Below are 72,089 nucleotides of genomic sequence, written 5' to 3'. Positions count from 1 at the left end.
CTATGCCTAAAGTGGTTGGCTAGCATAAAGTGATACCCATAACATTTCGTAAACCTCCCATCTAGGGTCAAATACTCCATAATCACAAACAAAACAAAGCACCATGGGCGCGAGACAGAGACCGAATTGATATAAGACTTACCAATTTTGACCAAGTGACTCTTCTCATGTTCAGATTCCACAAATTCCTCAATAGCTCTATCAGACAGTTTCTTCTCCCTATAGAAATTGATACCCTCAAGATCCAAGCCCATGGCCTCTGCAATCATCTCCTCTAAAATCTCCATATGTTGGTTGCCAACCATAATAGAGCCCTCTTTCCATGTTTTAATAAATTGTTGCATAATGGTCAGGTTATTGCCATTAAGCCTCTCCATATAATCAGTAAAATTACCCCGCCTCAAGATATCCCACACCTCCTCCTTCTTCATCCACTCCATAAAACTCACTAGTTCCACACTTTTCATCTTTCCTCCCATATTCATGTCACTAAAAAACCAAAGCTTCTTTGTCTGCAATTCCCAAAAGCAAAGAGTCTTCCAGAAAATAAAGAGAAGGATAGCACAAAAGACCCAGAATCCATGCGAAACAAAGCACAAATAATTGGAATTAAAATCCCAAATCCTACGGCCACTTAACTCCACATCATAATCCTATACTATCCCTACCATAATTTAAAAACATTTTGTAGAGACTTCCATTTATCATGAGTAAAAAGTTGGTGAGCATCCAGAGGTAAGGGATCATGAATTCCCCAAAAAATAGTATGATCATTTTTACATGCCACATTCACTACCCAATCAGCAACACCATTAGCTTCTCTAAAATTATGGGAAATAATACAAGTGTCGAAGGAATTTATGATATGGATAGCCTCATTAATAATATTACTAATTGTCCATGAAGCTATTGTTACTTTGTTACGACAATTAATAATATTGAGTGAATCCCCCCCCCCCCCCCCCCCAACCCAAATATTATTCAAGTTCATTTTTCTTAGCATAAATAAGACCATGAAGAGCAATCGAGGCTTCAACAACATGATTGGTTTGAATTCCAATTGATATAGCCATACTTCCCATATTATCTCCATTGGAATTTCTAATCACAATACCACACCGTGCTTTACCCAGGTTTCCTTTCGAGGCCCCATCAAAGTTTATCTTAAACCAATTATCAGGAGGACAATCCCATCTTGCATGTTCTCTGGGATTAGGTCTATGGACAACCATACTCATACTTTTCAAATTCCAATTATGAAGAACACTGGCTTCCCAATCATTACAAGGTTGTTGTTTTGATCCCAAATTTTTAGTATTCTCTATCAAAAGGATCTTTATCTTATGGAAGACTTGAGTCGGGTTGGATACCACATCTCTAAAGATTTTATCATTACACTCCTTCCAAATACCCCAACACACATATGGAAGAATGAAGTCCCACAGTTTAACAATCAGAGTATTTGTTGAGGGAGCCTTCCAACTAGTAAAGAACAACTGAATAGTGGAAGGAAACACCCATTCAACATTCAATAAGCAGTAGATTTTATCCCAAATCTTCTTAAAGAAAGGACAATGCAAAGTGATATGGTCAATCAATTCCCCATCGTTTTTGCACAGAACACATCTATTAATAATAATCCCTCTCTTTTTAAGATTATCCAGAGTGAGAATTTTATTCTACAAAAGGATCCAAAATAAAATATTGACTTTGGGTGTCATACCCTTCATCCAAGCATTAGCCCAACATAGTTCTTCAACAACATCAAAGGAATCAACATAGGCTGAAGCAATAGGAAAAACACCCCTGGGATCATTTTTCCAAATCAGCTTATCCTCATTTTGGTTAAGGAAGAATGCATTCAAAGACTTTCTGAGTTCGACCAAATTGGGATCCATTCTATTGAGGTCCACCCATTCTCCCTCTTTCCACTAATTCACGACAAGAGTTCCAATCTGAGTCTTACAAAGCTCCATATACCTATTCCATCTTGGATCATCACACAGAGGATGATCCAAAATCCAAATATCTTCCAAAAAAAGAACTCTCCTACCTTTACTAACCTTCCATTTTACCCCTTGTCTAATTAAATGTTTGAGTTTCTGAACATTCTTCCATATCATAGATCCCCCTTGATCCATATTACAATTAAGGAAGTGGTCAAAATCAGAGTTATCTATGTTATATTTTATCATTCCAAATATTCTTCCATTCCCCAACCTCTTTGTGCCATCTCCATAAAAGTTTAGTCAATAATAAATCATTCATACAAGTAACCCTTCATAAACCAATCCCTCCCTTTTTTTGAGGCATACAAACATTTTCCCAAGCAATGAGAGGGATTCTTTTTTTATTCTCCATACCCGTCCACAAGAAGGTTTTCTAGATCTTTTCAATAGCAAGAGCATATTTTCTAGGAATTTTGAAAAGACTTAAAGCATAAAGTGGAATACTTTGCAAAATAGATTTCAAAACAACCACCTTACCTGCCTGACTAAGAAGGGATCCTTTCCAGCCTGCAAGTTTCTATTGGATTTTATCAATCAAAGAGTTCCAAAAACTATTAGGAGGGGACAAACCCAAAGGTAAACCCAGATAATAACCAAGCAAAGATCCAATCTCGCAGCCAATAATCCTTTTTTATCTTCAATTATCTTTCAATGCTGACATTCATAAAATAGATCAGGCTTTTATTCCAATTAATAATTTGACTAGTAGCATTACCATAGTCCACTAGAGCCTTCTTAATATTCCTAGCATTCTTCACCGAAGCTTCTCCCATAACAATAGAGTCATCAACAAATTGTTGGTGAGAACATACTAGAGGCGATGAGGAGGGATTAAGGCACACAAAGTCCCCTTTATGAACCATATTATCAAAAAATCTTTCCAAACATTCAGCTAAAATGATAAAATGAATTGGAGAAATAGGGTCACCTTATCTGAGGCCCCTGGAAAAAAGAGGTAGGAGATCCATTCAGAAGCACCGAAAAAGATGTCAATGACACTAGCATAAAGATAAGATCCTGAAATCTCCTATTAAAGCCAAAAGATTCAAAGACTCGAACAAGAAAGTGCCAGTCCACTTTGTCATTTAAAGAGGTCAAGCTTGAGCAAAAAACCTTCCTTTTTAGACACCAAGAGAGAATGAAGATTTTCATGCACAGTAATAATGGAGTCCACAATCTATCTACCAGGGACAAACCCATTTTGTTGACTAGAAATAATGAGAGGAAGAAGAGACAAAATCCTTAGGGTAAGAACCTTAGAAAAGATCTTATAAAATGAATTACACAGACTAATAGGTTTGAACAAATCCATACTATCTGCACCTGGCTTTTTAGGAATAAGAGCAAGGAAGGTACCATTCATCTCTTTAAGGATGTTCCTAGACCCAAAAAATTCCTTCACACCATTACAAACATCCTCCCCAATAATATGCCAGTACTTATGAAAAAACAGTAATGGGAATCCATCAGGACTAGGGGCTTTGTCTCCTTCAAAGGAAAAAAAAAGCCTTAGAAATCTCATTAGACGACGAGATAGAGGAGAGAAACCTATTCTGATCCTTGGAGATACAAGAAGGGATGCACTCAAGGAATACTTCTTTCTTTTCCAAGTCCAGATTGGAGCCTTGTAGCAAATTTTTAAAAAAATCCATTGCCTCCCTTTTGATAATCTCTTCATTATTTGTAGGACCCTCATTCGTATTGAGTCTGCAAATTCTATTTGCCATCCTATGCTTGAGAGTAGTCACATGAAAGTACTTAGTATTATGATCACCATCCTTCAAAAAGACCTTTCTAGAGTTTTGTCTCCAAAACATTTCCTCTTTAGAAATGATGTCATGAAGTTCAACCAATTTGCCGCTTTCCTCTTCCCTAGAAAAAGTCACATAACCCTCAATCTGAATCCTATCTTCGATGTCCTTAAGTTCCTCCAAAACATTTTTGTTGTTCTAAAAAATGTTACCAAATGTATTTTTGTTCCAAATCTTAATATTTTTCTTAACATTTTTTAGTTTTGCAGCAACTCTAAACATTGTCGTGCCTTCAACTTGAACACCCCACCACTCCGTAATGAGAGACTCTAGGCCAGGATGAAGAGTTCACATTTTTTCAAACCTGAATGGGAAATTCTTATGAAAAATAATCATTTTAGCAACCAAAAAAATGGGTAATAATCTGATCCCACCCTTACTTGGGCACTAAGAGTACATTTATACTTTAGGAGCCAATCACTGCTAATGAGAGCACGATCCAACCTGACCTGTATAAGATCCTTACCAGTCCTTCTATTAGACCACATATACTCAAACCCATGCAAATCAATATCATGTAGAAGATGTTGATCAATAAACTCCATTAAATCAATTCTATTATCCAAATTAGTCTGGCTCCCCCCCCATTTTTCATTTTCTTTTAGCGGAGTATTAAAGCCCCCCATAACAATCCAATTCTCTTCAGCAAAAAGATTCCTCTAATTAGAGATTTCAGCCCATAAAGACTTCCTACCCCATTTAGAGTTGGGAGCATAGACATTAGTGAGAACCCAGCTAAAGTCATCCTTAGATTTTTTGAATCTAACATTCATCATATTTGTGTTTCGGGAAATAATCTCCCCTTGAATCCATCTACTCATCCAAAAAACAACCATACCACCTGAAGCTCCCTCCGAATCATTTCCTATAATCCTTCCACCCTTGAAAATTGGAAGACATTCCACCTTATTCTTGAGCATCTTTGTTTCTTGAATAACCAAAATATCTGGCCTATTATCTCTTATCATATTATTCAAAATATCTTGTTTATGAGGGTTATTTAACCCTTGAATATTCCATGAAATTAGCTTCATAATTTATGGAAAATTTTTGCTTCAAGGATGGTTCTAGACTACCATCAACAATGCTCCTATTGGTCTCAATTGTTCTCTTCTGCAAATTGGAAGGTCTGCCCACTAGGGAGGGGGAAGACCTAACATCCCCATTCTTAAGATTAGCTCTAAGGGACTTAGATGAGAGTCCATCTAACCTACTCTATAGGATTTCCCCTTTAGTCTTGGGACCTTTCTTCATGTTCTTAGAAGGCATAGTCTCCCCCTCATTTTTCCTGCCCTCATTTTTGCCCATGACTTTTTTGCTAACTAGAATCCAATTAGCAACAAAGCCCTCCTCTTCTCACTAGGCTTCCTCATCTTGAGAAATAGAAAACATGTCCTCAACTACACCTCTAACAAAGTTTCCTTTCTTTAAAGAATCCTTGAGAATAGGACTCGAAGGCATAATAGACTCCATTTGGGTCCCAACAACTGCATGACCCAACCCATCCTTAGGAATAACATCCTTATCCTTTGGGGCCTTCTTTAAGCTATCTCTATTAGAGATCTCCTTTATGTTCTGAGCATTAATCTTTGAACTTCTCTTCATTACCTCTGATGAATCCAGCTTGGATTGACCATCCTCCACTTCACAAACTAAACTATTTTGTTGCTTCTGGAAAGGAGGCCTAACCATCTCATCCCCATCCTTACCTACATCCTTATTTAGGCTAGAACTTTGATCCTTCAAAGCAGAGCTCTCACCTGCCAGCACCCCATCTGTCTTTATAATCTCTACATCCTTTTGTTGTTCCTTAAAAGAGGTAGTCCCAACTGAAGTCACCCCATCACCCTTGATGGATCTGTCAGCCTTGATAATATCCTTCAGCATCCACACTTTCTTATTCTTTTTGGGCTTGTCTCTTAAGGAGGGACATTTCTTGGCCCAATGCCTAGCTTTCTTGCAGTGAAAGAAAACAAAGTGGAAATATTCAAATTCAATACGTTGGTCCCATATTCCCAATTTGGATTTTAAGGAGATAGATTCAGCCATATCCACCCTTGTGAAACTCCGACACAAAATATTGCATAGTTCATCCTTTTCCAAGACACAGTCACTCTATCTAAGGAAAGGAGTTCACCAAAAGTATTGGCTATACCCTGGAAAACATCTTCCACCCAGAACTCAAGGGGGAGGCCAGGAACCCATACAGGGGCTTGAATGTCAGAGTCATCCATAGCATAAAGATTGGGATACCATTTCTGGAGTATCAATGTATGCCTCCCCATCACCCAAGGACTACTGCAAAGGATATCTCATTTATCCTCATCACAGGAAAAGCCAAAAAAGAGACACCCCTTAGCCATCGTTGAAACGTCAACTTGACCCTTCAAACACCATTTCTTCCACACAAAATTCCTCACATCATCAATGTTAGGTCTAGCCCCAATAAACCTTCCAACCAGAGTTGAATCCATGCTTGAATTTTTTTTATCAATGATCTAGTCAAGGATTTCAATGGAAAACTTACCTTTATCCTTTGCTGATGTATCTTTAACTGACAAGAAGCTAGATTTTCCAATGAGGCGTACTCCAAACAAGCTCGACCATTTTTTAATCAGCTTGGGCCCTCCTCCCGAGTCCTCCAAAAGCCCACCTCCTCTTGGGTCCTCCAACGTACCTCCATCCATAGCATCTCAAAAAATAGAGGAATCACCCGCTACTGACAGTGATTGTAGACCTAACACAGATTGCACATAATTCAAAATCAAGTTCCTACCCAAACCACCATTCCAACTCCTGCTCGCCATCCCTACCTTTGAAGTTATTAAGTAGCAAATTTTGGATTTGCTAAGTTTCTATTGAGTCAAAGTCTGCCAACGATGACATAGAAAAAAAAACTCTACAAATTCTTGAAAGAAAAAGTAACCAACAAAATCAAAGTGATAATACAATTTAACCCCATGCACTTATACATTTTGTGGAAATAAAGGCTAAAAAATAACATTCACCACAAGTATCAAGTACAAAGATTATTACAACACTAGTAATGTATAGTTGAACATGCAAAAAATGATACAGAAAAGTTCTAATAGAAAGATTAGATGACTTAGACCTAATTGATAACTCATCACCAAGCCAAGTGAAAATACTTCCAAAATCAACCTTCAATGTTGTCTTGCCTTATATTCTTGGTATATCCCTTCAGTACTAGAAAAGACATATGCAACAAACAATATAAACCTACAAAGTTTAGTCTTGACAGTGCTATACTTCAAACAAAAAGATAAAACTGTGGCTATATAAATTGAAGGTTCCTAACATAATAATATATCACTCTATTCAATTATAATGTAGATTAAAATGACCACCAAGAAAAGATAGAAGAACACATTGATGTGAAGATGAAGTTTTACTGATAACAACAAGTTTTCCAATTTTTTTAATAGATGATAGATGGGTGACTAGTAAACTAACTAAAAGTAGCTAAACTTTTGAAGTCAGAGTTTAGTCTTGATAGAGCTATACTTGCAATAAAAAGATAAAATCGTGGCTACATAAATCACAAGTTCCTAACATAACAATATAGCACTCTATTCAATTATAAAGTAGATTAAAATGACCACCAAGAAAAGATAGAAGCACACATTGATGTGAAGATGAAGTTTTAGTGATAACAAAAAAATTTCCAATTTTTTAAATAGATGGTGGATGGGTGACTAGTAAACTAACTAAAAGTAGCTAAAATTTTGAAGTGTAAATACAATGAGAGGAGTTCATAATAGGAATCCTCCCTCTTTTATCAATTTAGACATTTTAATATTTTTTTCATGGAAAGATACCATTATTATAATTCTGCACCAATTGAGATATACTATCCAATCATAGAAAGAAGAGATGTCCTTCTTATGCACAAAACAAATAAAGAGATTTTTGCATTTGGACTGAAACCTACATGCAATAGACACCAATTCTTCTTAAGGTGCAATAGATCTATCCCAACATAGTGGACAATTTTCCAATCACCATGGGAAAAAATTGCACAAGGTTCTAAATATTATAAAACAATGTTTTCTTTTTGAACCAAACAAGAAAAAATTGGCTAATTAAGAATTTTTAAAGTCAACTTTGTTGATCTATGTATCTTTGAAATAAATATTCCAAATAATTCAAACAACCAAAACATCACATATTTTATGTTACAATGTTCCTAGAAAACAAATTTCAAAAACTTCGGGTCAAGCCATGAAAAAGATAACACTAATTGGGCAGCAATTTTACGTAAAAAAGTTACATGAAAAAATTGAGCAATAATGAAGAATTTATTACTTTGACAAGTTGGTCAATTTTAACCTACTTTTAGGCAAGAACTACTAATTCAATGTTGCACTTCATCCTTTAGCTTCAACCCTTCTTTTTCTATCTTCTATTGGACACATTTATATATAGACTTGTTACCAAACATTCTAAAAAATATAAAGAGCTTTAAATCCATTCTCAAAAATTGGAAGGATGTTCTTTATTCAATATGAATATCTAGCAAATCAAAGAAGCATTATATATCGTGATATTTCTAATCAGGATTTAATTGTGTAGTTTTTGAGTCAAATTCATTAACCCATGCTTCATGAGTAGTGATTCACTCACATCCATCTCTCATGAGTATAAATGAAATACTTATGACTCATTAGATCTAGGTGATGCTTAGATAGGTGAAGCACCAAAACTTCCCACAAGGTCACCCATCCCAATACCACTCTAACTTGAGTGCACTTAACTGTTGAGTTTCCTCTATAGTTAAAGCCACTTTGCTTGCTACCTCATTGCAAAACCTTCACCAAGTGTTGTTCCTTATGAACCATTCATTGGAAAGCCCCTTAAGCTCATCAATTGATAACTAGGAGATATTTTCCATAGCAAGTCAAATTGTGATATTGCTATCAAGATTTAATTGTATAGATTTTGAGTCAAACTCATTGACCCATGTTGGATGAATAAAGATTCACACAAATCCATCTCTCATGGGAATACATGGAACACAAAACTCATTAGATCCAGGTGATGCTCACAAAGGTGAAGCATCGAGACATCCGCGAGGTCACCCATCCCAATACTACTCTAGCTTGAGCATGCTTACCTATAGAGTTTCCTCTATGGTTAAACCCACTCTTATTGTAACCTCATTTGCAAAACCTTCACCAAGTGTTGTGCCTTATGAACCATTCATTAGAAATCCCCTTAAGCTCATCAATTGATAAGTATGAGATATTTTCTTCAACAAGTCAAATTGTTATATTGTTATAAGGATTTAACTATGTAGTTTTTGAGTCAAACGCATTGACTCATGTTTCATGAGTAGTGGTTCAAACGAATCCATCTCTCATGAGAATAAATAGAACACTTAGCACTCATTAGATCTAGGTGATGCTCATAGAGGTGAAGCACTGAGATTTTTCAAGAGGTCACCCATCCCAATACTACTCCACCCTTAGCACACTTAACTATGAAGTTTCCTCTATGGTTAAACCCAGTTTTCTTGCAACCTCATTTGAAAAACCTCCACAAAGTGTTGTGTCTTATGAAGCATTCATTAGAAATCCCCTTAAGTTCATCAATTGATAAGTAGGTGATATTTTCCACAACAAGTCAAATTGTGATATTACTATCTGGATTTAACTATGTAGTTTTTGAGTCAAAATCATTGACCCATGCTTCATGAGTAGTGATTCACATGAATCCATTTCTCATGAGAATAAATGAAACACTTAGCACTCATTAGATATAGGTGATGCTCACAGAGGTAAAACACTAAGACTTCCTAGGAGGACTACTAGAGTAGTATTGAGATGGGTGACCTGCTGGGAAATCCAAGTGCTTCACCTTCGTGAGCATCACCTAGATCTAATGAGTGCTAACTATTCCATTTATTCTCATGAGAGATGGATTCGTGTGAATCATTACTCATGAAAAGTGGGTCAATGAGTTTGACTCAAAAACTACATAGTTCAATTCTAATAGCAATATTACAATTTGACTTGCTTTGTAAAATATATCCTACTTGTCAATTGATGAGATTAAGGCGCTTTCTTATGAATAGTTCATAAGACACAACACTTGGTGAAGGTTTTGTAAATGAGGTTGCAAGAAGAGTGGATTTAACCATAAAGGATACCTTGTAGTTAAGCATGATCAAGTTGAAGTAGTATCGGGATGGGTGACCTCCCAGAAAGTATTGGTGCTTCATCTCTATGAGCATTACCTAGAATTGATGAGTGCTAAGTGTTCTATTTATTCTCATGAGAGATGGATTCATGTGAATCATTCCTCATGAAAAATGGGTCAACGAGTTTGACTAAAAAACTACACAGTTAAATTCTAATAGAAATATCTTAATTTGACTTGTTGTGGAAAATATCTCCTATTTATCAAGCATTATATATATTCTACTAGAAAATAAGATGTTGGGTAGTTGGATTTGTTTTACAAAATCTAACACTATGATTAAGAGAGTCCTCACGAATCAAGTAGGGGAGAGGGACTAGTAGTCGTGAGGGCTAACTTCATCAACTTGTAGTCTTTGCACGGGATATTGCAAGACCTTCATTTTGTTTTAGAAATGTATAAATAGACATTGAACTACCTACAACTAAGGTTTGAAGGTGTTACTCATTATGCAACTTGTTAAAATAACGCACCTAGTGAAATGCGTCCAAAAAATAAATTCTTAAACACTCGACCAAAGTTTAATCTAAAAATCTCTAATGTTGAATTAAAAAATATCATTTAATATTGTTAATAGAGTATTGTATAACTATATGAAATGTAACATATATGCAACTTAAATGGACCAAATAGTTATTACTAATCATAAATATTCATTATATAACTTTTACACACACACACACGAGGATAATTACTTGAACAAAAAAATATTATTTGCTGTTATAAAAATAATTTATTGTTATATAAAATATAACCTATATCTAACACAAAGGAACGAACAGTTGAACACTAAGGGCTCGTTTGGTCACGGGCATAGGAATGGAGAATAGGCATGTAATATTGGGAATAGGAATGGCTATTTCAATAACAAGTATTTTTTGGAATGGGTATAAGCTCATTTTAGAGGCAAAATGGGAATACGTATTCCTATTCCCTATTCCAAGTGACGAACCAAATAAAAAATGGAAAACGTATTCCAACTTTTCTATTCCTATTCCAGCAACCAAACGGGCCCTAAAAGTTTTTGACAATGTCAACATTTATTAATATTCACCCTTTTATATTTGTGATAAGACATTATTATGAAATGCAAGAAGAGAGTTTTCAATCTAATAGTTCAAAACTAAAGAGGGGCTTGGACAACCATAGAACTCATCTTGACCGTAGGAATTTAAAACTCTATGCTCTTACATGCTTTCACCTCTTTACTTTTTTATCAATGCCATTTAATTGCCTATCCCCTCTCCTTTCCAAGAGCCACAAATTCCATAAGCAGACACGTCATTTAATATAATTTTTATATAGGATATTTATTATTATGTTGTAGGCATTTCCCTATTTGAAATGGACGAGCTCTAATTGGAAATCAACGGTTGATGGTTGCAGAGAATGGTGGACGACCATTGCAGCAATTTAGATCGTCCATGTAAAATTTGATTCGCACTACTGTCATTTTTCGCTTCACCTTTAACTCTCCTAATCTAACGTGGACATGGAAATTGTTGGCGAGGTTGAAGAGGATGTGCAGTAAGGGCGATGATCTTCTTCTCTCTTTAACATTTCTACTCTCTCCGCTGCTCTATCGATAATCTCTTATTTGGCCATTGACATTGCTTTTACTTCATGAGTTTAATCAGTTTTATATATGTAAATTTAATGTTTTATAGGTGGGTGAAAGTGATTTTATTTATTGGACCATTCTTGTCAATAATCTTCCATCTTGACTATGGGAATTTTCTTCCAAATTGAAGAGTTCGAACCTTTTAAACAATCATTTGAAGCTTACTCATTATAAGGGAAATGATGACCAAGGGTTTTTGAAAGGGATAATTGGCAATCTGGGGTTGATGAAGAAGGAGATTAGTAGTTTGCAATAGCAGATGCAGGACATTGTTAGAGAATTTGACCAGCTCAACAAAACTACTAGAGGGGAGAGAACTCTAGAACAACATAATGATAAACTTTTTGAGGTGATTGGTAAAACTAAATAGGTTAAGAATTTAATGAAACGTGTTCCACCCCTCGAAGCCAAAAACAGAGCTTTGGATCAGCTGTTAAAAGATTCCTAGAAAAAGTTAGATGGTCTAGATAACAAAGTGGTTAATATGGAGAAGACAGTCAAGAAATTGGCAAATCAGAATCGCTCTATCAGTGGCTGACAACATTAACACTCTCTTGAACAAATTTGAACAAGGGAAAGGTCAAGGATCCAAGGAAGTGAAAGATGATGAAGGACCTAGCAAGCGTACTAGGGCCAACTCAAAGAAGACAAAGGGCATCGAAGCCAAAGAAATGGATGATCTGAAGGCCTAAAACATGAATATTCTTGTAGATTAGGTAGTGGATCTATTGAAGACCCTGTAGCTAGTTTTGTGCTGTCTTTTCTAGCTCGTTGCTTTAGCTACTTTTTTTAGCTTGTTCTGCTCTTGGTGTTGATGCACAGTTTTCCTGAGTTTTTCAGTTTTTATTTCTCTACTGCTTTGTAAAAGGTTTTGGGTCCTTTGAAACTTGTTGTTACTTAATTAAAACAATCATTTGAAACTTTCTCACAATTACTATTACCTCAAATTCATATCACCTCCATACATTTGGATTTGTCTGTAAATGAATTAGATGGTCGTTTACTCTTAGATATGCATATGCTTGTACTTCCCGAAAGTTTGAGATTCTACTTGCAGACAAAACATTCTAGGGACCACTCCTAGATTCATTAGGGTCTCTGACATTTCTAAGATATCTAGATTTGTCAAACAATTACTTAAGAGGAAATATTCCTAATAGTCTCGGTGATTTCTCATTTATAAGTATTCCATTTGAAGAACAACTAATTAAATGGAGAAGCAAAGTAGTGGGATGGTGTGGGTGATAATGAGCATGTGATGGGTATGAGCCATCCCAATAACCATAAATAGAATCAGAGCATGGGACATGTGTCTAATCTACATCCATTTGATTTGTACTAAAACTAAACTTTTGAATTACTATGAATGAATTTTACTATTAATACAAATCACTTATTATGGTAATACACATGTTTTACATAATTTTAAGAAAAATACAAAGATTACATTTAATATATTACATAAATTATATTATTAATAATTGTATGCATGACACCATATGAAAAATATTAATAAATAATAGTGTGAAAGCTTTTTGAGTAGATTATAGATTTTAAAAATAATATTCTAAATAATATAAATTATGTTATGAATTCATTTAAATTAATATAAAAAACATTATAACTATGTTTCTATATTATATATTACAAATATGATTTATTACATATATCTATAATTGAATTTTATTGATTTTTTTTTAATATTTATAAATTATAAGATCTATCTTCTATAGTATATTTTATAATCTATAATATACATTTATAAAATAAATCAAAACACTTATATATTATAATAATAAATTTATATGTATTCTATATATACATTTATGTTTCATAGGATTTATTTAATATTTATAATATGGAATATCATTTAAAAAAAATAAATTTCTTTTGACTTATATATATATATATATATATATATATATATATATATATATATATATATATATATATATATATATATATATATATATATATATATATATATATATATATATATATATATATATATCCATTGTAGAAGTAGATGTTATTATATTAGATTGGAGAGGGAAACATGGAATAAAGGATGAAGTTCAACCACAAAAGTATGAAAGACAACAAGCTTAGTGCAATGGAGCATAAAACAATTTGCATTTGTAAGAGAAGAAAGTATTTGTCCTAGTAAGACGAAGGTGTTGCTAATGGGGATTAAAAAAAGGAATAGTTTTGACATTAATGAGACTCTGAGAATGTGAAGAGAAAAATAGGAGAAGAACATGTAGATTTCAATAAGATTTCATTTGGGAATAAGATAGGGGAAATCATTTCTTTTTCATATAAGAGTATACAAGTAATATAGTTCTAGTAAATCTCCACAATCAAGACCCAAATTATGCGTTTATACTCTATTGGATATGATGAAGCTTAAATCTATAAGGTTATCTTAGTTCAACAAGTCCAACAAATTTGATAGAAATAATTCTTACAATAGATTATTATAATTTTTAAATTAATGATATGGAACTAATTTTACAATTTGTTATTAAAAATTTTTACTAGCAAGGTCATGATATGTTTATGAAATCTAGAGAGAGGGAGACATAACGATAAAAAGAGGTAAGGAGATTACGATAGAGATTGAGATTGAGATGGATATGGAGGAGAGGGGGAAGTAGAGAAGAAAAGGGATAGATAAAGAGAGAAGAGAAAGGGGTACACACACACACACACGTCTATATATGTGTATATATATAGTGAGATATATATGTATGCATGTATACATACATACATACATATATATGTATGTATGTATACATACATGTGTGTATGTATGTATACATACATATGTATACATATATACATACATACATACGTACACACACACACACACACACACACACATATATATATATAGTGAGAGAGAGAGAGACATAAATATGAACATGTAGAGATTTAAAGGTATAGTAAGGGAAATGTGTATAGATATGGAGTGGGGAGAGTAGTATAAACATGAAAATTAATATAGAGGCATAAAGATAGAAATAGATCTAGGAAGATATAGAGGGAGACATAAAGAGGCAGAGATAGAAAAATGGACAAATGCTTGGTATTCCATTCTTTTATGACGTAACCATTTTATAGTAAGGTGTGATTACTAGTTAAGATGATTTATTCTATGCATATACATTGCTATCCTAATGGTTGTACACAAAAGAATAGTATTTGTACACTAAGATATCAATATTTATTTAAGTGAGCATATTATTTTTTAAGTTGCACATATATTAGATAAATATAATATTTTGTTTGAAACAAATATTATTTGTTTCATTTTTTATTTTTTTCTATAACATTTATAAGTTTTCATGTATTCAAGTATTGATTGATTTTCTATCAACACTAAGATTTATTTATTTATTTACAAATAGATCAATTAATTATAATATATAGTAAAAATGTGTGAAAAGATTGAATAAAATATTTTTATAAAAATGATAGACCCACTCAACGACTAGTTCCTCTCCCTAATTATACACAGAAGATGATGCGCCAACTACACCTCTACCCTAATACATAGACAACAAAGTTGTATACTGATCTCTATCTACACTTGAGGATCATTTTGACATTTTGAGTCACCCATTCAAGAAAATCCACAAGAAAAAGTGAAGGAGATCCATCTCTATGCAAGTAATCTCTCAATTATTGGATTCACATTCTACAATGAAGACAACCAATCTCTCAACTGTAATACTACTCCAACAACTTTTAGGGTCCGTTTGATTGCAGGAATAAGAATATGAGAATATGAATATGTATTTTGGAATTGCTATTCTAGAATAGAAAACAAAAATAAGTATTCTTGTTTGGTTAGTCAAAATTTGATGGAAAATTCATGGACCAAAAAATCTATGTTTTCTAAAATAAATATTCCAATTCCACCTATATATAGGTGAAATTGTGAATGCTCATTTTTGGGCCAAGGTGAAATTGTGAATACTCATTTTTGGGCCAAAATTAGAATACATATTCCTATTCACAATTTCGATTTGGTGCACCCAAATAGAAAATTTGAAATTTTAAGAATTTACATGTCTACTCCACTCATATTCCAGCCACCAAACGAATCCTTAAGGGCCTGTTTGGCAACGGGAATACAACTGGAATAGGCATATGTATATTCCAGAAAATTTTAATTCTTTGTTTGGATGCACCAAATCAGCATAGGAATAGGAAAAAAATTGGAATACGTATTCCAATTTTGGCCCAAAAATGAGAATTTGGTAATCCACCTAAATAGATAGAATAGGAATACGTATTCCTATTGCAATTTAAAAATTTTTTTAGATTACATAAATTTTTGAGTCTGTGTATTCCTCATCAAATTCAGAATGAACCAAACAAGAACAGGAATATGTAACCCCATTTTCTATTCGAAAATAAGTATTCTAGAATAGATATTCCTATTCCCGTTTTTATATTCCCGCAACCAAACGGGCCCTAACTCTATCTACGCTATCGGAATTTAAGCTATAATAGGGCAAAAGAGCTACAAGGAGATCGACATGTGTACTCCCGCACTTCGTTGAGCAGATGGGTGTCACAGAAATGCCCAAATGCGAATGCCTCTGTTAATGTTCTGATACAGAAATGTCCAAATACGAACGCTTCTAATGGAGAAATGTCCGAAAGCGAACACCTGATGGAGAAATGCCTAAACACAAAACTATGAGTAAATTGCAAGCAGAAAAAAATAAATTGACACCCACAGTTTGAAGATGAAACACGGAACATATTTCAGCTAAACGCCACCTACACACTCTAAATGGAGCCTGTGGAAAACAAGGATGGATTTTTACCAAAGAAATGTCTACGCACGTATCTCGTTGAGCAGACGAGTATCACAGATTTCAATCGACAGAGTTAACATGACTGCCTTCTACTGCTATGTTTGCTGGAGAAATGCCCATACACGAAGGCAACGACTATTGGAGCACGAAAAACGTCAATGTTACGAAGGGCAAACGCCTAGAATTTTTAAAAAAAAGTTATGAAAATCATTGTAACGAAGGGCAAACGCCTAGAATTTAAAAACAAAAGTTATGAAAAGCATTGTAAGCCAAACGGTTTTCTAGTACGATACACGAATGCCTCTCCTGAAGAAATGCCCAAACATGAATGCAGAAATGCTCAAATACAAATGCTGCTATGAAGAAGTGCCCAAATCGTAATGTCGTAGAAGAGTCACGGACTTGAAAAACTATAGAATGTTGATTATTCCAATTTACGAAATAGTGGAATTGGAATTCATTTTTCTATTCCAGGTATTTAAATAAAAGATTAATATTCTAGATTTGAAGTATTAATATAATTTGAAAATTCAAAATTTATTGTCATTTTAAAACAAACGTAGAGAAATGTAAATTTCATCCCAATTCGAAGAACTCGATTGACGCTACATCTCTTGTTTTAATTGTTTTCATGTCTCTATTGATCCATGTAATCTATTTCATTGATTCATTTGGTCTATTCGTGCACATGCAATGAACTGAAAAGAAGTCAAACTATACCAACTACTAATATATTTTTAAACTGTAAAAGACCGCATAAAAATTAATCAAATTCGACGGCTGGTCCCACGTAAATTATAGTCAAATTCAGTTGTTTGAAAAACTAAATCGGAAGAATTTATAAAGAATGGGCAGAGGGAATAGAAGGAAAGAGAACCACTGGTGTGAATTTCCATTGAATTACTTGGGAATTAGATTGTAAATTTAAATACCATCATGACCCGAAACTGCAACGATGACTGCAAAAACTAAATTTTGATCCGGAAGTCAAATCTGTATTAGCAGACATGCTCGATTCAGCAATGAACATTCCTGCAGTCAATTATCATCTATCTGTTCCAGGTTTGAATATTTGATCAAAGCACATCTCAGTTCAAGATAATCACTTGAGTGATTATAATGTTCAGGTGTGTACGATCCAATGACAGTTTTCTCAAATTTTCCTGGCTTCAGATTATGATTTCAAGTTAGGATTTTGAATTACATAATTTTGACATTCGATTATGTGGATTTTCATGATCGGCCACTCTTTTTGCCAATTCAAAGTTATGCTGTTCTCTCATGAGCACTACCCATGAAGATAGATTTGTGTGGTCTAAGTGGGTATGGGAATGAGCTGCTGGGAATTCGAAATAGCGTATATCATCTTTCGCTATACACTAGGAATGGTATACAAAATTGGGGGGGTTTTGAGTGCTACCAGGGCTATAGCAACCCCAAGGGAAGAACCCATGATTTCATGCCTTATCAATTGATGTTGTCCCTCATTTGATTTTGAGACTACTTCTAGCCCCACAAGGACACAAGGTTGAGCAGAAATCAATAGACAACTATATATAATTGCTTTATTTTGGGGAGATCAAGTTCCTTTTGAACTTCAGCTGAGAAATGTTGCTGTTTTGAGGTATGGACCTACTAGGACTAATCTACGGCCTCCCATCAACACAGTTGGGTTCTCCACCATGAGATATTGGTCCTTAACACATACGGGGTTTGACAGTGTGTGGCTTGAACCTCCAATAGTTGAATGGTTGGTTATCAAGCTCTGGTGGCAGAAAACAGTACTGCAAGGTAGTATACATTTTGTAAAAAGATGGATGCTTTCCAATTAGTAGCTGCAGCGGCTGGATTAGTGTCAAACATTGTGGGAGCTGTGAGAGCATTGGAGCAAGCTTCTCGTGACCTTGAAGATGCACCCAAGAAAGTGCAAGATCTAGAAGAGCTTATAACTAATCTAGAAGGTTTGATCCGAGATGCACAAAGAAAGTACTACCATAAACTTCACAATCCTCAACTTAAGTCTCAAATACAGAGCTTCAGTGCATTACTTGAACGTGTGCAGCCCAAAGTAAAATTGGCAAAGAAGGTCTCTACCAGGAAAGGAATTAAACATTTAGCTAACATTGTACTGAGTTCTGTGATAGGAGATTCTCTTACAAAGGTAGCCCGCTCCATCAGAGAAGACCTGAATTGGTGGCTTGAGTCTCACGAGATGACTATTCATCTCCAGAAGGTTATCGATTCAACAGCAAGCGGTCTGCCTGCTTTGTTAAGAGTCAAATCAGAATCCGGTTATCCAGTGTCAAAGAAACGTGAGCAGGTAAGAATGCTGTTAGAGAAAGATGATTCACCACCTGTTGTTCTGATTGTAGGGTTGTCTGGAATAGGCAAAACATGTCTGGCTCGACAAGTAGCTTCCGACCCACCTGAGAGATTTGCTCATGGTGCAGTAGAGCTCACATTCGGACAGTGGTGCAGCAGATTGGCATGTGGTGGAAACAAGATAGAATATCACAAACGTTTGTCAAAGAAAATATATAGATTTTTGGTACAAATTGGCTGCAGTAGGAATACATGGGATGAAACAAAGGGTGACCTGGAAGATGTTTGCTATCAGCTACAAGATGCCTTGATTGGTAAGAGCATTTTGATATTACTCGATGATGTGTGGGAGCCTGATATTATTGATCGTTTTGCTAAGTTGTATGACAATGATTGCAAATACTTGGCAACCACACGGAATGAAGCTGTTCATGAAATAACAGAAGCTGCAAAAGTAGAAATATGTAAAGAAGATACTTCTGAAGTGAGCAAGGCAATTCTTCTCTATCACAGTCAGATGTCAGATACTGAGCTTCCGGTATGTACAATTTCAATTGCATATTTTATTTTCTGTAAAGTGCAAACCATACATACTAATAAGCCAAAGTTAATTCCAGATGGAACACAGTACACAGACTTTTAGCTGCTAAACATTTGTAACCATAGTTACAAGACTTCAACTCCTTCGTAGGGTGATTTTTTACTAGTTCTTAAAGTCTTGATAAACTGAAGAAGGAAATTATGAAAAATAGATATTTGAAGAATTTAAAGTTTTTGTTATGTAGTATGCACCCTTCACTGAATCAACTTTAATGATATCATAAACTTATTGAATAGAAGCTACACTAATCACATACACAAATTTTCATTGATCATTAAGTACAAAAGTAGATTTGAGTTGATAGAAAGATCAATGGTGGATCCTATACTCACATTTTTCTTCATGCTGTTTCATCCATGATATCTGCCTATCAATCAGCAGCATTGACATCCAGGCGATTCATTCGTGCTCCTTCCTCCTCTTTTACAACTAATGTCATTTCCTCGAGATTGACTTCATCAACTCATGCAAGGTATCCTCTCTGAAGATAGGGTCCTCAATGTTGAGGATCCAGATTGTGGATCTATCTCCTTTTATGTGCTAGGGGATACATTAGAGCCTAGGATTCACTTGTGATGAAGGTGAAGGTTGTAATGGACATAGACTAGATTATTCAACTTTTGCTTTGATATTTTTTTATAGCTCTTGAAGTGCATGTTCTCAAACATACTCGAATATGTCATGCCCACCCCCTCCCGTCCCCCATTTGAAACCCTAACTACGACATAATGATGCAGGAGCATCTTGTATGATTAAGGGATTTTGGTGGGGTTGAGTGGACCTATTTGGGTCTTGGGCAATTAATTTTGATGTATTTAATTAGTATTGTAAGCCTTTAAAGGCATTTGGTATTTAATTTCTGTTGGAGGCCGACTTGTGGCTCTTCAAGTATTTAATGTTAGGTTTATTTAGTTTTTAGCATTCTGGGGCCACTTGTGGATTAGATTGGTATAAGTAGGGGTTGTGGTGAAGTCTTAAGTAATTATTCATCCATCTTGGAGAAGAGGAGGTGGTAGAGGAGCGAAATTTTGAGAAGGCTAGTATCTAAGGCTTGGAAAACAAGGAGATTGCTAGGTGGGCTTGCAAGTACCAATTGGATCTTCCTTGGAGGTTTCTACCAGAGTGTGGATCTGGACTAGCTAGGGTTTGGATTGGATCTTGAGGGATCTTGCAAAACTATTACTTGCTTTGTATTTGGCCATAACTGGGAAGGCCTTCCAGCCTGGCACATTGCATGTAATCAGTTATATCTATGAATAAATTATTGTGACTTGGCTTCAAATCTTGCATTGTTGTCTATCTTCCATTGTGTGGTTATTTTCTGGGGGCTAGGACATCTCCTTTGGGGATTCTCCTACCTTGCACTACACCAAGTGGTATCAGAGTGAAGGTTGTTCCTGAGTGTGTAGACCGAGCGCCAAAGTTGAGGTAGTTTGCACCAGCGTCTTGTGAAGTGGATTTATTAGGGTTTGCAAAAAAATCTTGGAAGATGCCTCCAAGAAGATTGGACCCTAGGGCGATTGATGATCTTAGTGATGCTGTGGAAGAAAGGATCTCAAAGAAGGTTAAAGCAGATTTTAGATCTAAAATAGAGGAGGTTAAAGCAAGTTTCAGATCTAAGATGGTGTTGATAAAGAGTGACATGATTGCTGAAATTGTGAGTGCTTTAGGTGGTGTACCTCAGCATGTGGGTATTGAAGGAAGCTATGAGGAAGCTGTTGAAGACTTTGAAATTGCTGAATTGAGTGGTGAGGCTAGAATTGATCGTGTGGAGAGACCTATGGGAAATAGGGTTGGTCAGTTTACTAGACCTAGATCTCAATTGAATTTGAAGCATAAGATGGAGGTTTCTAATTTCTTGGGTACTTTAAATCTTGAAGACTTGATTGATTGGATTGGTGAATTGGAAGACTACTTTGAGCTTGAGGATATTGAGGATCCACTTAGAGTATGGTTGGCACAAACTAAGCTGAAAGGACATGCTGCTCTTTGGTAGAAGGAATTGAAAAGAGACAGAGAAGAGGAAGGTGAAATGAAGATCACTACATGGAGATTGGTGGTGACTAAGTTGAAGGCTAAGTTCATTACTATTGATTATGAACTTGAGTTGTTTAAGAGGTTGCAAAATCTGAAACAGAAGGATATGATTGTGAAGGTTTATACCGAGGAATTGTACAAGTTGACTATTCGGTTTGGGCATAGAGAATTGTCAAAGGAAAAGGTAGCTCGGTACATTAATGGTTTGAGATTCAATATTCAGGACGAGGTTGGTATGTTGAATATTTCATCGGTTAAGGATGCTTATCAGTATGCTTTGAGAGTAGAGAAGTTGAAGAGGAAGAATCAAGGTAGTTCTTGAGGGAAGGAGAAGCAGGACTACTCGACAAAGGCTAAACCGAGTACAGAAGATGAACCAAAACCTGTTGATCAGAAGAGAAGGATAGGTAGAGGTGAGTTTAAGGATACTTTTTTTAGATGTCATGAAGAAGGACATAGATCTTATGAATGTCCGCAGAAGGCTGGTGACAAAAGAATTGTTGTTGTGAATGAGGTTGAAGACCATGAACCTGAGCAAGGGGAGAGTTTATTGGCTTGACGAGTATTGGTTGGTTAGAGGACTTTGGATTCTTGTCAGAGGACTAGTTTGTTCAGGACTCATTGTAAATCTTGTGGTAAAGTCTGCAATGTGATTGTGGATGGTGGTAGTATTGATAACTTTGTTGTTGAAGAGATGGTGCAAAAACTTGGTTTGAAGAGAATGAGACATCCTTATCCTTATAGGATTGGCTGGTTGCGAGGTGAGCATGCTTTGGAAGTGAGGAAGCAGTGCCTTGTTGATTTCCAGATTGGGCAATATAAGGATCAAGTGTTGTGTGATATTGTTGACATGAACAATTGTGTTGCTTGGTAGACCTTGGCAGTATGATTGCAAGGCTATGCATGATTGTGTCAAGAATGTGTTTACAATTGTGAAAGGTGGCAGGAAGCATTCCTTGATTCCTTTGCATAATGAAGAGGTCAGTAGAAGGAACCTAAGTATTGGTAGCCGAGTTGAGTTGGCAGATTCTAAAAGGGTTAGTGATTAGTGTGGGCAAAAAACTTGTGGAACACCGAGGATGGAGGTGAAGAAGCAAAAGAAGAGAAAGGGAAAGAGTGTACAAGTTGAAGACTTGGAGGACATGTATGTGAAGAACCAGTTTGGGATTTATGTGTTGAATCTCGAAAGATGTTCTTCCAACTATTGAGAACATCTTTTCGCACCTGGGGAGTCTGACGTAGGAGCATCTTGGGGTAGTTGGCTATCCTGCATGATTAAGGGATTTTGGTGGGGTTGAGTGGACCTATTTGGGTTTTGAGTAATTAATTTTGATGTATTTAATTATTATTGTAAGCCTTTAAAGGCATTTGGTAGTTAATTTTTGTTGGAGGCCGACTTGTGGCTCTTCAAGTATTTAATGTTAGGTTTATTTAGTTTTTAGCATTTTGGGCCGACTTGTGGCTTAGATTGGTAAAAGTAGGGGTTGTGGTGAAGTCTTTAATCATTATTCATCCATCTTGGAGAAGAGGAGGTGGTAGAGGAGTGAAATTTTGAGAAGGCTAGTAGCTGAGGCTTGGAAAACAAGGAGATTGCTCGGTGGGCTTGCGAGTACCAGGTGGATCTTCCTTGGAGGTTTCTACCCGAGTGCGGATCTGGACTAGCTAGGGTTTCGGTTGGATCTTGAGGGATCTTGCAGAACTATTACTTGCTTTGTATTTGGCTGTAACCGGGAAGGCCTTACAACCTGACACATTGCATGTAATTAGTTATATCTGTGAATAAATTATTGTGACTTGGCTTCAAATTTTGCATTGTTGTTTATCTTCCATTGTGTGGTTATTTTTTGGGGGCTAGGACATCTCCTTTGGGGATTCTCCTACCTTGCACTGCACCACATAATCACCCTTTTCACATCACGACAACCAAGTGCAAAAATTTTGTGGAGTCTATGGAGAGGAAAATTTGTATTTCAAAAGCTAATGTTGATTTGAGAAATTACTAAATTATTGGCGATTATATTCATGATTAGTCAGACTAAATCGTCAGTAATTGACGTAAATATTCATGATTTCAAATAAAACGTTGAAATAGAAATCTCCGTCATAGGTATTTGAGATCATTTAAATATTGACGACTCTAAATATTTTGATGATTGATATATCCTAGTATCAAAGACCTTTAAACATCTGTCAAATATTATATATCTATCTAGCATATATTATTGGAGCGGATTAAGTAAGTATTGAAGCCAAGCTATTTGCAATTCATCCTTAATTATTTGGAGACTGTTCTTAATCATAAGAACCCACATCAGGAGCACAGTACATTGTTCATTGTTGGACAAGGAAACATAAATGGGTGAAGGGGATACTTAGTAATGAGATATAGCCAGTAGCGCCACTAACAAGAAGGTTGGAGGAAATCGTTGTTCTTGGTAACTCCCACTACCAAGCCTCAGATGTAAATCCATCTATTAGAAGCTTTCATCGCAGACATTGTACATCATAGATCAAGCAAGTTACAATGATTGCTCTGCATTCCAACAATGCCTGTTATAATAAAACCAATTCACACTTGGTGTGAGCTATAGTTGGCATTAATCAAATACAAATTGAGTTATGCATGCGAACAACAGCCAACAATTTACATAATTCTGATTAAGGCAAGAATAATATCTATTAATTGATGAATGAAAGGATTATGCAACGATTGGTGGTTGATGTTGAGACATGTCTCTTAGCATTGTGTCCCATCATTCCACAAATCTGATAAAAAGGCCTGACATCACTTGACCCAGCATGTAAAGCTCAGTGGTGGATCATATGATCACATTTTTCTTGATGCTATTTCATCCATGATATCTGCTAATCAATCAACAACATTGTCATTCAGGCGATTCATTCACGCTTTTCCTCATCTAACACAATTATTGCCTTTCCTCAAGATTGAGTTGAACTCATGCAAGGGCATCCTTTGTGAAGATAAGATTCTCAATGATGAGGATCCACATTGATTGTGGATCAATCTCCTCTTATGTGGTAAGGGATACATTAGAGCTTAGGATTCACTTGTAATGAAGGTGGAGGTTGTAATGAACATAGACAAGATTATTCAACTTTTGCGCTATAAGAAGTGGATTTTCTCAAAGATACTCTAATAACACATGTTTTGAAGCACTACATGGTTTGCTTAAGGCACATATGACTATTGTCGAAAGATTTGATATCTTAGCATTGAACCTCTCACACCATGCATTTCAAATGAAAAAAAATCAATCTCATAATTCAACTTCAACATTAACAAAAAAATTTAAATGTTTTAAAGTATGCCTTTAATAAAGCTGTACTTGGTTGGAATGCCATCTTAATTTTCTGATCTATATCTCAGACAAAGAAATCCGCTTGCACAAATTAAATAATCTCAATCTTAAAGACGATTCTTGCTCCAAGTTGAGAATGAAGTAACATGAGCTATCCGTACTCAAAAATTAAGGATTGGGTTCCACGTGCTTAATGGCATGTAAAACCTACTCAAAATCTCCTCCCTGACCTTGAAATCTGAGAGGAATTAGAATGCTAGATTCGGAAAAGAGAGAATTGCTTGTGAATAACTTGTTAAGCTGATGGTGCCATTATTGATCAATGATATTTTATATAGGATTATATTTCTCCTCAAGCCCACCATTGATGAATCTTACAGCTTTCTTAACTATGTCTGGCATTATACACATAGCCCATTGTGGGCTTCTCCCCATAGCAACACAAAGGAGGAAAGCTATATGCTCCATGAATTGCAGTTGAACAATAGCATGAATAAGTAGTTGGACAATGGATTAAAGAAGGAAACATAAAAGTATTATCTTGATAAAATAGTAAAATGAACACAAATAGAAATGAAATATAAACTTACATTTATAATCTTCTTTGCCAAAAGCTAGAAGTTGTGCTCAATGAAATCCTATTCAGCTGTGTCAACTCTTATAGTGATCTTTGCATATCAAGATTGAAACCACTCCTTGGCAAAAAACATGCACCTCAAGGAAGCCTTTGATTGAAACAAAGATTGTTACATGTTAAAGTTCGTAGCAGTGGGCTATTCTAAGATGAGTCAATTCCTTGTCTATGTATTGCTTCATTAAGTTGAGGACTCAATTACGGTTGTGTATGTATTTGTAAATGTTTTCAATATTAACAAAACTGTCAGGAGGCACCAAAAGCAGACTAGCAAACCATTAACATAGTGTCAACAGTGCATAGAAAATCTTAATAATAGTTTTAATATCAGAAATAGTCTTAAATGAAAAGATATAGAAGCATAACATAGAACATAAACGAAATGACCCAAAAGCACCAAAAAGCCAACAGTGGGCTAGCCAAAGAGATGGCCCCACTCTTCAATGAACAGTTCCTTATGATTGCTTTCCTTGTTACCATCTTTGCTCAATTCCTTATCTAGTGGCAGATAGAGAGTAGTGGCCAACCTATGCATGATCTTAGAGCTGTACTTAAAAACACTTACCAACTTCTTTTCCAGGTCCAACACCATAGCTCTAAGTGCCAAGAGATCGGCAACAGCAGCATTGTGTTTGTTACAGATATGTTCCTCTCCAGGAAGGTTCACATGGGTAGACTTAGTGCTGTCCTGCAAGTTGGTGTCTTTATATTGACATTGGTGGAATCAACCGAGCTCTTCCTATCTTCAGTATCCTCATATACATCATCAAATTCCGAATTCTCCTCATTAGCTGAATCAACATTGACTACCCCATACCCTTATTTATTGGGTGGCTCACAAGTTTACTGGACCTTCTGGGGTTAGTGTCACCTGCATCCTTAACCTTCTCTATATTAACCTTGGTAGTATTCTCTTGAGCATGTATTTCCTCAATTTGCAAATGGGTCCTCTTCACTTTCTTAGTAGGGGGTGTTTTGTGTTCCCTCATGCCCCTTTTACCCAAGCTTTGAGGATTCAGGCCATGCTTGGGGTCACAAAGACCTTGAGCTACCATACTGTGGGCAGTAACAGGAGTATTAGGAGTAGAGTTTCTGTCATGGGAAATATGTAACCCAAAAGTAGGAGTAGCAACGGCTTTAACACCCAAATTGGTAGTGGAAGGGGAGTCCTAACTAGAGCCCACATTCTTAATATGTTTGTTTTTATTGCTAGGGCCACTAGAGTCATGTAGGATATTAGTAGCCAGTGGGGGATTGGAAGGAGGTGGGTCTTCAACCACAACAATAGGTGTAGGAGCACACCAAGCAAGATGAAAGTGACAGAGGCAAAAGATAAGTTCTTGGTGTGAGTAATAGGCAATATATCATGGCTTTTTAGCAGCTGTTTCAAGGGCATCTGTAATTGAGCTTTCCAGCTAATTAAGCTGAAAAAAGGGAAGGCTAATCAAGGAGCTGTGGCAGAAATGGTAGAAATATTAAACTTTAAACGTCCCTTCCAAAGTAAAAAATTTCATCAGCATTAGGCATACCTAGTCCCAAGATCGTGGCAATCTTGCTCTATTGAACCTACCATGCAACTTGATGCATTATTTTTGCTTCTTAAAGAACAAGGAGTTTCTACCATAAACAGGAAAATTTCATTTTGAAGAGTTTGTCTTGAGAGCTGAACCAAAGGTTTGAACCAGCATCTTGTGGAGACAGAAGCTTTCGCATGATTGGATACCTGCTGGAGTGAAAGATCTTTCTAGGGTGTTCTTAAGATGATCTCATCCAGGGATCGTAGGAGAGCTTAATTGAATTCATTTAAAGAAGGATTCACAAAGTTTTTGAAGACAGATTGAAAGTAATAAATGATTGCAGATTGAAGGTGATTGGAGACATAGATTGCAGGTGATATTATTCACTTCTCCAGCCTTAGCATACCTAGGCAGGTCGTACCATTCTTGCCTGCAAAGGAATTGATTTCCTATGGCAGATTCTGATCAGATACACAGCAAAAATCAGACTGTCTAGTCACATCAATAATAACACTTTCATCAGCAATTTGTCATCTTCCAGTTTTGCGTCAGAGTAGGTTGCTTGGCAACCCTAGGCATTGGAAGACAACAAGGTTATTGCAGCATTTCCAGATATTATGAGATGTTGATCGCTGTTGTTAAAGGACAACAGATCTGTTGTTACCATATGCTGACGTATCTTGCTTGGCCAGGTGTGCAAGATATCAGATCTACTTCTTTCCAGAATTAATACGCTTGCTCTGTTGTTACCATATGCTAACGTATCTTGCTTGGCCAAGTGTCTAAGATATCAGATCTACTTCTTTCCAGAATTAATTGTTTACTGTACAAAGTAAAAGGATACTTATCGCATGTAGTAAAGTAAGATATAACATAAAACAGATACTTTATTCATATACACAATATGCATTCCAACGCTTACAATATGATTATGATGATTACAATGATTATGCTGATTACAATGATTATGGTGATGATCCAAAGTCCCTTCCGGACGTTGTACATATACTTTCCCGAAGGGGTGACAACCATCACGCGCCCTTTCAGATACAATCTTACCTATCGGCTACAATATAGAATTTACCGACAACATTAATATGCTTGCATGTAGCTGAATTAAATTGCATTCTCAGAATTGGGTGGATTATTTCATCATGACGTTTCAAGGACAAGAACAGCAGGATGTTTTGTGGTGATGGCAGTTCAGAGGGACATTAATGGGGATGACAATATACACACACATATATGTATGTATTCAATACCAGAATTATAGTTTAGACATTCATGTATTGATTTGATTATAGACTGTATAGTGGCAATAAAAAATAGAATCTCTGATTTCATCATTCAATGTTTTCATTCTGACAAGAGGCCTAGGGTTGATAAGCATGATCAACTGTTCACATCCTATCCTTCTAAATATAGATAAACTAAAAGCAAGAGTATGTTTACCTGTCCAGCGTGGATTAAGTCTAAAAAATTTGAAGTACTAAGGGAAGGAATGATAGAAGTCAATACACAGCCATGCTTACCTGTAAGATGAGTAAAAAGTGGTTTAAAGTTCATCTTTGACCACCATACATTCTCCTAATATATGTTTAAGAGCATCGTTTGAAGCCATGGGAATCTTGATTTGTTGAAAAGCCTAGGTATTTCTTGACAGGACAAAAAGTGTACAGAGTTAGATATAGTGTTTCTCCTGTCATCTAAGGTTTATGTTTGCTATTTTACTTATGTTTAATAATAAAATATCAATTGGATGGCCTAATACTTGTGCATCCCATAGTTTGCAAATGCTTTTGTTGTAAGGTCCAATTCCGTGTAGTGCTGGTAAACGAGTTTTTTAGTTTGACAGGTGTGCTTGTGTTAACAGTTTCAGACTTATTATCCAACAGTGGCTGTGGTAGGATGATAAACCATAGAAGGATGAAAATCATCGAATTGTGGATTATTTTCTCTTGGCAACATTTTTTTTGCTAGCTAAATTTTTTGATATTTTTACCAATATTTTTGAGGCCTCTTCTTAGAGACATTTACAAAAGGTTAAGTTATGGAAAGTGTGAAGAATATTTCTGAGACTGAATATACTAAAATACTAGATATAGAGAAGCATTTTTATGAAAATGAAACATTACAAATCTACAGAAAATATTGTAGATTAGTTACTAGACTAATTACAGTCACCTCAATATATGGTTGTACTTGTAACAACCCCTTTTCCCGGGCCTTAGCTAACAACTAGCATATCATCGAAAGAGATTAACGGTTATAGTCATTTTTAACTTAAATATCATAACTAATCATTAAAGGAGTATTCAATCAGTACAAGTGGTTAAATATTGAAAATCAATTTAAGTAAACAAGATATTACCATGTCTGAACATATTGCTATTTAAAATTTAGTTCGATCCATATAACTAATTAATAATCTTGATTACAATTAAGCTAAGTTGCATGGGTACCTCCCCACCCCCAACTTGCAAAAGTTCGAACCAGTTCGAAGTTCGGGTCCGATTCGAACCTGGTTTGACCAGGGTTCCAATTTTTTGTCTGCTAGTTCGATCTAGTTCAAACCCAAGAGAACCAGGCCAAAAAAAATGAACCAAGTTTGAACCACATGCTTTCTGGGCCTCGCGGACGGCAAAAAAGTATTTTTTTGTAAAATTTATTAAGTTGTTGGCATCCATAACCCTAAAAGGTTGTTACGAAATGCTTTTGGTGGCCTCTCATTGTCATTTTTTGAAGAATTTGATGCCAACAGCATTGTTGCTGCTGTTGATCCCATTGGCCTTAGCTCTATTGTTGAGTCAACTAATGCTAGAGAAGAAGAAAATGAAGGAGAAGAAGATGAATATGAAGAAGAAAATAAAGATTGAAGAACTTAGATTATTAATAGATTTTTATTCCATTAGTTGAACAATGAATGTGAAACAATGATACTTGAACTTGATGCTACAATTTTTTTTTAATGGTTTGAATCTTTGATGTTGAACTATATGATGGTATGAGCACTATGACTATATGATGGTAAGATCACTATGATTACTGTTAGTGTAAATAATTAATTATTATTACATTTTACTTAAGTTTACTTAGGAACATGCATAGACATATGAGTTGTCTTGTTGACAACACAGGAGTTAGCAAATTTATTAGAGCACATGGTGTCTACAACATCTCTTTATGAGATACACCTATGTAAACTTAACCTCTCATCATTGCACAAACTCTTGTGCTCAATGGAGGATAATCCACCTTTGGTGGACATGTGCTGAGTTGTAATCCTTATCTCTTTGCTGACTCCTAGTTATTCTAGTTGCCTTTATATATAGACACTTCTAGTGTGTATTCGACTTATATCCAATTATCTGATATCTATTATCATCTTGATTATTATTGAGATTCTCATTTGATCATCATTAGTTTCTCTTGTGCTAGTGCTTGAGCTTCTTGATCTTGGTGTCATTTTGCTCTAAGAAAAATTCTGACATGGTATCAGAGCCATACCAAATTCTTACATGGTATCAAAGCCATAGGAGTTTCATTACATAGCCATTGGAGAGATTTTTTTGTAGGTCAAGATTGGAGCTTGGTGGTGCAAATCCGATGTTGGCATCACATTCAGAAGGTCAAAGAACCCCTAAATTGACTTTTGTTTCATCAAACTCGGACATTTGAGGTAAAATCTAGAGTCTTTTTTTTTTGAAGGCGTGACAGTGGCGATTCAGGAAAAATAATTACAGAGGTGATTTTTAAACAATGATATCTCCCTCATACGGACTCCTTTTTTTAAGCAATTTTTTTTGTTTTGGGGTAGAATTTCGTGATCTATACATTGGTGTAGATTGTTTGAGATCTCTATTCCTGAATTTTTTGGAAAATTGCCAATCCCGATTTTTACAACTTTAGAGGCTTCGTTCAGGCTCATATGGACACATATTCAGGTGTTATTTTTTTTTAAAGTGCATGATTTTTTATCTACTTTCCAGATCTGGTATTAGTTTGAAATAATTATGAGTAGACATAGTACTTTCATAATTTGGTCTTATTTTGGCCTATTGGCACTTCTAATTAGTTAGATCCTTGAGAGGTTTTGTGTCTTATCTTGTTGAGTCTAATATAGCTTCATATTTGTTATTGTGACCAAAAAAATCAGAAGTCCACTTAGGCCCTAAATTGGCAAGTGGCCCATTATAATCGCACTAAATATAAAATGCCAAATCATGCATTAGGGGGGTTTCTTTGATTTTTTTTTTTTTGCATTTTGGGGGTGCATACATTATTTGATCTCATGGAGTCATGTCAAAAGTGTCACATTGGTTTAAGATTCAAATTGACAAAAAGGAACTATTAGAAATGGAGTGCTTTGATGATTGATCATCTAAGAGAACATAAGGAAGTGTTTCCTTATCTATATTCGAAGATATTTCCACCTAATACTAATTGGGGACATCTTTCTCTTCTTCTTCGCTCATAACAGTACAAGTAAGGAATCTTTTGCTCCTCTTAGTAAGGCAAGTAGTCCTCATGACATTTGGATGTGTCTTTGGGAAGCATATTGAAATCCACAAGTCCCTCCATTACTAGAGGACATTCTACCTCTAGTCACTCCAGTTGTGGTACCTACAACTCCAGTTGAGATCATACCTCTTGAGGCTCCTGTTGCTTCTACTGATCCAATTCTAGCCACAGATGCTCCTGATTCAGTGCAATAGGAAACACAATGTCTTCCTATTTCAGCTTCATGGGATGACTTCCTTCCAGACATTGCAGTGTTGTTTGTGGAGTCTTACATTGAAGATGTGGGAGATATTATTGATAACATCCATCTTCTCTTTGTTGAGGAGAATTCTTCTTCACTTGTTGCTAGGGAATACTCTGACCCTCAACCACTTGATCTTTCTTTTGAGACTGACATGATTGTGGACACTTCTTTTCAGCAGTTGGAGGAGGACTCTTTTACTTCAAAGGAGACACATCAGTCTTTGGAGATTGTATTCCAGTTTCCTCAGACATCATATCTTTTGAGGATTCTTCCTACTAGTTGGGGAGCATTCTCTACTGCACCTATGGCACCACTTCTTCCTATAAGGAGGAACATCATTTAGTTTTCACGGTGCATCTTCTTCAGTCATCAAGGAGCTTCTTTCATGGGCGTGCATTCATCATTGAGGGGAGGCTACATTGTTTCTCTTCCCATATCTTCCCATAAGTATGATTCCTTGTCTTTGGAGTTTGATTCACTTTCATACATGGACATGTTACCTTGTTTGCCACCTTTTGGGCACCCACCAGATTGGCTTGTGGCATCCACATTCATCAAGGACTTGTCAACATATGAGCAGACTTTAGAGGCAGCATCCATAGCATACTAGATATGGATTCCTCATCCATCTTCCTATCCACAATGGGAAGTATACTTGCACCTATACTTGGTGTATCTTCTTCCTAAAGAGAGAAATGTCGTTTGTAGGCATTGGATACTTTTTTGTCTTCATGACATCCTTGCAAGAGATTATTCAATATGGGGGGATACCATCATGCATTTTTTCTTATAGGGGGTCTTTATTACTCCATTCTTACATGCATCTTGTACTACTTCATCTCTCTTTTTGGAAGAGGTTTTTCCCGTGAGGTTTTCCCTCTTTCTTTGTTTTCAGAGAGATTGTATTGTATTGCATAGCATTGTATGTAAAGCATTGCATTTGTACATGGGTACCTAACATGGCCTAGTAGCTAGGACCCACATTGCCTCTTGCATTTAGCTTTGTGAGCTTAAGTGCATTCCCCTAAGTTGCATATAAGGGGGGGTGTTAGTGTAAATAATTAATTATTATTACATTTTATTTAAGTTACTTAGGAATATGCATAGATATATGAGTTGTCTTGTTGACAACACTGGAGTTAGCAACTTATTAGAGCACATGGTGTCTACAACATCTCTTTATGAGATGCACCTATGTAAACTTATACTCTCATCATCGCACAAACTCCTGTGCTTAATGGAGGATAATCCACCTTTGGTGGACATGTGCTAAGTTGTAATCCTTATCTCTTTGCTGAATCCTAGTCATTCTAGTTGTCTTAATATACATGCACTTCTAGTATGTATTCATCTCATATCTAATCATCTGATATCCATTATCATCTTGATCATTATTGAAATTCTCATTTGATCATCATTAGTCGCTTTTGTGCTACTGCTTGAGCTTCTTGATCTTGATGTCATTTTGCCCTAAGGCAAATTCTTACAATTACAAGTTTATGGTGTTTTTGTTATTTAAATGTGTTTATGCTACTATGTTACATTCTAATTTTAACTCATAATTCATAAATATGTATATATACATATATTTTTTATAATTTTTATATGTTTTGTACTAACGAACCCAAACGAACCCAAACCTCTTTTCATAATTTTGATGAACTTGCGAACCAGTTCTCGAACTTGGAACTTGGAACCGAACCTGAACTAGTAACTTAGCAATTAAGGCATAATGAAATAAAACTAAATTGAGGGTTTTAAGTTCGTAATACTCTAAACTCCAAAACCAGAATACGCCTAGGGCAGCATTTGCAAAACCCAAGTTAGTGCACATATACCACTTAGGGCACAAAAAAATACCACTGTATTGTAATTACTAATATCATTTAGGGCAACAAATCCACTGTGACATCCCCTTTATCCCATTGCTGATTATGACAATTAAATGCAAATAAAAGATACGTTCATATTTATATTCACATGAATGAAGGACAATTATAACAACCATCAAGTGAGCCTATCTCATGCATGCAGTTGCATTTCATGTTCAATTGAAGAATCAACTAATTTCCTAATACATTGAAAAGGAAACTGATTTCTAAGCATTGAAGGGAATAACTAATTAAACGATATTAACCATCTAACATATCTTCAACTTATAATTACAAATATCATAAAAGTAAAATACCCGTCACCAGAAGATATTTGAATGCAGATCGTATCTCAACTAAGAAAGACCCTTCCTGCCCTGGGATTAGACCTAGGACACCACTGTCCAGCCACTGAGTATCCTGGTGTCAAAGTATCAACCCATTGCTCATCTCAACAACAAGATCTATACATTGGACTACCATGAGCTAACTCAGTTTAAAACTCATTTTATTACTTTCTTACTTGTTACTAATTGTTCTTTCTCTTATCAGGTAGGGATATACCTGTGGTTCATCGTATATCAATACACACCCTTCATCTCGACCCTGTTGGTCTTCCTGGATGAATGTCTAGGGGTGATTGACTCACATTATATAGCCAATGCATTCTACCCAAATTAGGTCTATGGCTTCACAAAGGATTTATGATACTTGATTTTCTTAAGGGTGCTGAAACATTATATATATATATACAGCCAAAGCATTCTACTCAATCCGGGCCTATTGCTTATAGATGAGATTTATAGTTCCTTCCAAATTGATTAATTATCATATGGGTGTCATACTCATCTGAGAGGTATATTGACAATACCTTTGTATGAGTTGGTACTCTTGATAGAGATTCATTTAAAAATGCACAATCATACTCGATCTTCTTTCATGAACAAATTCTTTCTATTTGCATAATGACTCCTTTTGTTGATATAGGAGAAAACAATAGAATAATACACAAGCTATGAATCATTCCAACTTTAGATTAAAGAAAGATATCGATGCCTTCTTGGCAGGCCAATTAGATAGTTTTAATGCTTGATTTAGAAAAACATAAAGATAAGAAGAGTATAAGTCATGACCTAAAAAGTGTAAGCTCGACTTGAGCACCATGTGTAACACTCAACGTTGACTAAGGCCAAGACTTTATGGAAAAATAATCTCAAGGCTTCATCCTATAGTCGAACACTTTGGGCAAGCCAAGTAATCGACTCACTTAGAGTAATAGATGGAATTGTAACACACGAACTTTGGAATTAAGAACAAAAAGCTATGGGCGATTGGTGGTTCATGACAAAGAGCAGAGAGTAAAAATCGAACCACAAGCCAAATGGGAGAAGCAATAATAATAAACCAATGCTGAGGGTGAGTGTAGATATGCAAGAAGTCTCTAGCATGCGTGCTCAGTTACATAAGAAAATTATGAGGTGGCAAGGCGCTCACAAGGCCATTGGTTCAAAAATATAATTAAATTATGATGGACCATTTAACAATCATAAGGCCTGATGGAAAAAAGGATTATGAATGGTGGTCACGCATAAAAATAATATTAATATTTAGCCAAGGTGAAGAATAATAATGACTTCGTCCTCTAATATTTTAATATAAGGACATCGGTACTTACCTATACCCATATGTGTATGTAGTATGTACACTTACATGCATATATGCGTAAATCCTAAACATAAATATTTTATGCACACATTCAAAATAGGTGTATACATCTTAATGGCTTACGGACATACACATATATATGTATGTTCATGTATGAGTATATATAGTTATCACTATGTCGTTATATTAAAACGTGCTTTACATGACAAAGGGCTCTCAATTATAAAGGTAACAAATTTGTTAAAGTTTAGTGATTCTCCTTTATTATTTATTGTTTAAGATAACTAGTTAGCTCATGGTAGTCCTTTGCTATACCCTTGCTTGCCTAGCTGTTTTCCCTTAGCCATGGTGTTCAAAACTCTTACTTGTTGGCTCAGTGATGCCTTCATGCCCAATTCCTTTCTGGGAGTGCTTTCCCCCCTTCGATGTCCTCCTACAAGGAAGAAATTCTCCATGATAATATTATATTCTTCAATATAATTACAATTATTATAACAAGTTATTATTCATATCCACCATAACAGCTAGCCACCATCTCACTTCCCATGAATTCATGATCAATAACCAACTTCCCGAGATTTCAAGGTAACATTAAAATAACATCATAACAATTAACTAACATGCCACCATCATATGAAATTATAACAATTAACCATCTTACCATTTCACATGATCATACCTATTTTTACTTGTCAATTGACTTCACATGAACCCTCAACTTTTTAAATTGAGCCAAAAATGAAAGATCCCTGATAGATGCCTTTGCTGATCTGCTGTAGTTTTTAAATTAATAAACTATATTGTCCTGTGATTTCTTTGATGGTCTTTGAGAATAGACAGAAGTTGCAGAAGGTTTTGTTTTTGTTTTGTGTTTATTGATAGTTTTCACAATAGTAATGAATAATGAACAATAAACATGAGAGGAGACTGAAAATAAATAAGAATATAGAACCAAATCAGAATTGCTATAAATCGAACCAAATCAGAATTGCTATAAATCGTACCAGGCAGATTTCTGATTTATAAAGCCAAATAATAAATCCAATGCAGTTCCAAAGAGCTTACATCCAATAATGATTCCAAACTGTTGCAAATGGCAGTTGTAAGACCGCAAGGAATCACGTCCCAGCTGAAAGAATCAATCTGTAACACTGAAACCATAAATCTGCAACCTGAATCCACAATAAAGAATGATGTACTCTATCCCTGATAGCAACGCACACTGTCTAAAGAATCCAATGCCAATAATTGCTGAGGGCTACATCCCAACCAATCCAGAACTTGGGGTTTGCGTCCTAGATGAAGAATTGCTCTCTCAAAGCCAATTCACAAAAACAAGTTTTTCAATATGCAAAAGATAATCTTAGAATGAAGCTTCCATCTCCTTATAACCCCCTCTCAATTGCAAATCGAACCCTAAGTGTCTCCAAGTGGTGTTGTGTAGTGAAAATGTTATAATTTCTTATTTTAAAGTAGTCATGTTACTAGAAAATGACATTTTTCCTCATAGATAGAATTCCATTCACTGAAATGCCCTGAGACCAAAGAGAAAGATTTAGAGAATTTTGAGACCTTTCCAACGAGCTATCACACCATAGGATGCGCATCCAGATGAGGCCAAAAAACCCCTTATTACTCCAAAATGGCTAAAACTTAACCTTATTTATTTAATTTAATCACCAACTTAGGAAATATTTAAATATATTAAAATATTTTCCAAATGGTCCCAAAAGGCCCAAAATGACCAATCAAACATGAATCTGACCTTGTCACCTGTCTATGACTGATGCCGGACAAGATGTGTCAACTGGTAGTACATCCCTAAAATCTAGGGATGCTCCTAAAAAGTAGGAGACAGCTCCAATCAACCAAAATTGAGTCCCAATGACTCCCCTGCTGTGTGCACCTCTGAGAGAACTGTCACTGAACTAGGAGTTCCTCCTAAAAAATAGGAATGCCTCTTAAAAAATAGGAGATGCACTCTAAGTCTCCAAAACGTTCGCCGAGGTCTCCAAATGCCTCCTAGACAACTCCTAGTCAATCCCTACAAATTAGGAATCTCTCCTAAATTTTAGGAAACTATTGTCTACTGCTCCAAACTACTTGGGAAGCTCATGCATGACTCTCAAAGTCCCTGGGTTGGTTCCCTCTACACTCTGCTGGCCTATGGGAACCAGATAATAGACCAACCCTGCTAGAAATGTTGTCACTAAGGAAGGGCAGAAATTGGGGACATGACAGTCCTCCCTTCCCAAAGATTGCTTGTCCTCGAGCAATGTCAATCCAACTCCACAAACATCAGGCAAGTCCATACCATAACCAAGAATGATCCCAGGGTCCCAAGCCATCCTGGAAGGTTTGTAGTTCCATCTTCTAGAAACATTGTCTTGCACTGCACCCAAACAAGTAACCTCTTGAAAACCCGCTGAAGGAAGAGCAATCAAATACTGTACCAACTCTGTCAACTCCTCAGTGAACTGCTCTCTGAAAAAACCAAACTGGAACACTAACGGCGAAAACTCTAGTAAGCCTGCATTGGCTTCCAAATCCTCAACTATTGAACTGCAAATCCAAGTGATTCCAGGATTCCAAATCTACCTCAAAAGGGAACCACCATGCTGACGCTTCGTCACTCTGATATAAATATTAGTGAACCACAAGTTGTAAAGCAACTCATTAGGACCCTAAAGCACCAATGTATCAATGAGACCAGTCCCCGGATCCCAAACCAAAATACCAAATGTGCTGAATGAGATGAAGAAGTATCTCAACCACACTCCATGAAACATACATACAATGAAGCAGACCAGCAAGGTGTGAAAGTGAACTCCCATAAACCAGTATTCCAACCCACATGACCACCTAACAATGCTGTTATAATTATGACCAGCAACTCAAATGATATCATAGACATCATCATACCAATGCCAAACAACAAATGTCCCAAAGAAACACTCCTTAATGCCCTCATACTGAATCATGGATGTGGTCAATGCCAAGTCAAGTAGTAAATGATTCCAGCTTGGACAGCCACTAGTCCATAAGGAATCAAAGACTATGGAATCACCAAACAACAAAGATACCATTGCCATATCAATGGATGTAGATGACAAACTCGAAGATGAAGTATGTATGCCATCATGAGAAAAACCAAAGCATGTGTCATTTGCACCCAACATTGTAGGATTATCAATTCCTAAATCCCATATCGATCTGAAAAATATTGCTCCACCCAACCATTGCGCTACTCTGATGTAAACATTTGTATACCAAAAGTGAAGCAACTCAACATGAATCCACTAAAGAAATGCCCAACACATGTTGATACCAAGATCCCAAATCTTTGCACTGACACATCCCTCCAGCATGTTGATACTTATTATGTTGCTGTTGTGAAATTGTACCTCATCTAACCAACTAAGAATTTCACTCCAAATAAAGCCACAATTACTACCAACAACCAATGCTGTTAGGAATTCACAAATGAGCCAATCATCGGCAAGGAAAGTTTGTTGAATACTTTTCCAAGTCTTCCAAACAACTGCTGCAACTTTACTTATATTTTCACAAATTAGTGTGCCTTCATTAAAGGTTGTTAAGTAAATGTTTTGTTTAACCATGTAACCAACGAAGTCCCTTATATTCTGATCTTGAAAGCCCAATGTAATATTTAAAAAGTTTGAATTTTCAATCAAAAGGTACATCGCTGCCCTATCATATGGAAGAGGTGATAAACCCATTGATGATTGAGAGATGTTTCTAATTCTCAACAAAGACAGGCTCTTTGTAGCTGGTCCACCAGGTATGCAACTTAATATGTCATCAACTCTTGGTAAGGAAGGATCAACTTCACACTTGAACACCCCAACTTGAATGTAACCAACCCAAGGTTCAAAGTTTGACTCATGAGATGAAAGAGAATTGCTGTTCAAATTTAGAAAATCAGAAGTATGTTCATACCTTTCCACAATGTTTTTGCGGTCTTCTCTTGCCTCTCCTTCGAAGGTAGGTGACTCCTCTAAAGGTGCTGGTCCATGGAGTGTGTTCAAACGAATATAACATGTCCCATTAACTGCCTTAGCTGCCCAAAATCTGATCCATACCTCTATCTCCATAACTGATATGTTTTCCATTACTAACAAACTCCAAGGTGTAGTATGCCAAACAAACCAAACATTATCAAAATGCAATATCTTCTTAGTAAGCAGCCTCTTAGTCTCCTCCCTAATCATCTCTTTAAGACAAGATACTTCATATGATCTTAACAATTGTCCTTCCATTGTAGATGATGCATGACTAACCAAATCAAAATCAATAATGTTCCATTCCACACAAATGAAAATAACACTTGTGGCTGGTCCATCAAGTGTGAAACTAATATCATCATTGTTTGGAGCCTTTAAGGGGCTCTTTAAAAGAGGAACATCATAAACTTCATGATGCAAACTAGACCAAACTGAGTTTTCTAAATCATAATTCTTTTCCTCTTCACACATCTCAACATGCTCTTCTTGTGGACTTACCTCAAGAAGCTCTTCCCTTGTATGCTCAACATCCTCACTTTCTTCCCTTGGAAGAATTTCTTCCCTTGGAAGAAATAAGGATCTAATATATGACTCTCTTTGTCTTCTTGCATCTTTCCTTGACCCCTTGTAAGTGTTGTCTTGCTTGGGCAGCAAGCATCTTGGCCTTCTTAGCTCTATGTGACCATCCATTGCACGTCTCTTGAGCCTTTTTCACATCTTTCAAGGTGGGGTAAACACAATCAAAACCTTTGTGGTTTGAATCCACAATATAACTCTCATGTGCAACACACTTAACTTGAGTACCATCATAGGAAGACTCAACAACCTCATTACCTTCATGTGAAATGGATGATACCACATGACTAGAGCTACTATTGCAAAAATTAGAATAGGGATCAGACCTTGGAGACATACTTTCAGCATCACTAATGGACTGATCCATGATTGTAATCTCTTCCATTTTGTGATCAACTTGATGAATCAATGGTGTGCTGTGTGTCGCCTCCTGATCTAGAGTTATTTCTTCTTTAGGAATCTCACATGATGACTGACTTTTGTTTTTCATAGGCTGCAACTCAAATGATAACACATCTTCATGCCTTTCTTCTGCATACCCTGCAAGTGACTGATCCATTATGGTGTTTTTATCATGAACATGGATAGGTGGACAAAATATTCTTTCTCACATGAAAACATATCATCAACTATGGCATGGTATTCCTTTTTTGCAAGCTTAACCTTATGACAAATTTTTGGATGCATGTCAATGTAATCTTTGAAATGAAAGTTCTCCCTAACATATTGAGGAAAAGTATTACACTCCTCAAGTATGCTAATTACTTTCATTTTCCTGTCTAGTGGCAATGGATCCTTTCTAGAAGAAGATGATGATCCACTAGCATGTCCAAATTTCCTTGATATAGAATCATTGAACTGCTGCAATTGAAGCTTGAATTTTTGTTGTGATTGTTCCCATTCTTTCATAGGGTTATATCTCTTAACAATTTTGCCATAATGAACTACCACGCTGACCAACTGAAACTAACATGCCAGAGCAAAAATCGACCCTGTACTGCTAATATGAATTATCAAAACTTTTGATTCAGTACCCAGATGCCAAAATGAATTATCAAAATTTTTTAGCCAGTACCCAGATGCTGAAATGAATTATCAAAACCTTTTATCCAATACCCAGATACCAAAATGAACTATCAAAACTTTTAAGCCAGTACCCAGATGCTGAAATGAATTATCAAAACTTTTTATCCAATACTCAGATGCCAAAATCTGTTGTGACAATTTCTCACAAACCCTACACGCTGGCAGGATGTAGGCTCTGATACCACTGAAAGATCCCTGATAGATGCCTTTGCTGATCTGCTGTAGTTTTTAAATTAATAAACTATATTTTCCTGTGATTTCTTTGATGGTCTTTGAGAATAGACAGAAGTTGCAGAAGGTTTTGTTTTTGTTTTGTGTTTTTCGATAGTTTTCACAATAGTAATGAATAATGAACAATAAACATGAGAGGAGACTGAAAATAAATAAGAACATACAACCAAATCAGAATTGCTATAAATCGTACCAGGCAGATTTCTGATTTATAAAGCCAAATAATAAATCCAATGCGTTTCCAAAGAGCTTACATCCAACAATGATTCCAAACTGTTGCAAATGGCAGCCGTAAGACTGCAAGGAATCACGTTGCAGCTGAAAGAATCAATCTGTAACGCTGAAACCATAAATCTGCAACCTGAATCCACAATAAAGAATGATGTACTCTATCCCTGATAGCAACGCACACCGTCTGAAGAATCCAATGCCAATAATTGCTGAGGGCTACGTCCCAGCCAATCCAGAACCTGGGGTTTGCGTCCCAGATGAAGAATTGCTCTCTAAGAGCCAATTCACAAAAACAAGTTTTTCAATATGCAAAAGATAATCTTAGAATGAAGCTTCCATCTCCTTATAACCCCCTCTCAATTGCAAATCGAACCCTAAGTGTCTCCAAGTGGTGTTGTGTAGTGAAAATGTTATAATTTCTTATTTTGAAGTAGTCATGTTACTAGAAAATGACATTTTTCCTCATAGATAAATTTCATTCACTGAAATGCCGTGAGACCAAAGAGAAAGATTTAGAGAATTTTGAGACCTTGCCAACGAGCTATCACACCATAGGATGCGCATCTAGATGAGGCCAAAAAACCCCTTATTACTCCAAAATGGCTAAAACTTAACCTTATTTAATTTATTTAATCACCAACTTAGGAAATATTTAAATATATTAAAATATTTCCCAAATGGTCCCAAAAGGCCCAAAATGACCAATCAAACATGAATCTGACCTTGTCACCTATCTATGACTGATGCCGAACAAGATGTGTCAACTGGTAGTCCATCCCTAAAATCTAGGGATGCTCCTAAAAAGTAGGAGACAGCCCCAATCAACCAAAATTGAGTCCCAATGACTCCCCTGCCGTGTGCACCACTGAGAGAACTGTCACTGAACTGGGAGTTCCTCCTAAAAAATAGGAATGCCTCCTAAAAAATAGGAGATGCACTCTAAGTCTCCAAAAAGTTCGCCGAGGTCTCCAAATGCCTCCTAGACAACTCCTAGTCAATCCCTACAAATTAGGAATCTCTCCTAAATTGTAGGAAACTGTTGTCTACTGCTCCAAACTACTTGGGAAGCTCATGCATGACTCTCAAAGTCCCTGGGTTGGTTCCCTCTACACTCTGCTGGCCTATGGGAACCAGATAATAGACCAACCCTGCTAGAAATGTTGTCACTAAGGAAGGACAAAAATTGGGGACATGACAAAAAATCGGGATGTAACAATACTATTTACAAAAAGCTAGACATTAGAATCTTCATTTAAAGGGATGGAGACACAAATTTATCTTTCATTGCAACACATTGGTTTCATCTAGGTGTGAGTACAAAACACAACACTGTTGTGAAGCAAAGAGATAGAGGTTTTGAGAGAATAATTAATTTCTAACCTCTCTTGGTGTATACTTTATATGGCACATTGAGATTTATAAATTTTAACCAAATGACATCATTTCTCAAGTACATAGTCCACTTCTCCAATAGATTTCTAGACACTAGCTCCATTAGGTAGAAACTTTTCTTAGAACATTATACATGTTCTTTATCCAAGAGATGATTAAAATTCTCATCACCTTTCTCCAACAAGCACGAGAGAGTTATTCATCAGCAAGTGCAAGAAACATTGTCTGGCAATAATTTTAACAATTGTTTATAATTTTATTTAGGATCTGCCATCAATCCTGACATATTCACAATTTTACACTAATACATTTGTGTTGCTGAATTACAATCAAGATACTCTGGCAAAATTGGGTGTTAATCTTCCTTGCCCATTCAACAAGTGATTTAGAGAATTTACACAGACAACATATAATTAAGATTACTATTGCATTCAATCTCCTTTTTAGTTGACCAGATATAAGAGACTCAAATTGACCATGTAAACCTTCATAGAGCTGGTAGGTTCTATCATGTGAACATAATATTTTTCTTCTTTTAGCAACTTTATAAATCCTCCTTTAATAAAAGCTTGCTTCCATGACTGTAGTAAACCTTTGAAGCACATAGTATTATTGGTTCGTGATACACGTGACAACATTTCCTTATTAGGATAAAAGATAGTTTCTATTATCTCTGTTTAGTATCTAATCGTTATCTATTGTAATCTTCTGTAAATATTAGAATGTTTCTAATATTTAGTTTTATGTTTCTAGAATAGAATGTTTCTATTCTTTACGAATGTTGCACATGTAGTTGCATGACTCCCTAAAATTTCTCTTCTCGTTAGACCGGGTCAAAGTTGGTTGAGTTGCTCCCACTTTTTCCTCCACTTTTTTCTTAACTCCTGTGCCTATATAAAGGAGTGCCCCCTCATTGTAAAATTCATTTTTGTTGTATGCAAGAAAGCTCTGCCACATTTGTGCAAGCTTAACTTTGATTGTGTAGTACAAAGTTGGGAGAAAAGTAAATAAAAGAAGCAATTGGATTCGAAGCTTTGACTAGAAGCAATTGTGATAGAGCAAATTAGAAGCTTTAACTGTAATTTGTGCCTATTGTCTTGATTCATGTTATTATTGTGTGTCCAATAAAAGAGCATAGTGATTTAAGAAGCAATCAGAGCCGAAGCTTTGACTGGGAGTGATGGTGAAATATATAGCTAGAAGCTTTGTCTATAGCTTATACTTCTTTCTTGATTCGCAAAATAGTTAAGTTATTTTTACTTGTAGGAGTCTTTGTGCCCTAATTGTAAAGCTTTTCCATATAGAAGTATGACTAGACTTAGAGCCAAACCAATATATTTTCAGCTAGCCTTTGAGTTAGTGAAGGTTTATCAATAACACTATTTCTAGCTCTTGATAGAAGTGTAGTTAGAGATTCACCCTGCCCATTACTTGCTCTACGAGAAGTGGATTCTTTCTTGAAAGATAAGAAGAAAGGATATTGGTAACACCCATTTTATAAAATCTCTCGACTTCTTGCTTACCTTGAATTGATCCAAGGAATGGTGAGAAGGGAGAGCCTTCCCTTTAAGATAGGAGACTCTGTCTCACATGCTATGGCTAGTCATCCTATTTTGCGACTGGATTTTTACCCAAAACTGTTGGTTGCAAAATATCCACCCAACATGCTAAAGAAACAGGTATCAGATGAAGCATTGACAAAGGTGATTGAATATGATTGTCTCTTTCTCCAATTTTTCAACTTTACCTACAAGAGAGTTGAATATTTCAGAGATGAACCATATACTCTTCCAAGGTATCCCACTAACAAGATCATTCTCATGGAGTTGGTAGTGCAATCATATCAATCTTCATTGCATAAGCCAAGTGTCGATATTTCGTCAAAGAATCTTCTACGGATTGGTGTCTATTCACTGGATACAGTATTGAAGGCCAAGAACGTGGAATTTGAACTTCAAAGAATCACCTTGAAGAAGTTCATGACACGTGCTTGCTTTGATTGGCAAGGAGTGAATGATAAAATCAGAAAATCATACATTCATGTTTGTCACCTTGAAGAAATTTGGGTTGATTTGCATATAGAGCTTGATACTTGCAAGATGGATTATTGTCGGTTGGCCCTAAAGAAGATTGTGGACTTCAACCTCGCAATTTTCCCAGCAGGTGTTGAAGATGATGATCAAATTATGGATCCAGAATATACTAAGAAATACCTCCATAGGCTGCCCATTCCAAGTCCATCTTATTTATCCACTATTTGGGACCGTTTTCGGCTTGTTCTTGCCAATACAAACATTTGGTTGAAGAAAAGGGGGTTTAAAGCCATCAAGGTGAAGTGGGGAAAAGATTTTGATCTTGCTAGTCAAATTGATCCAAGGGTTGAAATGAGGGTAAACAAAACGATGACACAGAGTCATCAATGGCAACTATTCGTAAGCTCACCATCAAAGGGGACAAAGGCAAGTGATGTGTACTTGAGGTAAAGTCCATTGAATTTCAAAAGGTTCACATTATTCTTAGTGATGATGAGCTTCCTCTTCCACCGAGAAAGTGCTCACGAGAGAAATCTCCTCCTCCAGAAGTCTTGGTTGCAACTGTCCTTCCTGATTTTGCACCAGCCTCAGATGAGTTAGTATTTCACCCTTGCCTGCTGCCTTGGACACTTTTCCTTCTAAGCAAGCACCATTTAGTGAGGATCCAAACCTAATTACATCGACCAAGCCTATCTCTTTGGTTTCTCCTGTGGTCCTAACAACAGAGCAGTATCACAACTTTGTCGATGTGTTCAATGCATTTACCATGTCTATCCCAAATGTTGTGGTTCCTTCCATGGCATTGATGAATACTTCATTGGCACAATTTGAGTAGTTCATCGCAAAGGTCACATATAGCAACCCAACTCTAGTGGTGGTTATTGTAGATTGGAATATCACACACCTCACAGATATACGGAATAATCCAAATGATACATAAGAAGTGAATTTTAGAACATACCATTCATACCATAATACCAGTGGGCAAGGAAATCATTTCTTTATTGATACCAAAACCAAAAAACGAGTACAAAACCAATGTTCTAGATATTTATAAAAGGGTCGGTTCGTTGGAAACCAACCGACGCATTTCCTTACCACCTAACTACCCAACCTGACTAACGTTAACAAGTACTAACATAACAATTATTTATTTTGGCTACATCTATCCCCCCAAAAAAGAAAGTCATCTTCTAGACAACTGTAGAATAAGAAACTACAAAAAACAACTCTGATAGCTCTAGCTTCAAGAGGATGGATGGGAGGACATCCTTGTGCTCGAAGTCCCCCTTGGCCATTGCAAGTCTCGCTCAGTTGTCTTCTACCGCGGCAGCCTTGCTCTCCAATTCAGCTTTTTCTTTGTTCCATGCTTCCTACATAGCAACTTTTTCCGCTGCCCACTGCTCGTAAAGATTCTTCCTTTCTAGCCCCCAAACTTTAGCTAGGTTTCTCTCCTTTTCAAGTTGCAAAAAGGTTCCTCGGAAGGCAACCTCCATTGCTGTCACTGCCTCTAGGAGAGGTGATTGTTCCTATCCCATGGAAATGATAGAGCTACCTGTCCATAGCCATGTTCTCCTCTGAATAGCCACCCTGTTCTAGTAGTCCCCAATCTGTGTGGTAGTCAGTCTACACAAAGGTGGCCAATGCCTTTGCTATGGTGATGATGGTCCCTAGATCCTGAGCCCTGGCCTACTCCACAATCTTCTGAGTAGACTGTTCCATGGCACGAAGCTCTACGAGGAATAGTTCGGCCTTGACTTTAAAAGAGGCTGTGTTTGGCGGTTCCTCGCGCTCACTTTGTATCTCAACCTGCTCCTCAACAACTTTTGCAATGGGTGAAGATATCATGCCTTCCTCCTCAAGTAACCTGTCTGCTTCCTCCAAGATGGTATTTGTCTGGGTCAAATCTACACCATCTAGCGTTTCCATGCTCCCTTGGGTGTTAATGTTTCCAGTTTTCTCCTCTCCTCCTACTGGTTGGACCACAAAAGCAACCGGATGGACTACTTCAGGACCAAGAGGTGTTTGTAACCTCACCTTATAGCCACACTTTGTTTGGCACCTTAGATCAATGACTTTAGTACGGGATGACTGTTGAGGAAAGATAAGTGGTGCCATCTTCGGAATTGATATCCTGGAAGTCCCCCCTGTTGAAATTTGTTGCGGGTCATCTGTTCCTTCCTTGACTTCCACTTGATGCAGATTAGAAGTATTTGCTGCCTCAGTTTTGTCGGGATCACTAGGCATTTTTGAGTAAAGTTCAGGAGATTCTGCTACCCCTACTGGAAGTGGCCCCTCTGTAGATGGTAAAAATGTCACTACTTGTGGAGTCCCTTGGAGATGACTCAAGCGTATCTCTGCCTCCTATGAGTCCGAGGAGGATGAATCCATATCGCTGCCTTCTTCTAAACTTTCATGATCCTCCTCTTCCACTTCTTCGATCACTACTATTTGTTTTCGTTTCTTTTTCTTAGGTTCTCCTTCATTATGAGATCCCACGGTATCCATATGCAGCTAGTATGTCATAGCCGGCTTGTAGGGCTCCACCCTATTAGCCGGTACCAGAATTCCTCGATGCTTACTGCTTACCTGAGTGCGTATTGCTTCTAAGAACAAGGCCACTGTATGATGAGGCATATAACAGGCATTATGTTTCAGCTCCATGAATTCGTGCAGCCTATCAAAAAGAAATTTAGCCCAATTATATACCTGTCCTTTATACAATCCCTCTACTGTGGGCAACATCCACAGGGTAATGGCAAAAGTGTGGCTGCCCGCAGTGAGCTTGCTTTTAATCAAATCTACCACACAGCACCATTCATCATTTGCTATGAAAGTTTTCTTCGGACCCCGACTGTTCTTCAAGATTCCTTCCCATTCCGAATTTGTAAGATCTTTCTAGCACAATAATTTCAACCATGTTTTCTTGTCATCTACTGTCATAGAATTTTTTTCTACTTCTTGCCCTCTGCTAGGGATTCCGAAAACCCTACTTATTTCTTTTGTTGCATAAGAAATTGTTACTTGTTGCTAGAAATACTGTACTATAGATTAATGACCAGATTTCTCATACCCTGTGATTAAATTCCGTAGTATAGACTCAAACTCTTTCAGTTAAAAAATAGGCATGAAAGCGATTTTATCTACCTCTACTATACCTAATGCTTTCTTTAGAGGATGGTCTGCTGCTGCTTTTTCCCACCAAGTCCTGTACTCGCTTCCCATCACACTTTCAAATGTAATATTTTCAGCAGCGATGGTGATTTTCTGTGCTACTTTTCCTATACTCTTTGTCATCTTCCTCACCTCCCCTGCTTGCAATGCTGCAGATTTCTTCTTTTTAGAGTCGATACTGTTCCCCTTGCTCAAATTGCCAATGCTTAATCTTACCATTGTGTGTCCCTATGTTAGTTCCTAGATCTTTTGAATTGAATGTGTATGCCACTTGTACCAATCGTCCTCTTGAAGTGATGGCTTGCAACTAACTTCAACGTGTTCCTTTGTCCGTCGTGCTCCTTGTCGTACTCGGCCAGACTGTTGCCGTACTGCTCCCTTTGTATGTCGTACGGGATTTCCACTTATGCCCCGTACTGAATTTCTACCTATTCTTCGCTGTATGGATGGAGCCAGTTGTCGACGTATGGGTGTGAATACTTGCCGTACAGAAGTAGATGAAACTCGTACGGCCATGGATAGAACTAATGAGAGGCATATGCAGCTTACTGACTTTTGTCATACACTGCCATGGTTAGGTTGAACATGTCATACTTTACCTTTGTTTCGTACGTGTGTTCTCCTGTTTGGTGATGCTTTGTTGTCGTATGCACTTTTCCTAGTACGGATGTGCTCTCTTGTTCCCGTATGGACTTGATCTAGTGATGCCCTGTTGTACGGATTTCTTTCTACCCTTTTGCACTATTTGTATGACCACCTTTCCGTCTACAGCCGCTCGTTCTTCTCGTACGGCTGGCCGTACGGCTATCTCTCCTTTTGCAATTTCCTCTCTCTCACTTCCTTCTCTGGTTGTCCAGGAAATGTTTTGGTTAATGTGTTGTGCCACCCTCTCTTTATAAGGGCTTGGTCTTTCCCTTTTTGCTTTTCGTCCTTTTTCTTCTTTTATATTTATAACATAGCTACTTGCCAATTTATTCCGTCTCTCATATGCTTTTAACTTAGACCCATTTACTTGGTCTCAAATAGGTTTGTTATCCAAAGTAGATACCTTTACTGCTCCGTTCTCCTTTACTTCTGATATTTTAAATGGTCCTAGCCATCAGACTTTAAACTTTCCTAGTTTTATTTCATTTATCCCATTATATCTTAGTACCAATTGTCCTTGTTTGAAATCCATTTTCTTTAAATGTTTGTCATGCCAAAATTTTCGCCTTTGCTGGGCCACCTCTGTACTCCATTGAGAAAATGTCCTCCTTTCATCTAGTTTAAGTATAGTACATAGCCGCTCCTTAAGGCTCTCCTTGTCCCCCAACTTGTTTTCGATTGCGACCCGTAAGCTTGGTACTACATGTTCCATTGGTACTATGGCCTCTTGTCTGTACTTAAGGTAAAAGGGTGTATGTCCAATAATGGCCTTATACATAGTCCTGTATGCCTAGACGACCGCTGGGATTCGCTCTTCCCAATCCTGCCATTCGATTCCACAAGTTTTATAGAGGATGGCCACTATTACTTTGTTCGTGGCCTCTGCTTGGCTGTTTACTCTTGGATAATAAGGACTACATAAGGAATGAAAATTTTATAGTCACTTGTCATTCTCCTGATGGTGTGATTGATGAAATGTACTCCTCGGTCACTAGTTAACTGGAGTGGAATCCCGAATCTGGTGACTATTTGCTCATACAAGAATCTGGCCGTGTTGAGAGTAGTGTTGTTAGGAAGAGCCAGTACTTCCACCTGTCCTTCAAAGATGTGTGTGGGTGTCTTGTTGAGAGTTGCCATCCCTTCCTTAAACTCTGTATACCCTTCTGAGTATTGTTCCTCCGACTCCGATTCCTCTCGTATTTCCAACATATTACATTCGGCATGGAAAACTTCATAGTCTCCCATTTGCCAGTGGAATAATCCGCTAAGGGAATTTGTGTTGTCGTCTGAGCATTCCCCTAGTTTGAGCACCTCTTCCTCATTTGGTTCCATCCCTTCATAGTTTTCTCCTTCAGAGTTTGATGCCAAGTCTTCACTTACTGACTGGTTCTTGAGATCTATGATGTACTTTCTGCCTTCCGGATCAATAAATAGCGTGTTCCGTTTTCAGTTATGGGTAGCTTTTGCTGCCACCATCCCCTGCCTAATAAAGCATCGTATCCTTTCTTTTCTAAAGGGATAACCACAAAATCAATAAAAAATTGTTGCGTACCAACGATGACTTTTGTTCCATCAGCGTTCCTATACTCTTGATTCCATGTTGGTCCACTCCTACTAGTTGAAATGTTGGGGGCCAGAGGGTAGGTTTCCCTAATTCCTTCCATGTTTCTTCTGATAACACATTCACACTGGAACCTCCATCCACAATAGTATTTGATAGTTTGCACCATAGTATCTCCATCTCTACCACCGCGGGTGTTCTCCCCATCCTTGTGGTGAACAAGGTATTGTCTTCTGTGCGTACCTCCCCTTCCTTTTCTTCTCCCTCCACTTTCTTTGAAGTTGTCCCTTCCGATTTTGCCCCATGTGAGTGCTACCTGCAATTGTGGTAATGTTTCTAATAAATCACCTAATTTCACTGGGATAGCCGTTTCCATTACTTGCCTCACAATATTCCTTACACCGCTACTGGAAGTAGGTTTTTCCGATGTTGTCCTCCCTCCCTCTTTCATGCTATCTTGAATGTATTTCTTTGCTTCATGAAATCTATTCGTCTCTGTACTAGCCTCTAGGTAGGTTAATTTTTTGGCTTGCAGCCTGGTGACCACATGAATTTCATCTTCTACATCTTCAATGTCTAGCATATTTACTCCCTTCTGTCTCAGGCAATTAGCATCTTCATGATTGCTTGGCCCACACCATTTATAGAGCATCCCTCCATTTTGTCCTCCTCCACTTTGGCAATCTCGTGCAAAGTGTCCCTATTCATTGCATCTCCTACATTGAATCATCGGCCTCCCCTTGGAATCATACTGGAGCGGCCGCCATGGTGTGTTGTTGTTGCTATTATTGTTACTGCTATTATTGCTTCCTCTCCTATTGTTTCTATATCCCCCTGGGGAAGCTTCTATATTTGTGTTCTTCGATGAACTGGAAAGAGGTGTGGATTGCCCCCCTTGGGTCAGGAATACTTGGGCGCTCCTTGTTTTCAAATTATAGGGGCAATCTTTAATTTCGTGCCTGAGTACTTGACAGATCTCACAAATGCTTTCTTCGGGCATGCTCCCTTAGTATGGCCTTCTTTTTCACACTCCATACACTAAAGTTCTCTCCCTTCTTTCTTTTCTTCTTTGCTCCCTGCCACCTCCTTCATCAAACGCCTCAAGTCTTTCCTCAGGGCTTGAATGGTTTTAGGTTCTTCTTTGCTCTCCTCTGAGCTTTCACTTGAACTTCCATGTCTTCTTGCCTTGGAAGTTTTACTCTCGCTCTCTATGTCCATGGCACGAGTACATGCATCTGCAAAGGTCGATGGTGGGACTATCTTCATCTTTCTTTTGAGAGATGGTGTTAATCCTTCGATGAACCATCGTTTCTTTAGGCCATGTTGTCTTGCATTTTGTCACCACAAAATGTAGGTAACAGCACAAAACTTTTCCAAGCTAATTTCGCATTTCTCTAAGCTTGAATTTGATATTCAATTGCTTAATGTTGACCGATTGATCCATTTCAATTCGAATATCGAAGTGTTTTACTAAAGGCCTTCATCAAGTCATTTTTTTTTCTTTTTGTCGAGCCTTTGCTTGATTTTTGAAGCCTTCACAATCTGTTATTTGCTTTTGAGTTTTCGTTTGCTTGTTTTTGGTCCTTTGGATTTGCTCATGTCATGCCTTTCGTTTTCCCCTTCGATTCAGTGTAATCTAGGGGTCGATCGGAGTTGTTAGTGAAGAGATATGATCATTTTAGTGCCTCAAAAGTGGACATTTTAGGTGCAACAGCACAAATTAAAAAATTGATGTTATATTTTCATTTTGACATTCACTTTTTCAAAAATGTAACATTTACTCACTTTTTGTTATGTTTTGAAGTTACTTTTCATTTAAATTTATAACTTAAAGTGACTATAGTGCACTTTATGTTATAATTTTAAGTTGAGTTACTTTTTAATTTTTCACTTAAAGTGACTATGGAACTATATAATTACTTTTTAAATTTTTTATTTTTAAATCAAATACTTATATAAATGTCACTTTAACTTAATGTTTATGAATTATATTGATTAATATGATGCATAAATGTTATTTTTGACCCATATTGATGACATTTTTATAAAAATAAGTGAAATACATAACTTAAAAACCTTAAAGTGGACTTTTTATGTGTATATGCATGTAAAAAACTATGAAAAGTGGAAACTTTTCATGCTATTGCATATAAAAACTCACTTTGAGGACATTTTTCATGCCATTACATCAAAAGCTTGTTAAAGTGGACTTTTTTGATGCAATGACATGAAAAGTTGAGTTTTTATGCTTGTGTATCAAACAGGTGAGGCATGTTTATAAAATATGTAAGTGACTCTAAAAAGTGAGATTTTAGAGTCTTACACATTTTAAAATATGCAATGAGTTTCAAAAAGTGAGATTATGTCTCAAGACATATTTTAAAACATGCAATGGACTCTAAAAGGTCCGATTTTGCCTTCCAACATGTTTTAAAATATGTAATGAACATAAAAATATCCTATTGTATGAAGAAAACATGTTCTTGCTCCAAAAACCTTCGGTTTTGATCATAACTCTTGATTTTCTCCATGGATTTGGATGAAATCACTTGCATTCAAAACATTTTGGAGTGGTGATTATTTTGCCCTCATCAAAAATCAGTTTATTGCACCCAAAAACGTGTTCAAAACTTCCAATCTAGAGCACGAGTTTGCATAAAAATCCATAAATCTTCCAAGTTTGATCACATTTTTGTATGGAATCAAATCGTTTTGGCCCTATTTGCTGATTGCATCACATAGTGATCATCATTTTTGTGTTTAAACATCAAATCGTTTTGTTTGGAAGATCGCGTTTTTTGCTTGGAAGAACACGTTTTTGGAAAAACGTCTCAAGGCATGAAATCTTCAAAACGTGGCAAGGAGGAGCCAATCTAGGGCATGTTTTGGCATCTTGCACAATAATCGCCTTGTTTTCTGCCCATTATCATTCGAATTTTGAAGATTTGAAAAGTTCTCACCATTTTTGAAGAAGATTTCAAACAAAGAGCATCTTTTCCTTCATTTTTGGCACATATTCTTCATGTAAGTGGACCTCTTCTTTCTTGCATTTTAATTCATGCTTATCCTTGCTGATTTTATGCATGAAATTATTGAATGTATGCCATTTGTAAAAATATTTTCCTTAGAATGTGCATTTTTTCTTTAAATATGAATTTCTCTTTCATTTTGATGTTTTTGGTTCTTCCCCAATATCCAAATTCGAATTTCATCTTTGGAATGCTTTGCATCTTGGCATGTTTTGAGTTGTTTTCAAAGGTATGTTTCTTCTTTTGTATTGTTTTTGTGTGCTTGTTTGTCAGTTTTTCTCCATTTGGAGAAGTTGCAAGTTTTTTCCCAAAAACTTGTTTTTCCTTCATTGCATGCGAAAGCATTATCATTTTTCACATTCTGTTTCCATGTCATTACATCTCACATCTCATCTAACAAATGCGATTACATGTTTTTCACTTCATTTGCCATCCCCACACGCATGTAATCCCATTTTCCGTTTCCATTTTCATCCATCTCATTTTTCGCTTCCATTCGCACAACACGATTACATGAAATGTCTTACATGTAATTGCATCCAAAAGGTCCGATTTTGATCAAAAGTCATATTTTGAAAAGACAAAAAGGTGTCATTTTCGCTTTTCGTGTACTTTGACTTCTTTCTTCCTCCAAAAGTGATTATATAATTCATTATCTAACCTCCATTGTTTCATTTCCATCTTCATATACCCATTCGCACTTACATGAATAAGTATATGTTTCCACCTCATAACATATTTTACATGTTACCCTTCATCCGCATATACATGTAAAGTGTACCTTTCATTTGCACTTACATCTCATTTCACTTTCCACCTTTCGTTACATGTTGCATTTACATATATGCATGTTTCATTCAATAAAGCCTTGAAAACTTTAAGTCACTTTTGAAATCAGCAACTTCACTTTGCACGCATTCCCATGTGTTTCACCTTCGCACATTTTCATTCTATTCCATTTCATTTCATTTTCCATATTTGCATTTCCATTTCATTTCATTCCATTTCACTTTTCATTCTATTGCATATGCATATGCTTTCTCTTCGAAAGTCATTCCTTTTCAAATCTTCATTGCTGCTTCGGAATTCACTTGCACGGAGATTCCTTTTGACGATGTATTTGTGTTTTGGAATTTTTTTGTTGCAGTACAAGCACAAGAAATGTTCTCGCCATCCAAATCCAAGGGCAAGATGAAATACCAATATGAGAAAAAATTGGCTCATGCAATTCCTTTTTCAGTTATGTCTGTTCTTGATAATGTGCTAGACACCAAGATTGGTCACGTAGATGTAGCTGATTTTCTACAAAGGATTGAAGCTCTAGCTACACATGAGATGAAACGTATTAAAAGAAGCAACATCCATTTGGTTTCTACATTTCCCATGGCAGCCATAGAACCTGATTTTGTTTATGGATCCTAAGACAAGGAATATCAAAGACGCTGATGGAAAGGTTATTATTAGGTTTGATCTTGAAGTTATTGAACAAATCTTCAAAGTTCCTCGAAAATCAGAATGTGCTAATTTGACCAAAGGATCATCATTGGCCTGTTGGAATGAGTAAAAGGATAGTTATCAAAAGTATGTCAACCTTTACTGGTTAGACAAGAAGAGAAACAATTTTTCCAGATAGCCAAAGACTCTTCATCGGTCAAATTTTAAACAAGAATACAAGGATCTCATCAGCCTTCTCAGCAGAATCTGTGATCTTAAGGATTCTTCCAATTTTGAGCCATGGATGTATAAATTTATGTTTCAAATAATAGAGAACAAAGAACACATCTTTTGGGGAGAGCTTATCAGTACTGCGCTCTGTCAGCAGATATGCAATGTAGGAACATCAGTACCTTTTTACATGAATTCTTATATAGTTTACATTGCTGCTGCCATGGGGTCTTTTTCATGTCTTTCCACCAAAGCTGATCGTCTTCAAGTACCTGTTTGGGAGTACTATGACCAAATCACTTTGGTTAACAGAAAATATCATTATAAAAGAGTCCAAGATGCTTTCTTTGGACATTACAGGTGTCTGTTTGACAAACAATTGTGTATCAAAAGAGTATCTGATGTAGCATGGGAAAAGGTAAACCAGTACGGCTGCATTTTTCTTCAATTTTTCACTTTCACATACTTGAGAGTTGGATATTTCAAAAGAGAGCCGTATACCTTACCTAGGTATGCTACAGATCAAATCATTCTAATGGAATTAGCCAGACAACTCATGGATGTGTAGAGTGATCAGCATGCGTCACATAGGCCCGGATTTGGCATCACCTCAGCTAGGCTTTTATGTATTGGCAATTAGTCAATTGTTTTTGTGCCTAAAGTAAAGAATATGGAAGCAAAGTTGCAATTGATTAAATTGAAGAAATTCAAATCTAGATTTGATTTTGATTATTGAGAGATGAACTCTCAGATAAAGAGGGCCCATACTCATGTTCATCGCATTGAAGATATTTGGATTGACATGAGAACAGAGCTTGACATTATGAAGATGGATTATTGCAGGTTAACCTTGCAACAAATAATTGATCTTAATATGTTGGAAATTTCTCCAAATTTCCAAGTTGACGATGATGGCGACATCCTTGATCCAGAATTCCATCAAGCTGGTTTTGATAAAATGTGCCCTTTTCCTATTCAATGGCAACAAAAAGAAGGTACATCTATTATGAACAGGTTTCAATCCATCTTAGCAAACACTAACAAGTGGTTGAAAAGTAAAGGCCTAAAAAGAGTAAATCCTGAAATGTCTGGATTGCGGAAGCTTTGGTCCTCCTGGTAGGAAGTCACAACTGGAAATTACAGGGAAAGATGGTGCTTCATCTTCAAATGTCAAGAATACTTTCAACTTCAAATTAAAGGGAAGAAAAGGAACTAAATCATCTCAAGTTCCTCAACCAATTCAAGAATCAGTGATAGAATTAGAAGAAGAATTGGAAACAGAATCCGAGAAAGAAGATTCAGATGAAGAAGGAGAAATTAGAATCACATCTCCTCCAAAGCCTGCATGAGCTTGCATGTCTTCTCCACATATGAGGTTGATGATGATGTAGATTCATTCTTTACTATTTTCACTCACTCCATTCCAGTCTCGGAAGTTAACACCATGGCTCTTTCGATTTCATCTGCTGCTCCTCGTGTTCCTGCACATGATCAATATGAACACTTAGCAAATGTGTTTGAAGATTTTCCGGCTCTTACCAGTGGTCAAGTTTCCCAACTTGATACATCTTTGACAGGATTTGAACTTTTCATGATAGAATCTTCACAACATATTCTTATGCCTACAACAATACAAACTGAATCCTGTTCAGTCACTACAGATATACAATCTGGATCAATGCCAATGGTCTCCACTATGCCTGCTTCTATAGATGAAAGTTTCAGCCTACCTGCATGGTTGAGTAGAATAACAACAAAGACAAGGAAGGTGGTTGTTCCTCCTAACAATCTTCCTGTGAAGAAGACTAAATCTAAATCTTTGAAAGATAAGATTGTTTGCAGAATTTTGGTTGATTCCGACAAAACCAAATATGTTGAAGTTGCTAAGCCCTTAGTAGATAAACCTGTTGTACTTACCTGTTCTGACTAAAAATTTACTAAGGTTGAAGTTGGAAAGCAATCTTGTTTCAGTTGTTTACAAGATGCTCAAGATGCATTGACAAATGTATCAAAAAGCAATCATGAGCTTTGGGAAAAGAAGAATTAGTTGAAACAGAAAATAGCTCATTTGAATGAGGTCATCCAAAAGCAATCTTCTCAAAATATTATTGTTTTATCGCAAACATCTAAAGAGAGAAGGTTGATTGAAGCTGCTAAGTCTTGGATACAAGAAATCATTGTTGAAGGAGTTCAAGCTATCACAGAAACACTTGCAGTTCTAAAGCGTGTCAAAGAGATGAACAAAATGGAACTAAGCTTAATTTCTTCTTTGACTCAAGAAGCAGATAACCTGAAGGAAATCCTTGAGGATTGGGATGAAATGATAAAATTTGATCTAAATGCTATGGTCTCATGTGACGTTCTTCCGTCATGTGAAATGTTCTTCAGATTTCAAGGACTCATTGGTTACAAGGAAGAGACTTTAAGAGAGTTGATCACAAAATTGCAAGTGGCTCTTGAAGATTGTCAAGCAGTTGAAACAAGCCTTACTTGTGATTTGGAGCAATTGGGATGCCATGTTACTAATAATCTTGGTAATCTTTTGGCAGTAGAGAGAGTGAATTCAGAATATACAATCAGGATCAATGCTGATGTAGATTCTGAAGATTTTGGTTCACACACAATGAACAAGTTTGTTTTGTACAAATCCTTGATAAAACACTTGTTAGATAATACAACAACAAATTTCAAAGTTGTGCAATCAGCATATGAAAATGCAGTGAGAATTGAAGCCATATCAAAGACTATGGAAATTGTTGATCTTCCCACCGTGTGTGACATCATTGTGAAATTCAAGGCATTAAGAAGCAATCTTTAAGATTGTTGTATAGTTTCTATTTTGATAGTTGTTTAGAATGCATTACATGTAAAAGTGTAATTACATGTAATGCGAATTGCATGTATGCAAAAGATGTAATGCAAGTTGCATGTGTAGTTGCATGTAACCCTTTAGTTTCTGTAGCTAGACTTGGTCAAAGTTGGTTGAGTTGCTCCCACTTTTTCCTCCCCCTTTTTTTCAACTTTTTTGCCTATATAAAGGAGCACCCCCCTCATTGTAAAATCATCATTGTCTTTATGCAAGAGAGCTCTGGAGAAATTGTGCCAGTAGAACTTTATTTGTGTGAGCATTATTTTGAGAGAAAATGAATACAAAGGAGTATTTGAGACTTAACTTTGATTAAGTGAAATTGTCACTTGTATGAATTGTAAGCTTTGTCTATAATTCATTCAAGTTATCTTTGATTCGTATTATCTTTTGTTATTGATATTGTATCTTGTGAATTGATAGAAAAGAGTTAGAAAACAATTGAAGCCCGAGCTTTGACCAGGAACAATTGTGAAAATCCATAGCCATAAGCTTTGTCTGTAGCTTGTATGTTCATCTTAATTCGCAAAATAGATAGATTGTTCTTACTTTTAGGAGTCTTTGTGCCCTAATTGTAAAGCTTTTACTATATAGAAATACAACTGGACTTAGAGCCAAACTGGTACATTTTGGCTAGCCTTTAAGTTAGTTAAAATTTATTGGTATCACTATTTCCAGCTTGTGACAAAAGTGTAATTAGAGATTCACCTTGCCCATTATTCACCTTACGAATAAGTGGATCCTTTCTTGAAAGTTAAGAAGGATAATAGTAACACCCTGTTTATAAATCTCTCAATTTCTTGCTTACCTTGAGGTTATCCAAGGAACGGTGAGAAGGGGGAGCCTTCCCTTTAAGGTAGGAGAGACTCTGTCTCACACGCTGTGGCTGGTCATCCTATTTTGCGACTGAATTTTTACCCAAAACTGTCGGTTGCAAAATATCCACCCAACAAGCCATCTATCGACTTGTTATCTAGTTTTCCTATCAGCTCTTTCATTCTTTTGCTATAGGCCTTGACAGATTCACTCTTCCCTTGTCTTGTGTTATAGATTTCCATTACTATTTCATCGTTATCTCTCAGGAGTCTAAATTCTTCCTCGAAGGCTGTGCAAATGTTACTCCATGAGTTTTTCTTTCTTGCCTCCAAGTCCGTATACCAATCAATGGCAATACCACTTAATGTGGCCAGAAAAGCTTTTAGCCATTCCGTTGCGTCATTTTGTCCATTCGCCTGCCATATTGTTATACATGTTTTATAGTGGCGAGCAGGGTCTTCTGAGCCGTCTCCTGTGAACCTTGGTAATTTTTGTTTGTCTATTGTCATTATGTGAACACCTCTCAATGGGACACCTCTTGATGGAACGCCTCTTGATGGAACACTTCCCAATGGAATGCCTCCGGATGGAACCCTTCCAGATGGAACACTCCCTCTGGAAGGAACACTCCTTCCTGGTTGGAAGTTCATCCTTGAGGAGGAACTACTGAAAGTATCCTCTTCTACTTGACTTTGTTCCTGTTAGAAGTCCCTTCTTGCCGGTGTCTCTGTGTTTTTGTATCCCAACTTCCTTATTGGGGTCTCAGAGATGACCAAATTTGTTATACCTTCAATTGTATTCTTGATCAACCCTTCCTGGATTCTCATGGAATCCCCTTGTCCTCCTTTCCAGTTACGACATCTCTCTTGCTGCTGCTGGAGACATAGTATCCTCAAGGTGACTTCTTCCTCGGTGTCTTCTCCTTGTGCCTGCCTGGGATATATGTCAGGAATTAGGGGCATGAATCTTTTTAATGTTTGTTTCTCTTTTTGGAATCTTCACGTTCTTTGCATTCCCTTCTCCTTTCAACAAAGTGTTGTAGTACTTGTTGTCTCCTCCTTTCCCTTTGTGTCTCTGCTCTTTCCCCTTCCACTCGTAACAAATTTCGTGCTAACAGGCAAGGGATCTCTTTGAGAAGATCATACACTGCTAGTGGCATTGAAAGTTCATCACGTATTGTACCTTCAGGGACCATTCTCTCACGGGCTTCCCTTTGTACGTACTGATCGACTGCAATTTCCAGGCCGTTACCGGATCACATGTCAATTGATCTTCTTTGGTTATCTCCTCCTCTTCCTTGTCACTACTATTTGTTACTTGGATGAGCAATACAAAGAGCCTTCCCATTACTCCATCCTGCCGACCTCTAGGTTCGAACGTAGGCAATGGCGCCAAAAATGTAGATTGTAATATCACACGCCTTCTCATAGATATACGGAATAATCCAAATGATACATAAGAAGTGAATTTTAGAACATACCATTCATACCATAATACTAGTGGGCAAGGGAATGATTTCTTTATTGATACCAAAACCAAAAGACGAGTACAAAACCAATGTTCCAGATATTTATAAAAGGGTCGGTTAGTTGGAAACCAATCGACTCATTTCCTTACCACCTAACTACCCAACCTGACTAACGTTAACAAGTACTAAAATAACAATTATTTATTCCGGCTACAATTATAATTGAGGCCCCACCTATTGTAGCTATAGTTGGATAGGTTGATCCCGTGCTCACTTTGGTTACTACTGCTACCATGGGATCCTCTTCCTTCACTCTTCGTCCTTGGCTAACCACAATTACTCAAAAGTGGAAGGAGGAGGAACTCCCACACAATGACCATAATTCTAGTGTGGTTGCAAAGGCCAAGGTTCCCAAGATGATGAGGCCAAGGTAGTATCAAGGATCGTGGTAAGCTTGATAACACCAAATATGCAGAAGTAGTTGAGCCCCTTGTTGAAAAATTAGTAGAGTTGATGCAAACCAATGATTACAAGTTCACCACCATTGAACTTGGTAAACAATCTTGCTTGGCTTGTCAGCAAGATGCTTATGATGCTCTTAGTGTGCTCACATGGAAGAATGATAAGCTGTGGGAAAGGAAGAAGAGGCTCAAGACAGATAATGCCAGATTGTAGGACATTATTGAGAAGATGAAGGCTTCTTCTTTGACAGTTAAATCTTCAGAGCATGTGGTGCAAATTGTGAAGAAAGCAAAGGCCATAGACAATTGATATGATCATGTGGTGATCTAGGGGTAGATGTGATCAAAGATAGCTTCCAAATACGCAAACATGGAAGAGATATTTTAGAAAAGTTGATAGAACTTCTTAGTTCATTTCATCAACAACTCAAGTCTCTTGATGTGGACCTGAACATTGTGGAGGACTGTGAGTGAAGTTGCTTAGATATAACTTATACATGATAATGGTATTTTCTCTTCATTAGAGATGTACTACAACACCTTGCATCTAATGGACAATAGGGAGAAAGTGTTGCAAAGCCTAGTGGTTGAAGGCGAAGCAACAATGAAATGTCTACAAGACTAGGAGCATGTGATCAACAATGGTTTTCGACAGTTGACATGTGCAATCACCACTAAAATGGGAGAACTTGTTGATGAGGAAGTCATCATAAAAGAGTTTCAAGAAGTTTTTCGCCTACAACTTGGCACGGGAGACTTTGATTTTGGAGAGATTGATACTCTCACAAGCTAAAAATTCTCACTTTGTGTCACTTCGTGATCTCCAAAATAAGATAAAGGAGTGCAGCAATGTTACTACAGAGAACACAAGTGTCATATGCAAGTTATTTGTTGTTGCACGAAGCACAAGAGAATCATATGTGACAGTTCTACAAGGATCGTCCCAGAAATTCAATGAATTCATGGACATGTGATGATCTTTCTAAGTGCTTAAGGTCACTTCTTTTCTTCTTTCTTACACTTTCAAAAGTAAGAATAGTATTGACAGATTGCATTTAGAAGCAATTGAACTTTGTAAATACAGGGAACATATACATGTATACATGCTTCTTGTAATCAAGTTGCAATAGCATTAGGCATGCAACTTAGCATAAGTCAAATTTATTTAGGAGTTTGTTAGAAGAATAAGTCAAGGTGGTTAAGGGTTTCCCCTTTTCTCTCCACCTTTCTCTCTCTTTGTTTCCTATATAAAGGAGAGAGTTTATTGTAAATAATCATCTTTTGCTTTATACAAGAAGGTTATGCTTGTAGCTTGAAAACTTTGTGTTTCTAGATACAAATTTCTGAATTGAATAAAGAAGCAAGTTTTCTCAAACTTTGTGCTGTGGGACTTGAATTGATCATTGTTTTCTTAAGCTGCATTGATCGATTTGTCTTTATTCCATTTATAATCTATCTTTGTGAAGCATTTGAGCATTCAGTTTTGTTTCTTGAAGATTTGAGCTTTTGGAAACAAGATTGCTAGATTTTACTAGCGGTTGCAAGGACCAAGGATTAAAGACTTTGTGCTTTAATTTCTTCTATATTTTTTCAATTTGCATAGTTGGCAAGAGACTTTGCGCCTTGTTAGCTGTTCACTTTATTCTTCAAAAAGGATTGATTGTAAGAGACTTTGGGCTCTTATTATCAATCAAACAAATTAAGTCATAAGCATTGTTTGAAAGTTGTTCTTATGTCAACTACTAAGCCATTAGTATCATAGTAATAGTAGATTCCTTTTGTTAATTTACAAGTAGTAGTTGTTACCATAAAATCATTCCTGAAGAAAGAGGAATTGATTCGGAGAACTGCCCATTTGTCAATTTCAGTTAGGTTTCTGTTGTAGCCATGTATGGTAAGAAGGGAGCCTCCCCCATTGCTGAGAGGAGAGATTTATCTTACTAAACCGTTGGCTAAAGTTTCCATTTTGTAAGTTGTAGTCTTAGTGACTTACAAAGTTTTTAAGCCAACAATACACAGTCCAATTAGGATGGACGCTAAGGAGCTAGACCTCCTAGATCAAAATGCAGATGTATAATTTGTAACGCTGCTTCCCTAAATTGAATTACAGCTCACAATGATGCCTTCCAATGACAATATCGATGTGAATAGTTCAGTAGCAAATGGATGCCCAGGCTGAACATTATTCCTTTCTCTAAACCACAGCAGCAACAATGATAATTCCTCTACAAACCTTTCACTTTCAGATTAAAACACAAACTAGATAACTAATTGAATGGTATACAGCACCATTCAATCCTCAGATGAATCTCAGACCGATACTCAAAAGATAGAGCACAATTCACTGGTATACACACCTAGCTCAAAGTGCAATATCAAAGATATATCTTCTCAGCTTGAAGAAATATTCTCAAACCCTCAACGCCCAATTTTAATAGATAAGAAACATGAATAATCAATCCTTCTCATGGGGTGCTTTTTATAATATTTAAAAGTCAAAACTTCACTATCACACCAAATGCCATATAGCTTCTTAGATACACCTTTCACTTAAAAGTCCTTTCTTTATACTTAGGCACATATTTGAATAATATAATTTATTAACTCCCTTTGGCTCCAAAATGACCTTTTCAACAATATTATGATATTCTGACACACAAGGTCATTGTTCCTTGTCCCCGAGATTTAAAACTTCTCAATTTGGTTCCAACGAGCTATGACACTAAGGTGGCGAATATACAATACCAACTAAAATAGCAACCTCAACGCATTTGATTAAATATAATCATAATTCACTCGTCTTGTGAAAATGACTGAAGAAGCATCCGAATCAACATTTGATAGAAAATGAGTGATCATGATGAAGAAAGATGATGAATGAACCTGATGGGTGACTTACTAAAAATAGATACTCCCTCCAAGATTCTCGAAGCTCAAACCACAAGCCAAAAATAAAAACTAAGAGAATCATTCAACTCCTCTAACTCATCTAAGCTCATTGGAACTATCCATTGACTTACTATAAATAGTAAGTCCCATGAAACGAAGCCATAACCCTCAACAGGGTCCTCTAATCACTACTGTTAGCCTACAAGGACTAGTAATAGGCTAAATCCATCCTCTATTGTGGTCATGCTAAAAGGGGGACATTACATCCCTGTGACCATTTTATGATATCAAATGGCTTCGCTTTGAGGCATTCTGACACATAATTCATGATGCCTCACCAATGATTCCATATCTTTCATGCATGTCAATGTCTGCAATGTTTGACAGAGTTTCCTGATGCTTGTTGATTGCAATGTCACTATCAAAAGGCTTTTTATCAAATCCGTTTTGTACCAACTCCTGCAATCATTGCATTCTATGAGGTGACTTTGCTTCTTAGCATTCTGTTGTGCAATTCAAATGTGATACCTATGATTCTGCATTTTGCATGCCCATCTACAAGAGTATTTCCAACTACAATATCTCTACAAAATCCTCTTGCACAGGTAGGAAGGATGGCAGAAAAGGTTTTGGAATTTGGTTTTTAAAGCATTTGATACGATTTCTCTTTTGCACTTCATTGTATGAGCCTATATGGTCAAGGTTGTGGAATTGGCTACAGCCATTTGCATTTGCATTAAAGTTTCTAAAGCCTTTTTAACAAATCCATTTTGTGCAGCCCTACATTTATTTCATTTCATTCCTTTAGAAGGCATTTTTTCAAACAACTGTCTATGATTTCACATTTTGCATGCATTTTTACCAAAGCAGTTTGAACTATAATATCTAATTTAAGGAAAAAAATCTTCTATCTTTTGTGCTTCGAAGGATCCCTATATGCCAAAAATTCCCCAAGCTGTGGAGAAGAGGAGATGCAAATACAAGGATACTGGCAAAGGGAGACAACTTTAAACCAGCCAATTAGTTTTGCTTGAGAATTTTTAAATTTTTTCAACAAATGCATCTGCACATATTCTGCAATCAATTTTATTCATGAAATGACATCTTGTGTGACATTTTGTCAAACAGCTCAAATGTCCCATCAAGCTTCCACATTTTGAATGCATGCTTAGTTCCACAACTTAGTTCAAGACTCCCATTTTAGGCATTCTATCAAACAATACATCACACTGCCAATGATTCCACATTTTAGTATCTTTTGACTATTCCAAAATCTCTTTCCCCGAACTAATTTTCTGTGACCCCAATAATCATTGCATACCCTGAGATACAGTTTCTTTGAGCATGCATGTCAACATCTAAAATGCCTTCTGCCCTTAAAAATATTACATATGTATATGTGCTAGCAGCAGTGGAAACTGTGTAGTTGGTTCAAACATTTTAGGAAACCACTTATGGAGCGCATGCAGCAAAGCTGATTGAATGATTTCCAATTTATTACATGGAAAAAGAAATAAATTGTCACTCATCCCCCAAACGGCATGAGCATCTAGAATTTGCCCATGTAAACTCTTCAATTGCCAAACGATAAGAGATGCTTTGTCTTCCATCTGATGGCATCACTTCCTCCAAAAGGTTTTGAGCTTCTTGGGTAGTTAACAACTTAATAGTAACTATATCAGTTGTAATGTTCCCATTATAAAATAAATTTTAATTAAGCTATTGTAATTGGGCCGGTTGATTTAATAAATCTCAGACTCATTTTTATTTTTTGTTTCCGTAGTTTGTGTTGCCATTGGCTATCTTTGTACACCCTTGGAAAGTTTTCCTCTACGAGTATTTAAGCATGACTGAAGGTAGTCATTAGGTATGCAATTTGGATTATTTTTTCTGTACTGTGAAATCCTATTAGAGTTCTCTGTTTTTTGCCATTTTGGAAGTGAAAGACCTTCCCTATTTGGTTTATCCGATTTTGGTGAGATTTAACCCTCACCCTATTCCATCGCCTATATTACTTCACTTGGATCTAACAAATTGGAGCACCATCTTTTGACAAATATTAATTTGAAGGATTGTTCGCATGTATCTATTTGGTCTTTGGTTTTTCTTGCAAGTTATTCGTGTTTAATATTGCATTTGCAAACTGGGTTGTAAAATTCCTCTTGCCGTATTGGATTTCTTGTCTTCACCATACATCATCCTGACCGTACCATCATACGGACAGCCTTTGCACACCATCATCTCCCACACACTCCTTCATCCTCCAGTATTCATACCGTAAGACCTACATGGCTGCCTCACCGTACAGCCTCTTGACTTCTGCACACTGTCCTACCGTACACTGCAGCCCTCAAACCGTATACCCCTCCCTACACCGTACGGGCATCATCTTGAATACCGTACGGTCAGCATATTGGTACCGTACGACCACCAGCCTACCATACGACCTTGACATTTTACCTCCGTATGGCCTGTACAACCTTCAGAACACCGTACAACCACCCAGTCCTTAGCAACATTCAGACTACCGTATGACCTATCTAGGTTACTCATGTGCAAGTCTTGGAAAAGTGGATTTCGGGGATTCAACTGAACGAATCCGTTTTCCCAGGGATAGTGTGACATCGGAACCTTACATAGTTATGATTCTGAATTTCAAAATTCACAACCTAGTCGTGAGTTAGAAAATTATATGTCACATTACTTGATCAACTCCACCGATCCTTTTACCAGAGAATTTTACCGTTTGCATCCACTTTTCATCATCCATAGCCCATTGCATTCACTTTTTGAAACTCATAACTAAGTTGTGAGTTGTGAATTTTGATTTTACAATGCATAACTTGTATGCTCCACATTTATTTTACCATTCATAAGTTACCTCTGCATTCACTTTTCACTATTCACAACCCTCTACATTCACTTTTTGAAACTCATAACCTGGTTATGAGTTGTGAATTTGGATTGTACAACTTTTAACTTTTTAAGTTTTAAGAAGTGAATTTATTTAATTTAGTTTTATTTTTATTTTCTTCACCTCTTTTGCCTCTTTCTAGGATTTTATTACAACTTTTGACTGGCAAGATAGAAAAAGGAGATGACCATAACCCAAAAGAACTTATTTACAAGCATTCTAAGTAACATATGTATACAATATAGTATGTAGTATACCCCCACCCTGCCAGCCCCTTGCTGCTGTCCCCAAATTGAGATCCCCATGTCCCCCGTCCCTGACAATGGTGTAGCAATGCTTATTATGGAAAAAAAATTTAAAGGTAAAATTTTAATGCTTTTTAAATATATTTAAAATATAAGCATTGGAATATCACAAACTATGAAGTGGATTGTCGCAAAAATTGGTCAAGCTACTCTAGACGATACTAGGGACATGCTCTGCAAGCAGTTTGCACTAAACTTCACTAAATCTAAAACTTATTGTTTTCCCCTTTTGACCAATACATCACAGGATTTAGAGAATGGGTTTAAACTGTCACCACATTATTACTTAATCCAAAATTTTAAAATTTGGGTGTTTGAAATTTGGGTCAACAAGATCAAAACTTAATTGGCATTGTAATCTAGGATTTAGTGTGAAAATTGCTATTTCATTGCATCTAATTTGTCATATTACAGATACAAATGCTTGTTACATCTTTTGTTTTGAGAAGTATTAGTGTTGTTGGTATTAGACACTGTAAAACCATAGACTTTAGTTAATAAGGGTTCTGCAATCAGATCATTGACTACATATTGATAATAACTACCTACCATAATTTGCTTAAGGTTTTTTGAGACATTTAGAGTGACTTGTTAATCTTCACAGAGCAAAGGCAGACCAAAAATTGCTTGACATTGTAGTCTAAGGATTACAGTATGGACTGGAACCTGAATAAATTAAGTGTGAATTCCATTTGCTATAATAATGCTCTCGTTTCTTTTCAAGAACTATGGTGTTAACAAGTCTGTTCTCAAAATGTCAAAACACTTGCTTTAAAAGATCTGGCATGCTGAAGGTTTGCATGGTGAAAGTTCCAATATTTTCCATTTGTTTCTTTTTTCCGCATGCTTTATTTAAGGATTTCTTTTGCAAGCTTTGAAAAACTAAGATGTTTAACTATTTTGATACGTGTTACTCATCAATGACTACGTATCCTAAATTGCACAGGACGTGGCTGAAAGCTTGCTTAATCGGTGTGGTCATCATCCTCTCACAGTTGCAGTAATTGGGAAAGCACTGAGGAAAGAAAATCGATCAGAGAAATGGGAAAAGGCAGTGAGCAACCTTCAAACATTTGCGACATATGCTCCTGTTCCAGTCCCATATTTGAATGAAAAGGAGGCTGAAAATGCTGCTACTATATATGGTTCTTTTGAATTTAGTCTGGAAGCTATGGCCTCTCATTCTAGAGATCTTTTTATTGCATTTGCAGCACTTTCATGGGCTGAACCTGTCCCTGAGATATGCCTTGAAGCTGTATGGTCTGCACTAGGACAGGATGGTAATTTTCTTCTTGTGGCAAACAAACTTATAGAAGGTTCCTTGCTGACAAAAGGTTCGTTATTAACAAAAGCAGAGACACATGAGATGTACCATTTACATGATATGGTTTCCCTTTACCTTGACAACAAGGTGCATGATGCACTTAAGACACTTCTGATTGATGCAAGGCCTGAAGCTTCTGCAGCTGTTGCTCCATGGCTTTTTGTCTTTGGAAAAGAAGAAGTAAAGAAGGTTGCAGAACAGAAATTGAAGGAATATCTAGGATCAGTGCATGAGAAACAAGTGGTTGTAACTTTGGAGGCAATCTATCAAGCTCTTCTAGCTAGCAAATCAGTGACAGATTTAGAAGCAAGCTGCGCAAATATTAGGAGCCTTGTAGGTCCAGATATAGTAGAGTTAATTTCAATAGGATCTCAAGACCTTCTAGCTGCTGTTGCAAGGTCCATGGCCAATTTCTTTAGCGAAGATGATTATATGCAATACATGGAAAGCCTTGAAAATGTGGGTATCATTGAGAAGCTGACAGAACTTCTAGAAACCTGCAACAGTCCAGTGGTCCAGACAGATGTTGCTGCAGTGTTGGCAAGAGTAGCTGAATTTGGAAGGGAAGATATGACAAATGAAATACTGGATAAAATTCCCATGACAATTTTGGTGGATTTGCTTGACCCAGATTTTGAAGAATTGCATGATAATGTCCTGAAAATATTCATGAGCCTAGCAAAGGCTGGAAAAGAAAAGGCAATACAGAAAATTTTCATGGCTGGTATGGAGAGAAAGCTGATAAGGCTGCTGGAGAATGGCTCTGAGATTGCTCAACATCGTACTGTTGTTGCATTGAAATCATTTTATGAATTGGGAGGTTCTGATTTAGTTCATGGATTTCTAAGTTCGGGAATCATGGAGAATTTGCCATGGCATGCACGGCTCAGCTTGGAGAAACTCACAATTTCAGAAAGGTTAGTATTTTCCTTGCCAGAGAAAGAGGCAGTGGAAGAGCTTGTTAACAACATTTTAAACAGAGAAACCAAAATTGCAATTAAAGCAATGCAGGATCTTGTTCCTATTGTTGAAAAGACAGATTTGCCAAAGATTAGAGATATGATTTTGCAAACTATGCTTATAGAGAACTTAGCGAAACAGCTACAACACAGGTTACCTGAAAAGAATAGATTAAAATCTGAGGCAACTTTTTTGCTTATGAAATTGGGTTGTTCAGGAGGTGAACCATGTATCAGGAAAATTCTGAAGTTCAATATTGTTGAAGATTTGTTTTTGGTGATGTCTTGCAAATTCCCAGAACTGCAAGATGTTGCTTACACGTCACTTCATCAGCTTCTTCTAGGAGCAGGGAGGAACTTGATTGTAGATAGAATTTTGAAAACAGGGCAAATTGAAAAACTAGTACAATTACTTGAGAGTAAATCACTGAAAACAAATGAGATTAGTATGCACTGCCTTGAGGATCTAGTAGAATTAGGGGATAAAGCATGTATAGAACGCATGATGGCTTTGAAAGTTGTTGAGAAGCTGGCAATACTTGAAAAAGATAACATTCAGTTTAAGGGTTCAGTTATGACTTTTGTAAAGGGAATTGATAAATGCCAGTACTTATCAGTAGCAGAGAGGCAAGTGTCAAAGCAGCAAATACTCAGAAAAGTTAAAACAGTATTGAAGGATACTGATCTTGTAACACATATAATAGGTGGACTCGAAAACACTTCTGGTGGCGATGGGTCTAGCTGGAGCAATAGAAGGAAAAACTAATCAATTTTGGAAATAAAGGATGATTGTCTCTACAAGATTTTGAAATGGCTGTAGATCAGCTGGGAAGAAAGATACACTCCAAACTTTTGCTGATTTACTTACATTCCTGAATCTTTAGGTCCACTTTCCCTGAAATGATCTTACCCACCAAATATCTGATCTAGAGATCTTTGACACATAAAACCTTATTTCAGAATAATTTGGTCAAATCCCATTTCTGTTTGAGTTCAAGCTGACAAGTTTCACATGGTGAACCTGTTTTCAAAGCGGTGAAATGAATTATTTCCACAAGTACAGATTGATCAATTCTTTGGAGGACATATAATTGAGCAGAATCTTTTTCTTAACATCTGTCCAGTCCTATTTCAGCATTAGTCAACTAGTGAACAGATTATGGCCAATATTTTACAAAGAATGGAATGTTGTCATAATATCTTGGAAGCGTGGATTATAGCGAAAATTTAAATGGAATATCATTATTTATATGGTGCAGAATATGTAATCCACAAGACGATGCATTCTGTTGGCTTTAGTCAATATCACCCAGCATCAGAGAATTTTGTATTCTATGATCCATTGGATTTTGTACAAATATTATTCCTCCTTTTAAGGTTAAACTGTGCCATATCTTTAAATATCAATTTTCATAGTGTAAAACTTTGAAATAATCCTGCTGTTATTCTTTGCAAACATTAAGTTTAGATATTTTTAATTGTACATTGTGGGTAGAAAAGGAAAATGGAAAGGATCTAGCCTAGCTCTAAACAAAATTCAATACAGATTTGCTGATTCATACGTAGATGCACTTCATCATATCATATTGGATGAAAGAACTGCAGAGGATGCGTAAAAATATAATCTTGTATTGATAGAAAATTAACTTATTTTCTCACTGATCCATTTTTATTGATTTCATTAGTAAGTTTGGAGTACTTAGAATTCATGTTTTGTGATATGCTAATGTGACCTATGTTACTGTGATTGGAATTTGGATGTATCTGTTTTTATGTGAGATTAGTGTTGGATGAATGGATGAAGAGATTTTAATGACGTCCAAGAGACCAGCAGTCAAGGGACCAAGAGAAAACCAATTAATTTGTCTCCTGAAATTTCTCTAAGTTGACCTTTTTGGGTCCACATTAAGAAAGTTGTTGTTTTGTGTAATCTTGCCACTTTAAAGAATTCATTTAGATTGTTTCCCTGTAAGTTGCCTTCATATTGACTAAAAATATACATTCTTTGATCAAATGCCACTCTGTTTCCATCGCCCCTTCACTGCAGAAGTTACAGTTGCTTTCCCCCCACACTTCTTTAGGAACTTTCCATCTACTCATTTCACATCTCAAATGAACAATTAGAATTTCCGTATTTCCTTTAATTGCAGATCCTAAATATTCTTTATCACCGTGTTCACACGTGGGGTTAAAATTTTTGACATAGTATGACTTTTTCCTACCTGTCTGTTTTTGTCCACATAACAGTCTCGAGTTTCTCTAACATTCACTTTTTTATCTTTGTATTAGTGTTTGGACATGCCCAGAGATTTATGTTCATTTGTTCAACCACTTGTTATTTTGTTTCTTCCACATTTCTTTTCTACATTCTATAACCTTTCTTCAACTACCATCTTAGACCAGCGATGCTTATCCACATTTTCCACTTTTTAAAATTAACTTAGCAAGCAAATAATCATTGAGGCTTCAACTGGAAATATACCAGCATCCGCCGAGGAGATTCCATAAGGAACCATTGACTTGAATTTGAGGTTATTAGTGATAAGATGTTTTTAGATTCTTTCTATTTGTTGTCATTTGTGATTTGACGTGTTACTCCCTTAAACAAAACCCCCAAAAGACTAAAGAGAGTCTTCTTAGTATTCCAATCCTACAACTCAACTTTCTTGCATGTATTCTGGAGAAGGTAAGAGACTTTTCATCCCCCTTATATTCTTTTTTATCTACCTATCTCCCAATGTAGTATATAGTGGAAATCAATTCCTACATATTTGCACTTATCCACAATCTCCAATGAGCTGCCCTCAAATATAAAAGTATGTTAGAGCTTTTTCTTTTTCAAAGCAAAGATCGCGACTTAGTTTTAGAGGTATTAACTTGCATCCCTAGCTTTTGACAAAAGAGCTCCAAATTTTTCAAATGCTCTCTCCAACCTTGAGCAGATTTAACACTAAGATCATCAACATACAAAAGTAGTCTTACCACATAATGTGCCAAATGTATGTTTTCTCCATTGGCCTTGTTTAACAATTCTTCCAATTTATCAATGTAAAGAACAAAGAAAGTAGGGGATAAAGGGAAACAACCAAGATCACATGCCAAAGAAAATACTCTCCAAAAAAGAGCAAGAGGCAAAGTGTGAAATATCAAATATCATAAACAATTATAACAAATGTGTAAAGACGTGATAAGAGGTGCAAAGGTAGCAATAAAAC

At 36.6% G+C, this 72,089-nt stretch overlaps 1 protein-coding gene across 2 annotated transcripts; it reads left to right on the top strand.

The window, feature by feature from the left end:
- Positions 1–17,337: 17,337 nt before the first annotated feature.
- On the top strand, positions 17,338–70,308 carry LOC149538428 (uncharacterized). Of its 2 annotated transcripts, XM_089799757.1 has the most exons (3): positions 17,338–17,619; positions 17,759–19,352; positions 67,538–70,308. In XM_089799757.1, exons 2-3 carry the CDS (start codon positions 18,306–18,308, stop codon positions 69,638–69,640), a joined length of 3,150 nt encoding a protein of 1,049 aa, XP_089655883.1. In that variant the 5' UTR covers positions 17,338–17,619; positions 17,759–18,305; the 3' UTR covers positions 69,641–70,308. The 2 variants fall into 2 exon arrangements, with proteins under 2 accessions (XP_089655883.1, XP_089655882.1); XM_089799756.1 differs by having other exon boundaries at positions 17,338–19,352.
- Positions 70,309–72,089: the final 1,781 nt, after the last annotated feature.

This window comes from Cupressus sempervirens, chromosome 9 (genome assembly GCF_028749045.1).
Source record: "Cupressus sempervirens isolate cs-2001-9-10 chromosome 9, ASM2874904v1, whole genome shotgun sequence".
Taxonomy (NCBI): Eukaryota; Viridiplantae; Streptophyta; class Pinopsida; order Cupressales; family Cupressaceae; genus Cupressus; species Cupressus sempervirens.
This window is presented reverse-complemented; position numbering and strand designations above follow the sequence as displayed.

Excerpts from the sequence above, each read along its gene's own strand:
- LOC149538428 (XM_089799757.1), top strand. The coding sequence starts at position 18,306 with ATGGATGCTTTCCAATTAGTAGCTGCAGCGGCTGGATTAGTGTCAAAC. Across the intron at positions 19,353-67,537 it reads TGTCAGATACTGAGCTTCCG|GACGTGGCTGAAAGCTTGCT; the intron begins GTATGTACAATT and ends TAAATTGCACAG.